This window comes from Mobula birostris, chromosome 2 (genome assembly GCF_030028105.1).
Source record: "Mobula birostris isolate sMobBir1 chromosome 2, sMobBir1.hap1, whole genome shotgun sequence".
Classification (NCBI taxonomy): Eukaryota; Metazoa; Chordata; class Chondrichthyes; order Myliobatiformes; family Myliobatidae; genus Mobula; species Mobula birostris.
The window spans coordinates 116,780,883-116,852,971 of NC_092371.1; the positions used below are offsets into that span (position 1 = coordinate 116,780,883).

The 72,089-nt window shown below is 44.5% G+C and overlaps 1 long non-coding RNA gene across 1 annotated transcript; it reads right to left on the minus strand.

The window, feature by feature from the left end:
• Positions 1–29,367: 29,367 nt before the first annotated feature.
• Positions 29,368–39,271, minus strand: LOC140209055 (uncharacterized). The gene is made up of 3 exons (XR_011888971.1): positions 39,161–39,271; positions 30,833–31,186; positions 29,368–29,866 (listed from the first exon to the last, which is right to left on the minus strand). It is a non-coding gene; the product is annotated as an uncharacterized lncRNA (long non-coding RNA).
• Positions 39,272–72,089: the final 32,818 nt, after the last annotated feature.

The following is a 72,089-nucleotide window of genomic DNA, read 5'->3' on the forward strand; positions in this document are numbered from 1 at the left end:
TTGCCTCATAAGACTTGTTTTCCAATCCAGGCAACATCCTGGTAAATCTCCTCTGCACCCTCTCCATGGCTTCCACATCCTTCCTATAATGAGGTGACCAGAACTGAACAAAACACTCTAAGTGTGGTCTCACCAGAGATTTGTAGAGTTGCAACATGACCTCTCTACTCCTGAATTAAATCTCCCTATTAATGAAGCCTAGCATTCCACAGGCCTTCTTAAATATCCTATCAACCTGTGCAGCGACCTTGAGGGATGTATGTATTTGAACCCCAAGGTCCCTCTGTTCACCTGCACTCTTAAGTAACCGACCATTAACCCTTCTGGTTTGTCCTTCCAAAATGCATCACCTCACACTTATATAGATTGAACTCCATCTGCCACTTTTCTGTCCAACTCTGCATCCTGTCTATATCCTCTTGTAACCTTCGACAACCTACAGCTCCATCCACAACTCCTTCAATCTTCGTGTCGTCTGCAAACTTACTCACCCATCCTCTGCCTCTTCATCCAGGTCATTTATAAAAATCACAAAGAGCAGGGGTCCTAGGACAGATCCTTGCTGCATTCCACTAGTCACTGACCTCCAGGCAGAATGCTTTCCTTCCACTACTATCCTCTGTTTTCTTTCTTTAAGACATTTTTTTATCCAAACAGCCAAGGTTCCACTGATCCCATGCTTCATGACTTTCTGGATGAGTCTCTCGTGGGGGACCTTGTCAAATGCCTTGTTAAAATCCATGTAGACTACATCTACCACCCTACCCTCATTAATTTCTTTTGTTACCTCTTAAAAAACCTCATTTAGGCTCGTGAGGCATGACCTTCCCTTCACAAAGCCATGTTGACTATCCTTGAGTAGACTGTACTTCTCCAAGTGCTCGTAGATCCTATCCTTAAGAATCCTTTCCAATAGTTTGCAGACCACCGATGTAAGACTCACCGGTCTATAGTTCCCAGGATTCTCCCTATTACCTTTTTTTAAACAAGGGAACTACGTTTGCCATTCTCCAATCCTCCGGCACCTCCCCTGCAGCCAAAGAGGATTCGAAGATCATAGCTATTGCTCCAGCGGTCTCTTCCCTCACTTCCCACAGCAACCTGGGGGATATCACATCCGGCCCTGGGGACTTATCAATCTTGAAGATTTTAAGAAGATCCAACACTTCTTCCTTAATCTCCACATTGTCCAGCACACATGCCAGTTCTATCTTGACCTCACTCTGATCAAAGTCCTTTTCACTTGTGAATACTGAAGCAAAGTATTCATTTAGGACCTCCCCAACCTCCTCTGCCTCCAGGCACATGTTGCCTTCTTTATCCTTTAGTGGCCCCACCTTCATTCTTGTCATCCTTCTGTTCTTCACATACGCATAGAACGCCTTGGGGTTCTCCTTAATCCTACATGCCATTTAGTTAACAATTCATCTATCTGTGCCCGTCACTCCTTGATTCAGTTCAAGGTAGTTCACAGGGCGCATATATCTAAAGATAAACTAGCGCATATTTTTTCTAATATAAATCCTACTTGTGATAGATGCAACACTGAGATGGCTACCTTAACTCATATGTTTTGGTCCTGAATAAAGTTAAATAGTTTTTGGAGAGATGTTTTTAGAACACTATCAAAAGTCATAGGGTTGGACCTATAACCTAATTCATTTATAGCTATCTTTGGGATTACCCCAACGGAAGCAGGAAACATTCCTGCTTCCGCTCAATGCATGATAGCTTTCTTAACTTTATTGGTTAGGAGAGCTATTCTATTGTGCTGGAAGGATCCCAATCCACCTATTGTTTTTTTTTTGGCTCTCCTCCATTATGTCGTGTTTAAGTTTGGAGAAAATTAGGAGTCGGACGTTTGATAGATCTTTTAAATTTGAGCAAACTCGGCGACCTTTTACTCAATATTTTCATATGATCTCATTCTTTTTACTTTTTCAGTTAATTTTTTTTTTTCTCCATAAAGTTTTAGATTTGACCAGAAGAAGTTTTCCTTTTTTTTTAACTGTATCCTCAAAATGGACTGCCCAGTCCCCCTTTTTTTGTGTTAGGTTAGTTTAGTGGATTTTTTCCCCCTCAATAACAGAAATTTTCAGTCTTTTTTTTCTATGAACTGTTAAGAGGAGAAGTGGTTCTTTTTTTCCTTTATATTAGCTTAATACTACATATGATTTTGACAGTGTTTATTCCTTTCTTTGTTAGTACTATTATTGAAATATGTATTTGAGATAACCTCTCCTCTGGTTTGTATTTATCCTTATTCTTTTAAATCAATAAAAAAGATTGAAAGTGAAGTGAGGACTGTATGTGGCAACATATACGTACACTGAATAAATTTACTTTGAACAAACAATTAACAGCTCCCTTTACTTGGCATGAATAATCCACGTTATCAACACCGCAACCTTCCTCTACTCTGACAGACATCCTTCAAAACTCCCAAAAAATTGCCTGCAAGGATTAAGGCAAAAACCATAAAAGGACTAAAGCTAAATTGAGAATTGTTTCAAAATGCTCCAATGTTTCTAATTTCTAAATAAATCTTCTCAACGCAAACAAGCAACCTGAGCGTTTGATGGCTTCAGCTGTTCTGTGGCTTTCACATTGATGTTTTCCTCGTTTGGTGAACTTAAGGACATAAGAAGACAGGAGCAGGAGCTCCACTCATGTGCTCCCCACCCCATGCATCCCTACTCCAAGACTGCCCCGCCATTAGATATGATCACGTCTGATCTGTCACTGGCCTCATCTCCTGATATTTCAAGAGCATATCTACTTCATCTTGAAATAGTTTTGTCTGATAAAGGATCTTTGACCTGAAACATTAATTAACTTATACAGTTTTTCTCAGATGCTGCCTGATCTGCTGAGTGTTTCCAACATTTTCCAGTAATACAACATGAAATGCTGGAGGAACTCAGCAGACCGGGCAGCATATATGGGAAAGAGTAAACAATTGATGTTTTGAGCTGAGACCTTTCATCAGGACTGGAAAGGAAGAGTAAGAAGGTGGGGGGGGAGGGGAAGAAGAAGTACAAGGTGGTAGGTGATAGGTGAAACCGGGAGTGGGTGAAGTAAAGAGCCGGGAAGTTGATTGGTGCAAGAGATAAAGGCTGGGAGAAGGGGGAAGCTGATAGGAGAGGATAGAAGGCCATGGAAGTAAGGGAAGGGGGAGGAGCACCAGGGGGAAGTGATGGCAGGTAAGGAGATAAGGTGAGAGAGGTAAATGGGAATGGGGAATGGTGAAGGAGGGGGGTAGTAAATTTCTAATTTTGTTTCAGATTCCCAGCATTTTAATTTCAAGCTTCTTCTGTTGGTTAATCTGAAGTGGAATATTTATCCACTTTGTTTTCCAGAGGGTTGGCACCTAGGGATCTCCTACTCCTGTCCCTGACACACAGTGTGCCCAATATCAAGGGAGGAGATGGGCATGATCCATGGAGATAATTAGTTTGGGGCAGGAAATTGGAGAAATAGGATTGATGGGATCTCTGTGACAGGCAGCAAAGACTTGAGGAGCTTTCTGTGTCAAGGGGAAATATAGGAAATGCGGTGTTGTGCTTCCGCATGGAAGGTGCAGGTTGTGGTGTTCTGCTTCTGTCACTATCGGGGTAGGTGGCTGAGTGCCATAAACCAGTGCTGAGCTCGTGGTCCAGCTTGACTCTCTATTGAGAGAAAGGTAATGAGATGTAGATTCATAGTTTCATAAAGGATAGAAATTCCATTGTAGTTTCTCGCTCTGAATGTGAAATGTGTGAGCTGTGTGCATGTTGCCCCATGTTTTAGAAGTTCAATTGAATTGAATTGAATGTTGAATGGATGGAGGGCAAGTTGGTAAATTGGAGGCGAGCTGCAGATTTAAACCAAGATGAAGAACTCCAGACTGTGCAGGAGTCAGACCTACGGTTGACTCATGATTAGGATCATAGCCTGCTTGTATTGTGTAGCTGACAGAGGGTGGTGAGAGGTGTCTGAGAATAGCCAGATATGAGAAGGCTTCTCTGTAATGCCTCTTGGTTAAGAGCAGCTTGCAAAAGGCCAGGTGTAATGTTTGTCTCTGCTCCCTGCTCTTTACTTGGATTGCTCATCATTGTTATGTTTTGTGTCATCAAAACATTAAATTAATTCAAAAGAAGACACGAGAATCTAGGAATGCGGGTCACCGGGATGCCAACATGACGGCGTTTTTTTTTAGCAGGCTTTCTTATTTTTACAAGGTTGAGTTGCTAGCTTGACACTCAACCCAGCACGGATGGAAAGCGTGCAAGGGAGCCGGCTGGATTCGAACTCAGGAGCCTTCGCTCTGAAGTCCGGGGCTGATGCCACTATGCCACCAGCCGGCATATATATATACACATAACCTGTAATTAGTTATTTAAATGAACAAGAATGCTTAATCAACCAATATATATACAAAATCACTCAAGTATTAAATACACAGCAGTCACCTCCGTCATACCTCCTGATGGGTTCATACTAGTGAGGAGCTCTTTGGCCACTGTGCAGAAGAGGATCCTGGGGATTATTTCCCCAGTGGCAGACAGCAGGAAGGCCTCCCCATAATTACCACAATCTGATGTACAGTATCCTTTCTTGAAAACCGTCAGGATTACAGCATCTCTGAGCTCCTCTGGCATATCCTCCTCCTCCCAGACACAAACTCTTGCCATGTTTTAGTGCTTCATTTTCAGCGACCAGGGTTTGATCCTGACTTCAGGTGCTGCCTGTGTGGAGTGTGTATGTTTTCCCTGAACTGCTTCACCTTTCTCCCACAAGACATGCTGGTGGATCAAATTGCCCCCTGTGTAGGCAAGTGGCAGGGGGAGCAGAAGGGAGCTGATGGGCATGTGGGAGAGAATAGATTACAAACCACTAAGTAGGGGAAAGGGACTGATGGGATCACCCTGCTGGGAGCCTGAGCAAACCTAGGATGGGCTGAGCAGTCTCTTCTATAACGTGGAGGTTAATGGGTTCTTGAGTAGTAAGAGGTTCAAAGGTTATGGGGAGAAGGCAAGAGAATGGGGTTGAGAGGGGTAATAAATCAGCCATGACGGAATGGCGGAGCAGACTCAATGGGCCAATAAGCTTAATTCAGCTCCTATGTCATACAGTAATGTCACTTTTAGCGAGGTGCATATGTATCATATGATACCATGATTTTATATATATATATATATATATATATATATATATATGTATGTATATACACATACATACACACACATAACCTGTAATGAATTACTTAAATGAAGAAGAATGTTTAATCAACCAATATATATACAAAATCACTCAAGTATTAAATACACAGCAGTCACCTCCGTCATATCTCTTGATGGGTTCATACTAGCGAGGAGCTCTTTGGCCACTTTGCAGAATAGTAATATGGTTGGAGCAAATTGTGGGGTGGAGTCCGTCAAAGTGGCTTAATCTCTGCCTTTAGAATTTATGTGAATTTTCAAGTGATTCCATTCATGGTGTGGTGTGGATGAGGAGAAACAAAGGGAAATTGCAGGCATTTACAGGGTAGCAGGAGAAATGCTGAGTTCTACTGAATCGAGAATGTGTAAAAACTACAGACCCTCTCGTGTGGTCTATTTCCAAACCAGGAACCAGGTAAATTTACTTGTGTGAGAGGCTTCACCAGCCTTCCCTTTAGAGTGGTTCCACAAGCATAATATCAACTGCCTTGGGTGCAATAATAACAGTCCTGTGAGGATAGAGAAACTATTGCCTTTGCTCAAATTGTATACAAGCAGTCAGTGACAACCAAAGTGCAGGGGAACTTGTAGAGATGAGAACAGGCTATAATCCCCAGTGAAACACTTTTCTTAATGCTATCCACTTGTTTTCTAAATCATTTTGTTCTCCATGAAAATGGGTGCACAAAGTCTCCATCATAACTCCTTGGTTCTTCACAAAACTTGTTGTGGAGACACAAGACAATTATTTTTCTGTTAATTCCGAGGAAGGGACCAGCAACTAATCACTAATTGAGAGGATGATGGTCAGGCATCAGAGTTGAGGTACACCCTAGTTACCGTTTATCTGGTTACTGTGAATAGATTTTGACCCACTGGGAATGAAGGAACAACCACTAATACATAAGAATAATAATAATCTTGAGCAACACAAAGTACCGGTCGTGTTAAAGGATCTTGGCCTGAAATGGTGACTGTTTATTTCCCTTACTGAGTTAGTGAGTTCCTCCAGCATTTTGTCTAGGAATAACCATTGTACTTCCATTTAAGGATTGCATATGGAGGGGAAGTGGAGGTGCAGACGTTCCTATGTCCTGCTGGTACTTTGCCATTCTGGATGGGACAGGCTGCAGACTTGGAGCATCCAGAACCATATAACAAGAAAGTTATCAGGTCTCCACACACTTTGTTTTGGCTGGGCCAACAACAATGTGAGACACACTGCACATTATCTCAGATTGATACTATATTTAAAATCAGTAGATAGGACTGAAGAAATATTTCCATTGGTAAGGCTTTGCCATGTAATTTAAGTTCAAAGTTCAATATTCATTTATTATCAAAGTACGTATACTACATGCAACCCTGAGATTTGTCTCCTTAAAGAAACCCAATATAATCCATTAAAAAAAGACTGTCAAACACCCAGTGTTCAAAAAAGGCCAAACTGTGCAAACAATAAAAGCAAGCAAATAAGATTCTGAAATGAAGTTCACAGAAGTGAGTCCCCAGACTCGAAGCCGGTTCATCACAAACAAGAGAAAATGTGTAGATGCTGGAAGTCCAAGCAACACACACAGAATGCTGGAAGAGCTCAGCAGGCTAGGCAGCATTTACGGAAACGAGTACAGCCGATTTTCAGGCTGAGACCCTTCATCAGGACTGCCAGTTTCATCAGAAAAGTTGGTTTATCACTGCTGCTAGTCCAGGAGCCCATTCGTTGCAGGCCACAGCCTCAGTTCAATGTGAAGCAGGCACTGTGAGGACAGTTTATTTCAGTTAGTTTGCTCAGTACATCCCAAAACCTTCATATCTGTGCTCAACGACACCTGGAAGTAGAATCTCTCAGATCAGCTTTGGGTTGAATGGAAGTCATGAGTCGGTGAGCTCTGAGACAAGAGGTCAGGAGTCGGGGAGCTCTGAGACAAGACTGAAAACTTTCTGTTTCTGATTTCTAAAGCATGTTAAGTGTCAAAGGGGGAAAGTGCTTGAAGCAGTAATGTCGTCATTTCTCCTGTTTCTTCAACTTGTTGTGGAAACAGTCAATGTCTTCTTTCTCATGCACAGCAAATGTTTAAACTATGGTACAGAAAGTCTGCTTTATTTAATGTGTACAGAAGGTCTTCCCGATTTATTTAATGTGTCAGTGTAACAATATTACAAAAAATAAGAGACATCTTGGGAATCAAAGTTGGTGGTGAAAACATCAATAATTTCAGATATGCGGATGACACTGTGTTAATTGCAAGTACGGAGGAAGAACTACAAAACTTAATTGATAGTGTTGTTGAAGAAAGTGCAAAAATTGGTCTATCTATCAATTACAAAAAGACAGAATGTATGGTGATATCCAAAAAGAAGGAGAATCCTATCTGCAGGCTGAGAATAAATGGGGAAGACATAAAACAAGTACAGAACTTTTGCTACTTAGGAAGCTGGGTGACATCAGATGGCAGGTGTGACATGGACATCAAAAGAAGAATAGGGATGGCAAAAGACACCTTTACGAGAATGAAGAGTATACTGACCAATACTAAACTAGGCATGACAACTCGCCTCAGAGTACTGAAATGTTACGCTTGTCCAGTTATGTTATATGGCTCAGAATGTTGGACAATATCTAGTAACATGAGGAAATGAATTGAAGCAGCAGAGATGTGGTTTTTGAGGAGGATGCAAAGAATATCATGGACGAAACAAATATCTAATGAGGATGTCATGAACAGAGCAAACACAAAAAGAGAAATAATGTATGAGATCATGAAAAAGCAACGTAACTTCATTGGACATGTGATTTAGGAAAGAGGAGTTAGAATGCACGGTAATTATGGGAAAGATTGAAGGGAAGAAAGCAAGAGGAAGACAAAGACAAATGATGATGGAGACAGCAGCCAGAGAACTGGAAATGAATACCAATGAATCGATCCACTTGACTCGAAACAGGTGTGTGTGGGCCATGGCAGTCAAAGCTCAAACTGGGCACAGCACCTGATGATGATGATGACAGAAGGTCTGGAACAAAAAAAAACAAATCTTCAGAGATGAAGTTTATAAAACATTGCAATGAAAACTCAGCCTTATGTACTTTAGAGACAACCAACTCTTTATTTAAGACAGATGTCAGCCAATAGCCTTTCTATTGTGATAGGAAGAACACTTTGGAGATTTGCCCCTTTGACGTACGGTCCTGTGCAAAAGTCTTAGGCACATATATATAGCAAGGGTGAAGACTTTTGCTCAGTACTGTAGTAATTTTATGTATTGCACTTTACTCATCATCATTAGCATCATCATTAAGTACCGGCCGGTGGCGCAGTGAAATCATCACCGGACTCCAGGGTGAAGGTTCCCGAGTTCGAATCCAGATCGGGCCACCCCCGAGCACGTCTTCCATCCATGCCGGGTTGAGTGTCGAGCTAGCCACTCGGCCTCATAAAAAATACAAGGGTCGAGTCAGGAACGTTCATATCGTGACCCGGTTAATCCTGACACCAGGTGCCAGACAAGAATGGCTGAATGTCTGGTACAACACGCTTAAAAAAACCCTGTCATATGATGTGGGCGATCATGGTCTTGACCACGAATGTTCTTGGCAAATTTTTCTACTTAAGTGATTTTCCATTGCCTTCTTCTGGGATGTGTCTTGCACTGCACTACTGCAGAAAAAGCGAAGTTCATGACACACGTGAGTGATGATAAACCTGATTCTGATAGGGGTCTCTATAGTGGACTGAGACTGAGAAAGGGGCAGGGAGAGGGGAATCATGGTTAGGAAAAGGGAAAGGGAGATGGAAAGGAGCGGGAAGCACCAGACATTCTGTAATGATCAATAAGCCAACTGTTGGAGTCAAATGAAATCAAAAATACACCGTGCCTGGTGTTCCAGGGAGTGGCATGTCTGCACCCAGGCCACCCCCTGCCCCTGGCATTCCTTCTCTGCCACCTGTCCTATATCCATCCTGTGGGGCTCCACCCTCTCAATTTCTAACATCTTTTGCTCCTGCCAGATTTACAAACTCGCTCTCCACTCCACGTTGACAAATACAGTACTGTGCAAAAGCCTTAGGCACCCCAGCTATTTTTATGTGCCTAAGAATTTTGCACAGTACAATAGGGTTAGTATTGGGATGGCTTGTTTGGGATTTTTATAATGAAACTTCTCTCTCTGTTCAATGCCAAGCTATCCAGATCTACAGAAAAGACTTCAATCTACTTGAAAGGGCACACGGCTAACTGGTGTCATTTATAGTGCAAAGGTCATATTCAGTCACGTAAATTGTCAGTGCACTTGGACCAAAGATAATGGGCTGCATTAGTGTGCTGAGTGTACGGCACAGAATGGACAACTTGGACTAATCTATGGTGATTAATCCTCCATATTTATCTCATCCCTAAGTAGGATATTAATCATAGCACAATTTGTAGCAAATAACAAAACCATTTTCTAACCAGCAGAGATTTCAATTCATTTTTGTTTAATTGCCATGTTTCATTTTTTCAACTTGAGATAGAAACCCATTGCAAACAAAATCCAGAGCGTCACGCACAAAATGCTGGAGGAACTCAACAGGTCAGGCAGCATCTGTGGAAAGGAATGAACAGTTGACGATTTGGGCTGAGACCCTTCTGCAGGACTGCAAAGGAAGGGAGGAGGTGCCAGGAGGGGAAGGAAGACGAGATAGAGAGTGAAGCCAAGTGATAGGAACGGTATAGGGCTGGAGAAAAGAGAATCTGGTAGGAGAGGAGAGTGTACCACAGGAAGAAGGAGGGGCACCAGAGGGAGATGACAGGAAGGTGAGGAGAAGCAGTAAGAGGTCAATGAGGGGAGGAGGAGAGGTGCAAAGGGAGGGGAGGGAAAAAAGTTACTGGAAGGAGAAATTGACGTTCACGCCATCAGGTTGGAGGCTACCTAAACAGAATATGAAGTGTTGCTCCTCCACCCTGAGGGTGGCCTCATCATGGCAGAAGAGAAGGCTATGGGCCGACATGACAGAATGGGAATGGGGATAGGAATTAAAATGGTTGGCTACCGGAAGATTACATTTTTGGTGAATAGAGCAGAGGTGCTTGATGAAGCAGCCCTCCAGTTCGCATTGGGTCTCACCCAACGCAGAGGAGGCTACATTGGGACCATTGGATACAAGTGACAACCCCAGCAGATTCACAGGTGAAGTTTTGCCTTCATTGGAAGGACTGTTTGGGGCCCTGAATGGAGGTTAGGGAAGAGAGGAATGGGCAAGTGTAAACAGACTACAGGTCAGGGGCTCATTGAGACTTTGTGAACATTCCCATCTCTGTGGAATATTGGCATGTTCTCTGATGCACCATCTAATTCTCCCAATTGCTTTAATGGGACTCCCATTAGCAGAGGGTCAACTTATTAATGAGTCCAAGGCTGGTCCACCTCACCAGTTCCGATGTCAGGGAAATTTAAGAAAGGCACAATGGCACTTCAATAGATGTTGTAACTCTTCCTGAATGCTGATGCACTTGACAGTGGAAGAACTTACCTTGTGAAGTCTGTAAATACAAAGACCAAACCACCCATTAGAGTATAGGTAGCATTAAATCTCTGAATAGCAATAATTTGTGGGATCTGCTTGCTGGGGAGTTTAGTACAATTGAATGTAACAATAAATAATCCAGAACTAGAATAGAAGTATAAGATGCAGAAAATGAACAGTATTTTGTATTTGCAGTAGGGGAAGGTTATGTCACTGTACCCACTGCTGTACACTCTGCTCACACTCGACTGCATGGCCAAACACCCAAGTAATCACATTGTCAGGTTCAGTGATGGGGCTAATCATCGACAACAAGGACAGCCTATAGAGTGGAGGTGGAAGGGCTCGAGGCCCGGTGCCAGGCTACTAACCTCGTCCTCCATGTCAAGGCAAAGGAGACGGTTCTCGACTTCAGGAGAACTCACACCACTCACTTTCCTCTTTACATTGGTGGCAGAGCAGCGGAAAATGCAAGCAGTTTCAGACTCATCTCGCACGTCCTCTGTTGGCCCCGGAACACATCGCACACAAATCAGGAAGCTCATGCTCCCAGAGCACATCTACTTTCTGAGGAGGCCGACGAGAGTTGGACCATGCACGCGTTGTCGCTCCACAGATGTGGATTAGAGAGCATCCTAACAAGCTGCCTCACTGCTTGGTACGGAAACTACACCACAGTGGGCAGGACGGCTCCACAACCAGTATTCAAAACTCATTATGTGTACAGAAATCATTTTGCTGTTATTCCTTCCAATTGGAAAGCATTCTTCCTGCAGGAAATGAAAAAAAACAATTTTAGAATCTGGAATTAATGGAGCTAATTTTCCACATCACGTCTAAGAGGTTAATAACTGGTGTGCTACTTCCATTGGAATGTCAATGAGTTAATAGGTCTCAAGTTTCCTGGGTCAACTCATTTGCAATGTTAATCACACAGCCAGATGCGAGCTGGGTCAGAAAGCGGCTGCACACTAGTGACAGATGCAGGAAAAAAATTGCATAAATTGAAATAAAAAGGGATTGGGACAATTACAGGCAAGGACAGAACAGGGGGTCAAACATTCTGAAAGCTTTCTGAGAGGCTCTGAAGGCAGCTCGGGCCATTAGCAGCCCTTCCACTGCATGTCTGTGCCGCTCCTCGCGGGTGAGGTCAATTAGCCTTACTGCCTGACGATTAAGATGTCTTCCTCTTTTGTGCTGCTAATGTGGATGAACAACAACTGAAGTTTTACATGATTGAGCCACATTTTCTTTCTAAAAATATACTTTTTTATAATTTGGAGACCTATGATATGGCACATTCACAGCGCGCTGTTTAAACCCCAGAGCAGATTATATTCATTCAGTACAGTGCATCCCTCAACAGGGTGCTTAATTCCACTTATTTAAAAGAATACTTTTACATCAGTGTGCCGTAAGTTGCTTCCTGTACGTACTTTTTCTCAAGCCTCTTCCATAGGGTGCAACTTCAGTGTGCAATGACTGGAGAGTCTTTAACTATGGATGTTTTACACTGCGCCAATGCAAGGCTGTAAACTCCAGTGCACCCCTCAACGTACTGTCTCACCGCTTGGATTACGCCACCCTGCTACGCTTGGTTGCCGACAGCTCCTTCCTCGTACTGTAGAAACAGGCCCTTCCCTTCAGCTACCATATCTATGCCAACCATTGGACTTACCTATACTCATGTTATTTACCTACCTGAGGCCCATAATCTTCCACCCCTTAAAGTGCTTCTCTAGGGACTTTCTAATTGCCGTGAGAGTACTTATCTCTAATCTGTCTACTTCACTCCTTAAAACTCTTTTCTCTTGCTTTAGATGCCTCAACCATGGGAAGAAAGATCTCTATCCCCCCCTTAACTTTACATACTTTATTCAGGTCACTCTTCATCCTCCCCTGCTTCAGTGAAGACAACCCAGCCTATCTACGGTCTCTTTATTCATTCATTCATTATGTACCGTATCCTATGACGTGGGTGGTCATGGTCTTGACCATGATTGTTCTTGGCAAGTTTTTCTACAGAAGTGGTTTGCCATTGCCTTCTTCTGGGCAGCATCCTCACAGGACGGATGACCGCCAACCATTATTAATACTCTTAATAATGGCTAAAATTGTCTGCCTAGTGTCAGTGGTCGTATAACCAGGGCTTGTGGTGTGCACCAGCTGCTCATATGACCATCCACCATCTGCTCCCATGGCTTCATGTAACCTTGATCGGGGGGCTAAGCAGGTGCTACACTCAGCCCAAGAGTCACCTGTGGAGGAAAGGAGCCTCTTACACCTCCTTTGGTGGAGACATATCTCCACACCACCACCCATGCTCTCTTTGTAACGGGAAGAAAAGCAAGCTGCTGGGCCAATGCAGAAGGTCAGGCAGGAACTGTGGAGTGAAATCGGCAGTTGATGTTTCAGGCTGAGACCCTTCATCAGGAGTAGAGGGGGTAGCCAGTATAAAGAATGAAGGGGAATGGTGGACCAAGTGATAGGTGATAGGAAACGAAGATGAGAATGGAACAGAATAAGAGTAATGAGACGCAAGTCAAGATTACATGCTCCACATTCCTTTCCTAACATATTCTATCATTTGCAGCTCTTTGTTACCTTTAACTATCCAGCCTCTATCTCGATTTCCACTCTCCCCTGCCCCACCTGTCTCTATCTGCCTATTGCCTCTCCACCCTTGGACTACTAGCCTGCTGTCCCCTTGTCCTTTCTTCTTGGCTGGCTATCGACCCCTCTACTCTTCCCAATGACTGTTCGCCTCCCTTCACAGGTGCTGCCTGACCCATTCATCCAGCAGTTCCCTTACAATTGCAATGCACCATTCCAGGCAAGATCCTGGTGCATTTCGTCTGCACTCCCTCCGGTGCTATCACTGCATTCCTGCAGTGATTTGACAAACCATCTGGCACTCTTCATTGCACCGACAATCTTAGAGCTTCAGCTGATGTCGGTGGTATTGTCACTCGACCCACAGAGAAGATTCTGGTGTAAAACAACTGTTCAGGGAAGTCACTACACCTCTTTCCTGATCTTCCTGTCAGACGGTTACATCAAATCTCCTTCAAATCAGTGACTCAATTGTTCCTGCTTCCTGGTCCACTCGAGGCAGCCACAATGACTGAGATCTGGGAGGGTGGGGGAATTATTGGAGAACTTTTATCCAAACACTATGGATATGTTTTCTGATTTCTTCACGCAAAAATTTGGTTCTGTATTAATTTTACACTCACAAAGTATGCATCCAAGTTTCTCATGACTTGTGTGGAGTTGGCTATTGGGAGCAGGGCCAGCATATCTTCGTGTTTCATTAACCAGGTGAAAGATATACTGATAGGCGTGTCCCTGTCAGGTTGATTCCACTTAGCAGCGTAAGCCAGGAGAGCTAGTCTGGTGATTAAATTGGTTGACCAATATCCAGAGGCTTGCTCCAGTGAGCTGGACAAGTGAGTTCCAATTTCACATTGGCAGCTGGGGAATTTACATTCACTTAGTAAAATAAACCTGTAAACTAAAAGCTAATATTAGTGAAGCTACTTATTTTTTTTTTGGTTGTTTAAGAACATAGCTGCTTCACTCATGCAATTCTGAGGTGGGATTCCACCACACCGTTGTGCTTGTGACTCCAGTCCCCTCTGTAAAAGCTGGGCAAACATGTGGTTTGATGCTGAAATATATCACAGTGTCATAGAGACGTAGAGCACGGAAGCAGGCCCCTCAGCCCATCCTGACCCTGCTGACCATCATGGACATACCCATACATCCCCATTTTACCAGCATGTTGGTCCCCAGACTTCAATGCCTTGGTGATTTAAGTGCTCACCTAGATACCATATTTTGTAAATACTGTGAGAAGTTCTTCCTCCAAGTCTCAGGTAGCTGATTCCAGATAGCAATCACCTTCTCAGTAAAAAAAATTATTTTTCAGTTACCTGGCGGGGAAGAGAAGTATGCACAGTCACAATTACGACAGAGAAAGTACTCAGGAAGCTGAATAGTCTAAAGGTAGATAAATCTCCCGGACCAGATGGAATGCACTCTCGTGTTCTGAAGGAAGTAGCTGTGGAGATTGCGGAGGCATTAGCGATGATCTTTCAAAAGTTGATAGATTCTGGCATGGTTCCGGAGGACTGGAAGATTGCAAATGTCACTCCGCTATTTAAGAAGGGGGCAAGGAAGCAAAAAGGAAATTATAGACCTGTTAGCTTGACATCGGTAGTTGGGAAGTTGTTGGAGTCGATTGTCAAGGATGAGGTTACGGAGTATCTGGAGGCATATGACAAGATAGGCAGAACTCAGCATGGATTCCTTAAAGGAAAATCCTGCCTGACAAACCTATTACAATTTTTTGAGGAAATTACCAGTAGGCTAGATAAGGGAGATGCAGTGGATGTTGTATATTTGGATTTTCAGGAGACCTTTGACAAGGTGCCACACATGAGGCTACTTAACAAGATAAGAGCCCATAGAACTATGGGAAAGTTACATACGTGGATAGAATGTTGGCTGATTGGCAGGAAACAGAGAGTGGGAATAAAGGGATCCTATCCTGGTTGGCTGCCGGTTACCAGTGGCGTTCCACAGGGGTCCGTGTTGGGGCCGCTTCTTTTTACATTGTACATTAACGATTTGGATTATGGAAGAGATGGCTTTGTGGCTAAGTTTGCTAACGATACGAAGATAGGTGGAGGGGCCGGTAGTGCTGAGGAAACGGAGAGTCTGCATAGAGACTTGGATAGATTGGAAGAATGGGCAGAGAAGTGGCAAATGAAGTACAATGTTGGAAAGTGTATGGTTATGCACTTTGGCAGAAAAAAATAAGCAGCAGACGATTATTTAAATGGGAAAGAATTCAAAGTTTGGAGATGCAACGGGACTTGGGAGTCCTCGTACAGGATTCCCTTAAAGTTAACCTCTAGGTTGAGTCAGAAGTGAAGAAGGCGAATGCAATGTTGGCATTCATTTCTAGAGGAATAGAGTATAGGAGCAGGGATGTGATGTTGAGGCTCTATAAGGCGCTGGTGAGACCTCACTTGGAGTATTGTGGGCAGTTTTGGTCTCCTTATTTAAGAAAGGATGTGTTGATGTTGGAGAGGGTACAGAGAAGATTCTAGAATGATTCCGGGAATGAGAGGGTTAACATATGAGGAACGTTTGTCCGCTCTTGGACTGTATTCCTTGGAGTTTAGAAGAATGAGGGGAGACCTCATAGAAACATTTCGAATGTTGAAAGGCATGGACAGAGTGGATGTGGCAAAGTTGTTTCCCATGATGAGGGAGTCTACTACAAGAGGGCATGACTTAAGGATTGAAGGGCGCCCATTCAGACAGAAATGCAAAGAAATTTTTTTAGCCAGAGGGTGGTGAATCTATGGAATTTGTTGCCACGGGCAGCAGTGGAGGCCAAGTCATTGGGTGTATTTAAGGCAGAGATTGATAGGTATCTGAGTAGCCAGGTCATCAAAGGTTATGGTGAGAAGGTGGAGGAGTGGGACTAAATGGGAGAATGGATCAGCTCATGATAAAATAGCGGAGCAGACTCGATGGGCCGAATGGCTGACTTCTGCCCCTTTGTCTTATGGTCTTCTAAATACCTTTATCCCTTATCTTAAACTTCTGCTCTCTTGTAGACAACTCCATCATGAGGGAAACACTCCAACTATCCACCTTATCAATGCCCCTCATAATATTATATATATATCTCTGTCAAGTTCCCTCCTCAGCCTCCTCCGCCCTAAGGAAAAGTAACCTATTGGTACTAAACCAAAAACCTTTTGTGGAATACATTGGAAACGTTACAAAGCACATTATAATCCCAGACAGGAGTGAAACTGTTGAATATTACTAGCTACTTGCAAGCTAGGAGCACAGAAAATCTTTTGGTACTTTCTTCACGGAGAAGAATTGCCAGCGGATGAGTGCAATAGCGCAGGTTTGAAGAATTTGCTCATCAGGAGTGGTGTGACAACTGAGGCCACAGAAACAAGCAAGGTCAGACTGACCAAAGACACTGTTTCACGATAAGGGACCTATCATTTAAAGGAAGGAAAGCAGACATTTCTTTGTGCGATGGCAGAGAATCCCCGGGCTTCTTCATTCCAGAGAGTTGTGGAGGTTGGGTCATTAGAAAGAGGAGGTGGATAAAAGTTTGGAAGATTGGGGGATAGAGAGATATGGGAATTGGCATAGAAGAAGGGTTGAGCTCTAGGGTAGCTCAGTCATGATTATGCTGAGTGTGAGGGAAAGTCTGAGGTGCTAGGTACCCCGTCCTTGTTCTCACTGTCTTGTATCCATAGAACATAGAACACTACAATCCAGGAACAGACCCCTCGACTCACAATGCTGTGCTGAACCAACCAAAATAGTAATCAAATGGCTAACCAAACTGATCTCTTCTGCCTGCACAACGTCCTTATCCTTCCATTTTCTTCACATTCATGTGTCCATCTAAACATCTCTTAAAAGTCTCAAATGTTTCTGCCCCTACCACCACCCCAGGTAGAACATTCCAGGCAGCTACCACTCTCTGTGTAAAAAACATGTCCTTCACATCTCCTTTGAAATTATCCTCTCTCATCTTAAATGCAAGCCCTCTGGTATTAGACATTTCAATCCTGGATAAAGATTTTGTCTGTCTACTCTATCTATGTCTCTCGTAATCTTATAAACATCAATCAGATCTCCCCTCAGCTTCTGCCGTTCAAGGGAAAACAATACAAATGTGTCCAACTCTCATTATAGTACATGCCCCCTAATCCAGGCAATGTCTCGCTTAACCTCTTCTGCACCCTCTCCAAAGCCTCAACATCCTTCCTATAATGGTGTGACCAGAATTGTACATGGCGAGGTTCTGAAAACCTGTACCAACCAACCGGCAGCAGCGTTCAAGGACACCTGCTGCAGTTGGAGGTTGCCACCTGCTTCAAAAGGGCCACAATCATACCCGTGCCCAAGAAGAGCAGGGTGAGCAGCCTCAATGATTACTGCCTAGTGACACTCACATCTGCTGTGACGAAGTGCTTTGAGAGGTTGGTCATGACCAGAAACAACCCCTGCCTAAGCAAGGACCTGAACCCGCTGCAATTTGCCTATCGCCACAATAGGTCTACAGTGGACACAATCTCAGTGGCTCTCCATTAACTGGACAATAGTAATACCTGTGTTACCTGTAGGCTGTTGTTTATTGACTCGAGCTCAGCGTTCAGTACAGTAATACCCCCAGTTCTAATCAATAGGCTCCAAAATCTGGACCTCTGTACCTCCCTCTGCAATTGGATCCTTGATTTCCTCACTGGGAGACCACCGCCAGTGCGGATTGGAAATAACATCTTCTCGTCACTGACAATCAACACTGACACACCTGAAGCTCAGCCCACTGCTCTACTCTACACCCACAACTGTGTTGCAAGGCATAGCTCAAATGCTATCTATAAATTTGCTGACGACAGAACTATTGGCAGAATTTCAGACGGTGATAAGGAGGCATACAGGAGTGAGATATTTGAGTGATGTCACAGCAGCAACCCAGCATTCAACATTGACTATGGACTTCAGGAAGGGGAAGTAATGGAAATACACAAGAGTCCTCATTGAGGGATCAGAAATGGAAAGGGTAAGCATTTTCAAGTTGCTGTGTGTCAGCATTTCTGTGGAATTATCCTGAGTCCAACACGTTGATGCAATTACAGAGAAGGCATGGCAGTGGCTATATTTCATTAGGAGTTTGAAGAGATTTGTTATGCCACCAAAGGCACTTGCAAATTTCTGCAGATGTGCTGTGGAGAGGATTCTAACCGGTTGCATCACCGTCTGGTATGGAAGGGCCGCCGCATTCGATCAGAGAAAGTTGCAGAAAGTTGTAAGCTTTGCCAGCTCTGTCATGGGCGCCAGCCTTCCCAGCCTTGAGGACATCTTCAAAAGGCAATGCTTTAAAAAGACGGCATCTGTCATTAAGGACCCCCATGCCCTCTTCTCATTGCTACTATCAAGGAGGAGGTACAGGAGCCCGAAGACACACACGCAATGCTTCAGCAGCAGCTGCTTCCCCTCTGCCATCAGATTCCTGATCAGTCAACGAACCCATGAACAATTCCTCAGTATTTTTCTCTCTTTTTGCACTACTTTTTTAATTTTCTTTTTCATAAATACTTACCTTAACCTATAGTTTTTATTATTATGTATTGCAATGTACTGCTGCTGCAAAACAATAAACTTAATGACATATGTCAATGATAGTAAACCTGATTCTGAAAAACTCCATCAAGTTAGTACCGTAATCGTGATCTGCCGTGAACAAAGCCATCCTGGCTCTCCCTAATTAGGCCATGGTCTTCCAAATGCTCCCAAATCTTATCGCTAAGAATCTAGTAATGTCAGATTCACTATCTATAGTTTCACAGCCATATATCACAGTCTACAGTTTCTAGGATTAACCCTGGTTCCTTTCTTGAATAATGGAACAACACTGGCGACTTGCCAATCTTCTAGGACCTTGACCATGGCAAGAGAGGACACCAAGATATTGTTCAAGGCCCCAACAATCTCAGTTCTTATCTCTCAATAACCTTGGGTATATTCCATCAGGACCTGGAGACTAATCCGCTTTAATGCTCTTTAAGGGTCTCAACACAACCTCCTCTTTTACCTCAAAGAGCCCTGGCATATCAATACGCTCAACACTGATCTACCTCCCTGCCCTCCATGTCCTTCTCTTTGGTAAATACTGATGTAAGGAACTTACCCACATACTCAGTGAAAGAAATGTTCCTCCCTTAATCCTTGAGTGGCCCCTACTCTCTCTCTCTCTCTCTCTCTCTCTCTCTCTAGCTATCCTCTTGCTTTGATGTATGTTGATCTACATCGACCGGTTGCATCATGGCCTGGTAGGGAACACCAATGCCCTTGAATGGAAAATCCTACAAAATGTAGTAGATAGGGCCCAGTCCATCAAGGGTAAAGCACTACCTACCATTGAGCACATCTACATGAAACACTGTCACAGTAAAGTAGCATTAATCATCAAGGACCCCCACCACCCAGATGATGCTCTCTTCTCACTGGTGCCATCAGGAAGAAGGCACAGAAGCTCAGGACCCACACCACCAGGTTCCAGACAGTTATTACCCCTTAACCAACGGGCTCTTTAACCAGAAGTGACAACTTCACTTGCCCCATCACTGAACTGTTCCCACAACCTAAGACTCTGCATCTCATGTTCCCGATATTCATTATTTGTTTACTTACTCTTTTGCATTTGCATAGTTTGCTGTCTTTGGCACATTGATTATTTGTCTGTCCTGTTAGGTGTGATCGGTCTTTCATTGATTTTATTGCATTTCTTGGATTTACTGTGTATGCCTGCAAGAAAATGAATCTCAGGGTTGTATATGGTGACTTATATGTACTTTGATTAAGTTTTGCTTCGAACTTTGATCTATAGAATGCCTTGGGATTCTCCTTAATCCTACTTGCCAAGTACTTTTCATGGCCCTTCTTGGCTTTCCTAATTCCCTTCTTGATTTATGTTCTGTCTTCTTTATAATCCTCAAGAAGTCTGTTTGATTCTAGCTTCCTCAGCTTTACATATGCTTCCTTTTTTTTCTTGATTAAATTCATCACGTCTCTCAACATCCAAGGTTCTCTTACCTTGCCATCCTTCTGACTGGAACATACCTGTCCTGTACTCTGTGCAATTGGTTTTGAAACACCCTCTACATCTTCGATTTGGACTTGTCCTAAAAACAGCTGTTCCCAATTAACTCTCCCTAGATGCTGCCTAATACAGTCGTAATTTGCCCTGCTCCAATTTAATAGTCTCTTGCAAGGTCCATACTAATTGTTATCTATAACTACCTGTACCTCAAAACTTATGGAGTTGTGGTCACTGTTCACTAACTGCTCACCCACTGAATGGCTGGTCACCTAGCTGGGCTCATTATCCAACACCAGGTCCAGTAGAGCCCCTCCTCTTCTTGGACTATCTACATATTAATTTAAGAAATCCTCCTGGATGCACCTAACAAATTCTGTCCCACCTAAATCTCTTGCATTCATAATGTCCCAGTTTATATTAGGGAAGTTGAAGTCCCCCATGACAACAGCCCTATTGTTTTTATACATTTCATTTCCTAAATCTGTCTGCATACTAAATCTGTCTGCATATCTGTTTCTCAATGTCTTGGTAGCTGTTGGAGGGTCTGTAGTTCAATCTCAGAGTGATTGCACACTTCCTATATTTGACTTCTACCCATATAGACTCAGTAGAAAACCCTCCATTATGTTCCTTCTGAGCGCCTTTGTGATATTGCCCTTGAATAGCAGTGCAACTCCTCCACTTCTTTTACCTCCCTATCTTTTCTAAAACATTGACACCTTGGGACATTAAACACCCATTCTGTCCCTCTCTCATTATCATAGTTCCATGTACTGGTTCTTGCTCTAAGTTCATCCATCATCTTTACCCATAATACTCTGAGCATGAACATATACACACTTCAAACTATCTGTCCCATCATATCTATTAATTTGCTCCTGCCTTTTTCTACTGGCCCTGACATCTACCTTCCTCTCCACTGGCGGCGCGACGCAGCTCACAGCAGCCACTCCGGTGGTGATGTCTGTTATTTGTCAAGTAGAGTGCCGTGCACAACCCTGGTTTGATGGAGACGGACGTGAGAGCACGGAGGAACATCTGGTAAAACTTCTGAAATGCCTGCTTCGCTGCTGCTGCTACTGTGTGGTCCAGAATCTCCGGAGGGTAAGGCTCTGAGTCCTCAGCTTTGCTTGTTGTTTGGCGGCCGGGGTGGGGTTGAAGCACTCGGCAAAGGATGGTGCTCGGAGAGGCTGTGTCGGAGGGGCTGGTCAGAGGCTCGAAGTTTTCGGACGGACTCAGAGATGGCTGCAGTCGGGTGCTTCCAATGGTGCGGCATCGGCAAGTTTGCAGCGCTTGGAGGATCATGGCGGGGAGAGTTCCTCCCTTCTGCTGACTGCGTGAGATGATGAGGCTATCGGGACTTTAAGACTTTTTTTTTAACCGTGCTCATTGTCTGCTCTTTATCAAATTATGGTATTGCTTTGCACTGTTGTAACTATATGTTATAATTATGTGGTTTTGTCAGTTTTAGTCTTGGTTTGTCCTGTGTTTTCTTGTGATATCATTCTGGAGGAACATTGTATCATTTTTTAATGCATGCATTTCTAAATGACAATAAACGAGGACTGAGTGTCCTCATAATCTAATCTAATCTCTCTAATTTCTGACCTGGCTCTCTGGCTCCCACCCCTGCCAAACTAGTTTAAAGTAGCACTAGTGAACCTCCTAGCCAGTATATTGGTTCCCCTGCAGTTCCTCTTGTACATGTCATCCCTGCCCCAGAAATGGTTCCAAAGATGCATGAACCTGAAACACTGCCCCTGCACCAATTCCTCAGCCTCTCATTCACCTATTCATCCCATTCCTGCCCTGACTAGCATGTGGCACTGGGAGTAATCCAGAGATTACTGAAATGGAAGTTCTACCCCTCAGCTTCTTTCCTAACTCCCTATACTCGCTGCACGGGACCTCTTCCCCCTTTCTACCTATGGTGATGCGGAAGAAAATGATACAACTGGGCAAGTACATGGTGGCTTCGCAATTGCGGGTATTACGGATGGCAGCATGAGTGGCTGAGCAAAAAATATCCCATACAAGAGAAACTTCCAGAGCCAAGTAGTGTAGAAACAAGACCCGAGATTTCACCACCCACCAATGCACTAATGGCCAATTATGTGATCTACTTGGTATATTGTGTATGTGGGAAGAAATGCAAGTGGCTAGAGGTAGCCCATGCAGTCATGGGGAGAACATGCAAACTCCTGATTGATCGATGGCACCAGAGGGGATAGTTGAAGCTGAGTTGCACGAAATGTGTGGCAGCAGTGTCACTCCAATCCTGACTTCCGGCTCTGTCGATGTGGAGTATGCACATTTTCCCTGTGAACACATGTGTTTCTCAAAGACATCCCAAACATGTCTCGTAAGTCAATTGGCCAGAGTAGATCACTCCCAGTGTAGCAGAGAGGTGGAATCTGGATGGAGTATGGGAACAACTGGTTTCAGGAAAAATGTGTGGGAGAATGGGATCGGTTAGCTGGCATAGTCTTGATGCACCAAATGGCCATGTGGTAATACGGGAAAGAGTGTGCTCAACATAGATTGGGAAAATTATTTCTACAAACAATAATGAAGAAAGCAATGAAATTCACGGAGTGGATAACAGGCACAAAGGCCAAGACATGATGGAGACACCAGAGAGTGCAGATGCTGGAATCCGGAGCAACATACAATCTGCTGAAGGAACTCAGCAGTTTGAGGTTGACCTGAGGGGTGGGGTGGGGGAGAGGGACTTTTGATATATTAGAAAAAGCCTGGCATTGGGCCTGAGAGTGGAGAGGTGAGATGGACGGTGTAAAGAAAGGAAGGGCAATGGCAAGCAAGGAGTTCAAGAGAATTGGTGTACTGAAGAGGCGTGTAAGACAGCAGCCACGTTGTGTCAAGCAGAGAAGGGGAAAGGGTCCTGAAGTTGGGAGAGAGTGGCAGGGAGATAAAACGATAGATAGAAGCAGGGAGACAGAGAGCAAAATTAGAGGCAAATGGAGCAAGGTGGCGGAGGAAAGTGTAAAAGTTGGAGATTAGGCTGGAGTGAAATGGGCAAGAATGCAAAAGGCTGGAATCTGTAAGTAAAGGAGGTGAGAATTAGGCAGCTGGAATCGGAAGCAAATGGGAATGAGGGGAGGGGTGTGTGTGTGTATGTGTGTGTGTGAGACAGAGAGAGAGAGAGAGAGAGAGAGAGAGAGAAAGAAAACAAACAGAAGGGGGAAGGGGAAGAGGGGGTGAAGGGGAGCTGGAGGTGTGAGAGAGTTGGAGAAAACACAATGAACCAGGTTCCAAAATAGGTCAATCCTGTGGAAGCAATCCCACTCGATGCGTCTGCTGCAAGGTATTAGCACAGTGCAATCAAAGACATTACAACTTAACCCAGCAGTGACATGCAACATCTTTCTAAAGCAAGCCTTCAATCTCAGGGACGGTGCAGTTGAAGCCAACAACCCATGCACAATAATGCACAAGAATGCACTGAAACATTAGAACCCAAATGAGACTATGATCAGAATTTCATTGTGATACTGTGCACTTGGAAATATTACTGTACAGGACATGAGATGCTGCTGCATGAGAAGCTGCCAAAGAACTGTCACTGCCAAGGGTTAGAGGAACAACGAAGATGAAGCTTGCATCAGGAAAACACCAGATGTGACTGGAGACAGTGCTGACACGCGATGGGCATTCTGTTTCCTTTTCAACTATCCTGATGTCATTGTGCATAGCACGATCTGCCTGGATGATAAATTGGTAAGTTGGTTTATTGGTGTCAGCATGCACCAAGTTAGAGGGAAAAGCTTTGTTTTGCGTGCTATTTCTGCAGATCATCTCATTACAACATTGCATTGCTAAAAAAAAAACAGAATGCAGAATAAAGTGCTACAGTTACAGAGAAAGTGCAGTGCAGGCAGGCAATAAGTTCATCAGAGTAGATTTTAAAGAACATTATCAATAAGTCATAGAATTTAGATTTAAAAGAATGGAACCATTACAAAAGAAGTAACAAGTAGATGTGCAGAGCAACAGTTGTGTATTTAACGTTTCTGTAATAGTTAAGTAATCTTGTGTGTATATATATGAAGGTTGATTAAGCATTCTTGTTTGTTAAAATAATTAATTGCAGGCTTAAAGTAAACATGAAGTTAACCTCATATTTCTGACTCCTGTGTCTTCCTTTGAATTAGTTTAATATTTTGAAGTTACACAATAACTTGTAACAAGTTGCCACACTCTGGTGTGGCTTGTTGAGCCAAGCTGATTAGTGTTTCCTGGAACCTGTGATAACAATAAACCAATGACAGCACCAATACCAATCACATGACTCTTCGCTTAAAGCCAGTCACCCTTTAACAGCTGATGTTCGGCACACTGCAACCCAACACCCTCTCCAACATGTCTGCCCCAATTTACTCTGCTTTCTCTCCCTCAGTACATGAAACAATTCATCACCAAATATCAATTATTTCCCAAGTGAAGCAACATGGTGCTTCACTCACTAACCCTTTGATCTGTCTTCAGAATATTACACTCCGTCTACATCCTGACAAGGGATAAGATAGCAGCTGTTGAAAAAAAGGAAGAAGAGAATTGCATTGTTCAGTTTCCTGACAGTCATATTGCAATAGCGCCTAGTTGCTGAAGAAAATTCCCCTCCCTTTCCTTTTGCTCTGCATGAAGATTCCAATGAACAGGAGTGACACCAACTACTTATTATCACTGTGAAGCAGGCAAATAGCCTGTGTGAAACCAATTTGTAATGTTTGTGCACTAATTTCTCAAGGTCTTTTCTGTCCCATTAGTTGATAATAACAAATACAATGCCCTCACTGACAACTGCTGAGATTATCAATGAATTTATAATTTCATGCAGCATCACAAGCTGTCAGAGAGACACCCCAGTGAATGGAATCTCAGAAAGGGTATGAGTTCCAGCTTCCCGAAGATAGGGTCGAAGTCACAGAGCAGGGAATGTGGAAGCAATGTAAGCAATGTTGACAAGAATGCAGAAGCTACAATGCCCGAATATCTAACTCCATCCCTAGCTGCTCGGTCCTTCGTGGCTTGGTGGGGGCAATCAAGTCCGTCAGAAAGGTGTGGGTTCAAGTCTCACTCCGAGCTCTAGTGCAGTGCTGAAAGCATGTGGATCGGATCGATTTGGGAAACAAAGATTGGGGCGAGGGTGACCCGTTTCTGTCAGTGAACATGATCCAGTCTCGGAAAGGCTAAAATGTGCAGCAGTGTAGAGGCAAGGCCATTTACCTCAAGGGGTGGAACTGCTGAATTCAAGTAATTGAGCTCAGGAGCAACAAGGCATGAAATACCATCTGTGAACTGTGATCATTCTAAGCTTCAAGATTAGTTTGCAACTCTGGCATTTTGTCAATTACCTTGGGGGTGCCAGGAGTAACTTTACAGGATTTATATAATTGGACCTTTTACCCATTGTTATCCATGTTCCTGAGGAAATGGAATTAACTGTGTAGAGTCCACTGGCATTTAATGTGATAGATCTATGGTTTTCCAAATTAAATACAAAATGGAATTGTGCAGTAGAGACACAAATTAATGCAATCCAATCTATGTAATCTAGTCAGTGCACAGTAGTAGCCCTACGAGTGGAGTTCTCTCTGCTACCAGCTCAGTCTGAGAATATCAGCTAAATGTGATGGTGGTCCTCTCTCAGTTGAGCAACTATACATTCTGTGACACAGCGCTCCCTCACAATGCACGAGTGTCAGGCTAGACAATGGGTTGTGGCCGTACAGGAGCTCCAGGTTTCAACCTCTGAATGGATTATCTTAGAAGCAGCCAGCATGCACCCGTCTAATCATAGAGTCATAGTGTAATAGCACAGACATAGGCTTTTCATCCCATCTAAACTAGTACCACAAGCCTGCATTTGGACCATACCCCTCTAACCCTTTCCTCTCCATGTACCTGCCAAATCTTCATTGCAACTGCCACAATCACTTCCTCCAGCAACTCGTTCCATGTGTGCACCCCCCTCTGCATGAGGACATTGCCCCACAGGGCCATTTCAAATCTCCCCTGAATCTCCTCACCTTAAACCTATGCTCTCTAGTTCTTGATCTTTTTCTCTAAAAAGACTGTCTGCATTCACTGTACCTATGCCTCTCATACTTTTTTATATCTCCGTAAGATCACCCCTCAGTCTCCTGTGCCCCAAGGAATAAATTCCTAGCCTGCCCAATGTCTCCATATAATTCAGGCCCTTTTCCTAGTAACGTCTTTGTTAATCTGCTTTGCACTTATTCCAGCTTAATTAAGTCTTTCCCTTAAAGGAGTAACCAAAACAGTGCATAATATTCTGGGCACAGCCTCACCAACATCTTGTATATTTGCAATATAACATCTCAGCTCCTAAACTCAGTGCACTGACTGATTAACACTAGCCAGCATAGCAAAGACTTTCTTCACCACCCCGTCTACCTAGGGCTTCCAGGGAACTTGTAATCCTAGAGCCCTCTGTCCTATAATACTCACATTTCACTGTGGAACACCTGCCCTGGTTTGACTTCCTAATATCCAAAATCTTAAACTTACTCTTTAGATTTTTATTGCTTATCCACTCACAGAATACTGATGTTGCCAAAATCTATTGCTGGGGAGACAGCTAAGAACAACCATATTGCTGGTAGGAAGACCTGCATGGTGTCAAATGTTGGCCAGACACAGTTGTACTCACAGGACCCTCCCATCCATTAACTCAAGTTCTCCATCTCCACAATCTGTCTTGACTCAGGGTTTCAACCCAAGACATCTGCGATTCATTTCCCCGTGCAAATGCTGCTTGACTCCTCGAGTTCCTCCAGCAGATTCCGTGTTGCTCCATCAATATCCTTGAGTATGGCAGCAGGATAGACTGTCAGAGGTCTGGGCGGTGTAACGATGGCACTGATCATTGAACCATTTGAGCAGGGGTACTTTCTGTGTGTAGTTTGCACATTATCTCTGTAACTGTGTGGGTTTCCTCTGGGTACTCTGGTTTCATTCCACATCCTATAGGTATGAACTACTGGGTTAATTGGTTGTTATTAGTGGCCCCTTGTGTGTTGGTGAATGACATCAGGGAGATTGATTAAAATGTGGGGAGAATAAAAATAGGATTAATGAAAATGAGTGTTTGGCATAGAATTGGTGGGCTGAAGGTCCTGTTTGTTAGGTACCTCTGTAATTTACTCCATTTGTGATGCGACTGTGGGTGGTGGTGGAAGGGAATTGGCTTTGGGTGTTGCCAAAAAGGTCAGTCAGACATGAAGGCAACCACATATTCCCTTCACTCAGTCAATGAACTAGTACTCCCCCATTTGAAAGGAACATGAAGCACTGAGGGGCAAGGATGAGTGGGTGACTTCAATCACTGTGGCTAAGCACAGTTGGTTGACTCCAGAAAATGGCTGGATGTCACACAGGTGGAGAAGGAAGCAATGCAGGAGAAAAACCTACTTGATTTTGTCAGGTAGCAGATGCATCTGTCTGTAAAATTATTGGAAGGTTTAACAATTTTTTTTTAAATCTCACTTCACATGGGGACAACCACCATCTCTTTATATTGCCTATATCATGCTGCCCAATGGGATAGACTCAGAACACATCTAGCAAATCAAAACTGGACATCCATGAAGCCACTGGAATCACCATCAGCTACAGAATTATATTGCAACAAAACTTGAAGCTTAGGATCTTCACCCTCCCATTACCATCAGACAGGGAACCAGCTGGTCCAACAGTGAATGCAGAGGAAAATGCCATGGAAATCCAAAAATGGCAGCAGAGTGACTGCTGGGGAAAACAGACCCACCCCCACTAATCCATCATTAAAATCCAAGCTTGGCACACCCTTGGGGGCAGTCATTGATGATCCTTAGTTAGGACCACCTTATGGAAGCAATTATGAAGACAAAGGCACTGAAGTGATGACTGTGGCTGCCATCTCCTGCCCCTGCAGTGCGGGGCTAAGCTGGGCAAGGGTAATAGCGTCTCAGAGAGATCGGAGGAAGATCTCAGAGGTGGGCTAGCAGGGAAAGTGGCCGAAGTCATAGAGTCATCAAATCGCAGAGCCCTGCAGGACAAGCCAGGTCCCTTGTCTCAATTCATCCATGCTGACTGTGATGCACATCTGAGCCACTCCCATTTGCTTGGCTCATATACTTCGACTCCTTTCCTACTCAAATACCTCTCCAAATGTTTTTTAAACACTCTTAATTGCTTATGCCTCCCCCACCTCCTTAGGCAGCCCATTACCCTCTGTGTGATAAACTCGTCCCTCCGATTTGCTTTATATTTCTCTCCTCTAACCTTAAACCTAGTTGTAGACACTCCCAGCCTGGGTAAAAGACTCTGACTATCTTACGCACATCATGATCTTTGATGTAGGACATCCTTTGGTCTCCTCCCATCCAATGAGAATAAATCCAGCCTTCACAATCTTTTTTTTTATAACTAGAGCCAAATTTTTCCCAGGCAAATCCTGGTTTTTCAAATGCAATAACATCCTCCTTTGGCTATATTCATGTATGGTTGCATAATCCAACTTGAACCTGAGCCGTAGTGTGGTGACCAAGACTGCACGCGGTGCCCCTAGTGCAGCCTAACCCACACTTTGTACGGCTGCAATATGATGTCCCAACTCTCACACTCACTGCCGTACCCACCTGTGTCACCATTTTCAGGGAGCTCTCAACTTTCACCCAAGGTCTCTCGTATCTCAGTGGTCCTAAAGTCCCTGCCAGCACTTGACATTCTCAAGAGCATTATCTCACATGTCTGTGATTTAATTGCACAGTGCAGCACATTCAATAGATGAAACATTGCAGTTTGAATGAGATGGAACGTGTATGTTAGACTCCAACCAAAGGAGTACGTCTGTAGTATAAATGTACCCATGCAATCATGTGCTGATTTTATGAGCCATTAGGCTCTTCGTGTTGGTCTCATCAGGAATGCAGATCCAAGTTGCAGTCGATTGCGCTTTAAAAACAATGGCATTTGTAGCAAATTTTGCAGTGGCAGATTCCATTTAATTAATGAAAACTGACTCATAGCATTTATATGACAGAAAGTAAATTATGCATTAGGGCCACAAAGAGTGAGCCAAAAGTACAGCAGATGCAAGGAAATAAATGGCACTCGGAGAACACTTAATTTAGCAGAGTGCAGACCTAAAACCTAGTCCAGCCAGCAGCCTCCGATGCAGCATCTAGAATCTATATTCTGGCAGCCAAAACAAGCCCACGGTTGTCCATCCACTGATTGGCAGGAACCACTCCAGTGCTGGGAGTCTGTGGCATAAGGTGAGAGGCATTCACTATTCGTACAGCTGCACAATTCCTGCTGCCGCCTGCAAGGTGTTCGTACGTTCTCTCCGTGACTATGTAGTTTTCCTCCTGCAGTCCAAAGGGGCACCGGCTGGCAGGTAAATCGTCTCTTGATTAGGCTGGGATTAAATCGGGGGTTTGCTGGGCGATGCAGCTCGAAGGGCCCATTCTGTGCTGTACCTTAAAAAAAAATCAGCACAGAGGAAAGCAGAGAAGATTATGAGAAGTGCATGTATGGTAGATAGTTAAAATCACTTCCTGTGGCAGGGGCATCAAACCAGGAGGGAATAGATTTTATGGTAAGAAGGTGGTAATTTAAGGCAGGGGTTCCAAAATCCTTTTTTTCCGATGGATCCCCTACCATTATCAGAGGAGTCCTTGGACTCCAGGCTGGGAACCCCTGACTTAAAGGGAATCTGGGGGAAAAGTTTTTCACACCAGAGAGTGGTCAATATCTGGAACGCACTGCCAGAGGAGGTGGTGGAATCAGATATAAACACTATGTTTATAAGCCGTTTAGACAGAAATTTAAATAGGCAGGGCAGAGAAGGATATGGTACAAATACAAGGTTAGTGCAGATGAGCGTGGACTTGATGGGCCAAAAGGCCTGTTTCTGTGTTGAATAACTCCATGACTCAAGAGTTACCATTGGAAATATCACTATGAGCAGCTGTGCAGTTAAACGTGGATGGAACGCCCTCTTTTCCACAGCTCAGGCTTTATCCTTTTGGCTGCAGGCTGCACGGTCTCACCACTAGTGTGGAGGAAATGGTGAGTTCTGTTGCACCACTGTTACAGTGAATCTGGTGTGTGGAAGGCATAAAACAAACTACACTAGGTGTGAGAGGACTATTACAGGATCTTGTCCAAGCCGATCGAGGGCAGCACAACATCACAGCGGTTAGCGTTCACAGCTCCAGGAACTCAACTTTGAACCCAACCTTGAGTACTCTCAGTACTAAGTTCGCCTGTTCCATCCAGGCTGCCTGGCTTCCCCCTGCTTTCCAACCGATGTGCTGGAAGAGAATCAAAGGGGAGCCAGTGGGCATATGAAAGAGACTAAATTACAGAGAAACAGGCAAGTGAGGACTGGGGGGGGGGGGGAGTGTGGTGTTGAAGGGAATGGTGCCGTGGCTGGCATGTACCTGAAGGGCTGAGTGGTCTCCTTCTGTGTCGGACAACAATCTGCTGAAGGAACTGTTTATCAACTGCCTGACTTTATCCCTCAGATTGTGTGTTGCTCCAGGTTCCAGCACCTCCAGTCTCTTGTGCTGATACATTGTGTAAGTTACACATACAAAGTGTTGGATGAACTCAGCGGGTCAGAAGGGAAATGGACCGGGAGAGCCAACATTTTAAGTTGGGACCCTTTAAGTGGCCTGTCCATCTTCCTCCATAGATGCCGTGTGCCCCGTTGTGTTCTTCCTGCTCTTTGTGTGTTTCTCCAGCATCTGCAGTCTCTGGCGTCTCCAAGATTGGCCTGTGGCAAATGGAACTGTCTGTGAAAGAACCGGCAGAAGTTAGAGTTGGAAATGGTTTATTATGGTCATAATCTGAGATACAGTGAGTCGTAAACACAAGAGATTCTTCAGATGCTGGAAATCTAGAACAACACACACAAAGTGCTGGAAGAACTCAGCAGGTCTGGCAGCATCTATGGAAAGGAATAAACAGCTGACATTTTCAGTCCTGATGAAGGATCTCCGCCCAAAATGTTGACTGTTTGTCTTTTCCGTAAATGCTGCCTGATCTGCTGAGTTCCTCCAGCATTTTGTGTGCATTGCCCTGAAATACAGTGAAAAGCTTTTCTTGCGTGCTCTTCAAACAGAAGAGATTATTGCACAGTGAATGGAGGTAAATGAAATAAAACGATAACAATGCAGAATAAAGTGTCACATCTACAGCAAAAGTACTGTGCAGGTAAATGATAAATCGAAAGGTCATAACAAGGTAGATTGTGAGGTCAAGAGTGCAATTTATCATATAGAGAGCTACTTAATAGTCTTACAACGACAGAATAGAAGCCGTCTTTGAGCCTGGTGGTATGTGCTTTTAGATTTTTATATCTTCCGACCAAAGGAAGAGGAGAGAAGAGCGAATGTCGAGATTAGTTAGGGTCTTTGATTATGCTGGCTGTTTTACTGAGTCAGTGAAGATAGACAGTCTTCAGAAGGGAGGCTGGTCCCTGTGATGAGCTGAGCTGTGTCCACAGCTCACCACAGTTCTTTGTGATCATGTGCAGAGCAATTGACATATGCTATACATCCAGAAAGGTGGATTGATAAAAATCGCCAAGTGTTGATGGGGACATGTTAAATTTCTTCAACCTCCTGAGGAAGTGGAGGTTTTGATGAGCTTTCTTGGCCATGGTGTCCATAGGTTTGGACCAGGATAGGCTTTTGGTGATGTTCTCTCCTGTCATCTCAACCTCGAGGCCATTGATTTAGACAGGAGCATGAACATTGTCCCCTTTCCTGAAGGCAATGAGACCTGCTGTTTTATTTTGCTGACATTGATAGAAAGGTTGTTGTCATAACACCATGTTACAAAGGTCTCCATCTTGTTCCTGTATTCCAGCTCATTGTTATTTTAGATACAGGCCACCACAGTGGTATCATTTGTAGATGGAGTAGAACCTGGCCATGTAGTCATGAATGTACAGGGTATAGGGTCGGGGGCTGAGGATGTAACCTTGTAGAACAACAGCATAGAGAATAATCATGGCAGAGGTGTTGGTCAGGAAGTCAAGGATCCTGTTGCTGGGGGAGGCGTTGACTCACAGAGTCTAGAGTTTGGTGATGAGATTGCTTGGAATGATAGTGCTGAACGTGGAGCTGATGTCAATAAATAATAGTCTGGCTTGGGTGGCTTTAATCCCAGATGCTCCAGAGATGAGTGTTAGGCCAGGGAAGATAGCATCTGCTGTACACCTGTTTTGGCACTAGGCGAATTGCAGTGGGTCAAGGAGTAAGCTCAGATTTAATGCGTGCCGTGACCAGACTCCCACTTCATGAGAGCAGAAGTCAGAGCCACTGGGCTGCAGTCTTTTAAACGCACTATCTTATTTTTCTTACCTATCGGGAGAACAGTGGTCCTCTTCAAGCAGGTGGGATCCACAGATTGAAGCAGGAAGAGGTTAAAAATGTCTGCAAATACTCCTGCAAGTTGATCTTTACAGAATCTAAGAGATGATCAGGGAAACCATCTGGGCCAGATGCTTTCTGCAGGCTCATAGTCTGGAAGATTGATCTTGGGTTTGTAATGGTGACTGTAGGTTCAGAAGCACTGGAGGCTACCAGGGTGGATGGAGACATACCCATTTCCTTTTGTTCGAAACATGCACAGGATGTCTGAAGCTTGTTAGGAAGGGGATGCTGTTGTGTGTGATGCTGCCTGACATCGTTTTGTAGCCTGCTAAAGCATGCAAGCTCTGTTACAACTGACAGCCAGTCTGAGAGCCTCACAGAGGTTGTGTCTCGATTTCTTATAAAGGTCAGGGTCACCTGATTTGAATGCTGCAGACCTAGACGACAGTAGGGAATAGATCAGCCCGTTCATCTGTGGCTTCCCAGAGGACTGGCTACTTCCCTTGTTGTACCTTGACATGGAGAATACCTGCATCCCTTTTTGTGATAAGTCACATTTCTCAATGGGATAGACTTAGAACAGACGTGACAGCTCAGAACTGTGTATCCATCTTTTTTTTAATCCATTATTTTTTACCGTGCCCATGGTCTGCTCTTTATCAAATTATGGTATTGCTTTGCACTGCTGTAACTATATGTTATAATTATGTGGTCTTGTCAGTGTTAGTCTTTGGTTTGTCCTGTTTTTTTTTTGTGATATCACTCTGGAGGAACATTGTATCATTTCTTAATGCATGCATTTCTAAATGACAATAAACGAGGACTGAGTGTCCTCATAATCTAATCCAATCACAGCTCAATGACGTCAAGACTCAGGTTTGTCCTATTCCAACAAAACCATCCTTTCAACCAGATGGATATTGTCAAAGGTGAGTAGGCAATCCCTCTGACCTTCTCCAGGGATCTTCTACTCCTGTTGCTTGTATTTACACTGGGATTAACCCCATCCCCAGTGGAGGTCCTGGTTTCCAGTGATGGATTTAGGCCAACAGCAACGCAGAGCATAGAACAGCAAAGCACAGAAACAGGACGTTCATTCCAAAATATCTGCGCGAAACATGATGTCAAATTAAATTAAATCTCTTCTGTCTTTACCTGATTCCGTTACCTGCATACTCATGTGTCTACCTAACAGCCACTTGAACTCTGTTATCATATCTGCTTCCATCACTACCCCTGGCAACCTGTTCCAGGTACCCTGTGTAAAATGCTTAACCTGCACACTTCCTTTAAGCTTTCTCCCTCTCATGCTAAATACACGTCCACTAATACTTGATATTTCCACCCTGGGAAGAAGCTGAGAAGATCATCGGGGTCTCTCTTCCCGCTATTACATTTACACCACACACTGCACCCGCAAAGCTAACAGTATTGTGAAGGACCCTACGCACCCCTCATACAAACTCTTCCCCCTCCCGCCATCTGGCAAAAGGTACCGAAGCATTCGGGCTCTCACGACCAGACTGTGCAACAGTTTCTTCCCCCAAGCCATCAGACTCCTCAATACCCAGAGCCTGGACTGACATCTACATTATTTATTATTATATTGTAATTTGTCCTCTACTGTGCCTATTGCCTTGTTTATTAATTATTGTACTGCCCTGCACTGTTTTGTGCACTTCATGTAGTCCTGTGCAGGTCTGTAGTCTAGTGCAGTTTTTATGTTTGTTTTACGTAGTCTAGTGTAGCCTTGTGCTGTCTCACTTAGCCTAGTGTAGTTTTGTGTTGTTTCATGTAGCACCATGGTCCAGGTGGAACGCTGTTTCGTTTTTACTGTGTACTGTACCAGCAGCTTATGGTTGAAATGACAATAAACTTGTCCTGACTCGACTTGAAGATTCGGACTGCCTACCCTATCTATACCTCTCATCATTTTACAAGCTTCCATCAAGTCTCCCTTCAGCCTCTGCATTTCTTCTCTTTGCCGTCACTGCCCACCCTTTTCCAGCTCAGTCCTTGCGGAGGCTGAAGGGACTGAGATACAGTATATATCAGTAGCATGCCCAGCTCCCAGGCAGGGAAGCCAGCCCTCAGCTTTGGCTGGGTTAAGGACACCTGTCCACATTCAAATGAATAGGGGGAACCAGTTACCAGGAGAGAGCCTGACAGAGTCATAGAATCATAGAAAACTACAGCATAGAAACAGGCCCTTTGGCTCGTCTAGTCCATGCCGAACCATTTGCACTGCCTACTCCCATTGACCTGCACCGGGACCATAGCCCTCCATACCCCTACCGTCCATGTACCTACCCAAACTTCTCCCAAATGTTGAAGTTGAGCTTGCACGCAGCATTTGCACTGGCAGCTCGCTCCACATTCTCACCTCCCTCTGAGTGAAGAAGTTTCCCCTTGTGTTCCTCTTAGATCTTACCTTTAGTTATTTCCCACTATTCAGGACAATCACAAAGACAGATGTGTAAAAAGGGCCTGGAGGATCAGTGGGGACCTGAGTCACCCCGACCACAAACTGTTCCAGTTGCTACCATCTGGGAAATGGTACTGCAACATAAAAGCCAGGACCAACAGGCTCTGACACAGCTTCTTCCACCAGGCCACCAGACTAATTAATTCATGCTGATGCAACTGTATTTCTGTTACGTTGACTGTCCTGTTGTACATACTATTTACTATAAATTGCACATTGCACATTTAGATGGAGACATAACACAAAGATTTTTACTCCTCATGTACAAACTTTGTATATGAATGATGCAAGTAAGAAAGTCAATTCAATTGAGGGGGCGGGGTCATTGGGAGCAAGGGTGGACCCAAATACAAGACACATCTTGTGAGGTTACTTAGCCTTAGTTTATTGTTCGATACCAGGAGAGTTAGGCAGGAGCAGGAAATAGCGAACTAGACAAGGACTCAGGACTACGACTAGGCTGGGACCAAGGGTCTGAGCTAGGACTCGGAATCAGCTCTCAGAACTAGAGGAGACATGAAGAGGCTAGGGTATGGACTCTGAGCCAGAGACTGGGTAAGGACCCAGTACCTGGGTCTTGCTTCGGGCTCAGACCCCAGAACCAGGCAAGGACATGAAATGGGCTAGGGAGAGGAGGAACATGGGAACACAGAGCCTCGGTCTCGAGGAGCAGGTATATGGAACCATGGACACATACACAGAACAGAGCCGGGACCCCTCCTTGCGTACAGGACATAGGGCTGGAACTCGCACACAGAACAGAGAGCCGGGACCCCTCCTTGGGTACAGGACATAGGGCCGGGACTCATGACCCTCCGCGAGGCAATGGCAAGATGGCCTGACTTACCCCACGGAGACGAGGACAAGACAAGACAAGACATGACTCCCCACGGGGCAACGGCAAGATGGCCTGACTTACTCCACAGAGGCGAGGACAAGACAAGACAAGACCAGACCAACACCAAAGGACACCAGACAGTACCTATCTAGTTCCAGCAATAGAACTAGACCGAAGAGCAGGTGAGGGCTGCAGACAAGGGCTAGAGGCAAGAGGGGCAGAGAAGGGATTCAGACAAGGGGGTAGGACAGGAATCACAGACTGCCAGGGCCAGGACTTGACTCAGAACTGGGAAGCCGCCAGGGAAAGGACTTGACTTGGTGCTTGAATGCCGCCAGGGCCAGGACTTGACTTGGAATTTGGAACTTGAATGCCGCCGGAGCCAGGACTTGACTTGGAGCCTCTGGGTAGTGCCGAGCTCTCGACTCGGCCTGGGAACAGCAGACAGCGGCTCTTGATTCCCTCTGGCGGGTTAACTGACAGACCCACCTCGGTGAGGAAGCTTTGCAGGCTCGCTTTGGCGAGGTAACTGGACAGGGTTGCTCCGGTGAGGAGAGGCAAATTACCGGCACTCGCTTCGGCAGAGACTAGGCTTGCTCCTGCCAGATGACATTGGCACACCGTACCTTAGATGACTTTGCAGACGCTCCTGCGCTGAGCGGCTGAAAGCCGGAGACTATAAACTACCGGTTCAGCCGAGTGTTAATTGCCTCTAATCACCATAGCCGAGGGACATGAGAAAAAATGGAATCAACGGTCCGGATCGTAACATAAACAAGGTAAATTTAAAGGGACCCTGATCCAGACCATGATATTTAATCGATTTCTTAGTGTACAAGTGTATATTTTTAGTGTGCTAAAAAGCAAAAACTGCCAATATTTTAAATTTTTTGATACTTTTTCTTCACTGCATATTATCAGCTCCCATATGGAGACTTACAAACTTACTGGGCTCAGAATGAGAGGAGAATTCACAAGGCCTGAATAGGAAAGAAGGAAGACTATACACTAAGGATGAATAATTCAAGGCCACAAAAAGCAGACTGATGGGAAGGATATACTCAGTGAGATGTTAACTTGCAATGCTTGATACCTTTGATATTGAGACTCCCAGTGATTCAGTGCGATTAATCAGCTGTCATTATGGCAATTAACCAGTTAGCAAATCCGTCTCACTTAATGGATGTCCTCCTTCCCATCTATCACTCTGGGCCATTGCCAAGGCCAACGGGTACGAATTTTCTGAAGAACTGCTAGCCTTTGGCTTTGATGAGGTGGAGTCGGAATGTAAACAGAGATACAGTCTGAAAACATCGAACGATTATTTGGAACTAGCGATGTTTTCTCGCTGATCGGTCAGATATGCCATATGGAGGCAGCAATATTACACACATGGCAGCAATAAACCAAATGTTCCACAAATTATATTAAATAAGCAACAGCTTCATGAATCATCGTGTTTATTGACTGAATATTTCAGGGTGACAGTTGGATATCTTTGAAATAGGCTTTTAATGATCCAGTGATACTGTTTAATGGGACTGTGTGCTCTTTTCTGACAAATATCACAAGCCAATACCAACAACAAAAGTGGTGTAAAATTACTGAACAGATACCAGAAATGTGCGCTCTGTTCTTAGCAGTCAGAAGTACAAGTTCAATTAAACACATTAGGAGTCAGTGGAGCTAAACGGGATAGCTCCTGAACAAATACTCATTAGGATCGAGATGCGGGATAAATCCACATGTGCTACTCCTGGCACAGGCAGTGTGTTGATTTTCTCATTTGAACAATTACAGTGCGCCGCCAGTCATTTGCTGGGAGCTTGTGCGTGGGCCAACACTAGCTTGAGCTGGTCTAGACCACTTTCAGGGTCGGTGCACTATGCTTCAATGGAGAGGCCACTATTGGAATGGGCAACTTGTGAGTGACCCTGACTGGAGCGGCTATCACAGGAGTGACCAGCGCCAGAGTGGGTGCCATTGGAGTGAGCTCAGTCCTTGTGGAATCTGGTGATAGAGGTTTTATATCAATAGGATGCCCAGCTCCCAGGCAGGGAAGCCAGCCCTAAAGTTTGGCTACATAACTGGTGTGGCCAATATTAGAACGACCATTACTACACTGACCATCGGTGGAGTTGTTCTTGCTGCTGCCAGTGTCAGTGGCAGGACTGAAGCCAATGGATGTGCCTCATCCTCCTCCTCGCGGTTCAACGTCAGAATTTTTTTGGGGGGAAGAAAAACCCTTTGTTAATGCAGTATTCATAGTAATAATACATCCAACATCAAAAAGACTAACAAGTGCACATCACTGGGATGGTGCAAAGGTTGTCATGCAGTCTGAAGTAGTTTGAAAAATTGCTGATGTGACAATAATAGAATAACCAAGAGAGGCCAAGAACATGGCAGCATACTAGACTCAGTCTAATACAGCTTGGAAACAGTTCCTTCAGCTCAACTTGTCCATGTTGACCGAAGTGTTCACTTAAGGAAGACCCATTCGCCCACATCCCTTTCACTCTCCTATCTATGGAATTATCCAAATGTCTTTAAAACATTGTTATTGTACCTGCCTCAACTACTTTCTTTCACAGCTTCTTCCATAATTTGCACCTACTTCTGCATGAAAAGGTTGACCCACAAGTTCTTTTAAATCTTTCTGGCTTCATCTTAAACTTATGCCCTCTAGTTTCTGATTCCCCAGAGGGGAAAAGAAAACCGTGACTTCACAGTTCATAATGTCACCCATCAGTCTGCTGCGTCCCAGGAGACTAGCCCAGCCTCTTCCTATATCTCAGACCCTCAAGTCTTGGCAACTTTATCGTGCTCTTTTCAGCTTAATGACGTATTTGCTATAACAGCATCACTGAGAAGGGGAGTGTGGAAGTGGTGATTGTTTCAGAAGTATGACAACAGCGGGGAAGAAGCTACTCTACGACCCCTGTGAATTTGCAAGCTGTATCCATGCTTTCCTTTACCTTTTGCTTGCCTAACTGCTCCGCACCCTACAGCCCTCAGCGCCACCACCACCCCCTGCTCACCCCACCCATCTACACCTCATTACCTTTTTCCTACCAGAGTGTCGAGCCGGAGCGCGATGATGGAGCAGCGAGGTTGACAGTGAGCTCAGCAATGGTTTATAACGCTCAGCCGAGGCAGAGCGACAAGCTTTGCTCTGCACGCCACCCATGCAGATCATTTCATCACGTCGGAACTCTGAGGCAGTACAAAGTAAATCAGTAACAGAATGCAGAGTGAAGTGTAACAGCTACAAAGTACGTGCAGTGAAAGCAGACAATAAGGTAATAAGGTGCAAGAGGTAGATTATGAGGGCGAGAGTCCACCTTATCATAGTGGGAACCATGCAGTAGTTTTGTGACAGCAGGGTAGAAGCTGTCATTGAGCCAGGTGGCATGTGCTTTCAGGCTTTTCTATCTTCCGTCTGATGAAAGGGGAGAAGTGAGAACATCCAGGGTAGGTGGAACCTTTGATTATGTTGGCTGGCTTACCAAAGCAGTGAGAAATGTAAACCGAGCCCACGGAAAGGAAGCTGGTTCTGAGATGTGCTGAACGGTGTCCATAACTCTCTGCAGTTTCCTGCAGCCACAGGCAGAGAAGTTCCCGTACCAAGCTGTGATGCATCCAGATAGGGTACGTTCTATGGTGCAACAATAAAAAATTGTTAAGGGTTGATGGGAACATGCCAAACTACTTCAACCTCCCGAGGGAGCAGAGGCATTGGTGAGCTTTGATGGTCTAGTCCATCTGTGCGGTTGGACTAAAGACAGGCTATTGCTGATGTTTACTCTTAGGAACTGGAAGATCTCAACCCTCTCAACCTCAGCACTGATGATCAAGACGGGATCAGCTGTTTTGTTTTGCTGAATTGAGGGAAAGATTGTTGTCATGACACCATGTTAGTAAGCTCTCTATCTCCTTCCTGTACAACTCATCACCATTTCAACTATGGCCCACTACAGTGAAGTTGGACTTACAGATGGAGTTAGAGCAGAGTCTGACTGCTCAGTCATTAGTGTGGGGACACAGTCATGAGCACACAGGGAGTAGAGTAGGAGACTGAGGATGCAGTCTTGTAGAGCACCAGTGCTGAGAATAATTACGGCAGAGGTGTTGATTTCTATCCTTACTGATTGAAGTCTATTGGTCAGGAAGTCAAGATCCAGTTGCAGAGGGCAGCGTTGACACCCAGGTCTCAGCTTGCTCGGAATTTTGAAAGTTAAACTATAGTCAATAAACAAACAGTCTAATATGACGTCTTTACTGTCCAGATGCTCCAGAGATAGGCGTAGGGTCAGGGAGGTGACACTGCCATAGATTATTCAACTGTTATTCAATATATTTTCAACTTATACATTATTACAGCCTGAAATTAGATATACCACCCAGTAATCATAGATCTTTCCCAGTTTCGACTACAAATTTCTCACAGTGATCATGCATAGATCAGTGCCCACACCAGAAAGGTTAGCCAATACATCAAGCACCGTTTCTTCAACCTGTATAAACTATAAAGAATTTCGCATCGCGTTCCCAAAGAGTCGATGAACTATCGGAGCCTGTGTATATGGAGCTGCACATTCTCTTCCCAAAGAGTACGTGTGCGTACATACAGAATCGCACACCTTTTCCGAACAAGAGGTGATGCCTCATATAGTGGGTTGAATCATCAGGGACCCCCATTATCCGGGCCCTTCTTCTCAATGGTGCCATTGGACAGCAGGTCCAGGAGTCTGAAGACCTACGCTTCGAGGTTCAACAACAGCTTCTTGCCACCCACCACCAGGTTCTTGAACTGATCTGAAAAATCTTAACTCTGCTTTGGTCTGTTATTTTTTTCTCTCTCAATCTTGCACGAGTGTTGTTACGTTTATTTTGTAGTTTATTTTGCATAATGTGCCAGCTATGTATAATTTATGTTAATTTGATTTTATGTTAAAATATGTTCGCCCTTGTCTTATAATGCTCTGCGCTGCTGCTGCATGAAGCTAATTTTCATGGCATTTATACCCTGGATATGGATGTCTATAACAACAGTAAACTTGAACTTGTCAAATGAATTCCCTGGACGGGTATTTAGGGCTGCATCCTTGCAGTCACTGTCTATATATCAGAGCTAGACACCACTTTTCCAAACAGTGCTTGTGTATATGAAGCTGTACTTTCCCCTACCTCCCAGTGAAAAAGCATTGGACATTTGAAACTGCCCACCCGTCTCTTCCAAGCTGAAGAATAGAGTCTGCAGCAATTTCTGCAATACTAACAATCGTCTTTCCTTATAATAATATTTGCACATGAGGCAGCACTCAACAGTATTTAAAGTGCTCCACGTAATCCCCCAGCAAAACAAACATAATTCTCGATTACATTAGCTACGCTAACTCCCTTATATCCTATAAAGGCAGGCTTCAGTCTGGGGTTTTGGTCCAGCAACTACCAGCTATTCCTCTTCCACATCAGCTGAGATCCGTCAGCTTTGCCTGCACTGGCAGCATTGTCAGGTTGCCCAGAGCATGACACAGTCTTAAGTCACAGCGACAGGTTGCGCTGAGTAAGGCTGCCTTCACTTGAGGGTGGAAGATTGAAGGGATGATGTAACTGAGGCTTTCAAGTTGATTGAAGGACTGGACAGAGTAGAAAGAAGCCATTTCATCTGATTGGAGAAGCCAAGCAGATGAAATGAAGATGAATAGCTCATTCCTTATTAGACTGTGGCTGTTCTGAGTGCAATCAGAGAGCTCTTCCTCACTCACAGGCACTGAAGATCAGGAAATGATTTCTTTGAAAAGCTGTGACATTAGGGGTCAATTGAAAATTTTAATACAAACATTAATAGACTTTTGTTGAGCAAATGCATTAGAGGCTAGGAATTGGGGCTGGACGATGAAGTTAATACTGTATATGGATCTTTCATGATTTCACTGAATGGGGAATATGCTTAAGTGGCTTATAGGCCCGTGTCTGATCTGTGTTTTTATGTTCTTCACTGTGATTATATTAATTGCATGCACTTCCCACAGAGATTCTCATCTAGCAAAGTACTTAAAAGGAACTTGAGGTGCAACTTATATTGCCCAGAGAGTGGTATGCATGTGGAATGAGCTTCCAGAGGAAGTGGTTAAAGAAAGTGCAAACACAACTTTTAAAAGGCACTTGGACAGGTACATAGATATGTAATTTCACGAAGGCTTTGGGCTAAACCTAGGCAAATGAGCCTAGCTAGGTTGAGCACTTGGCCATGGACTAGTTGGGCACGTTTTCATGAAGTATTAATTTTATTACTCTATAGCTGAGTGGCGGGCTGGAGATATGGTATGTCTCTACCAAAGGAGGTGTAAGGTGCTCCTTCCCTCTGCTAGCCTGCAGGTCACCCTTGAGCAAGGTGTAGTACCTGGTTACACCTCCTCCCCCGATCAAGGTCACGTGATGCCATGGAAGCTGGTGCATATCACCAGTCCTGGTCATGTGACCACCGAAGTGTATTGATAATGGCTGGGGTCACCCGTCTTGTAAAGACACTGCCCAGAAGAAGGCAATGGCAAACTACTTCCGTAGAAACACTTGCCAAGAACAGTCATGGCCACCATGATCGCCTACATCGTACGACACATAATGACGGCACCTTTAGAACGGTTAGGTCACTAATTGTTTATTTTGCTGAATTAGGAATCAGTGGTAAGATTGGTTTCATTGCCCATCCCTAATGGCTGAAGAAAATGATGGCGACCTGTCACCTTCAGGTTGTGTTTGGGGGGCGGTGGTGGTGGGTGGGGTGCTGTGTTGGTAAGTAGACAGTTTCAGGATATGGATCCAGTGCCGGTGATGGAATGGTGATATACTCTATTTGCAAGTTGGCACGGCGCGAGACTGAGAGGGGATCCTGGAAGAGGTGGCATTCTGATGTGGCTGCCTCCTCTGCCCTGAGTTGTGAAGATTATTTGTTCAGGATGTGCTGTTGAAGATGCCTTAATGGTAAATCTTACAGCCACAGCAGCTATGGAGCTGGTCCAATTAAACTTCTGATCAATGGTTACACTAAGGTATGGATGATATGGTTTTTAGCAATGTTAACACTTATGACTTTCAGCTGGAGTTGGTTAGACTCACAGAACATAGAGCTGTACAGTACGGGAAAGGTTCTTCAGCCCATCACATCATACCAAACTAATTAAAACTCATAATTAAATGCCTATCTAAATTAATCTCTCTGGCTACGCAATGCCCAAAATTCTCCTTTCCCTGCACGTTAAAGTGCCCATCTAAGATACTCTCAATGTCTTCATTGTACTTGCCACCATTACAACACATCCTTCACAACTCATCCCAGGTACCCACCACTATCTGTGTAAGATACTTGCCCCACAAACCTCCTTTGAAATTCCCCATCTCACCATCAATTCATGTCCTCTAGTATTAGACAGTTGGACCCCAGGGAACAGACTCAGCTGGGGATTTGTACTGCAGTATTATTGAAAAGTCTCAGGCATAGATACCTAACTAGGGTGCCTAAGCCTTTTGCACTGTACTGCTGCTGTTAAAAAAAATCACAACATATGTGAGTGACGATAAACCTAATTCTGATATGGGTCTCTGCTGTGGACTGAGAGTGGGAAAGGGGGCAAGGAGACGAGAGAAGCATGGTTGGGAAAAGGGGAAGGAGTGGGAAGCACCAGAGAGATATTCTATACTGATCAATAAGCCAATTGTTTGGAATCAAATGACCCTGCCTGGCTGGGTGTGGCTACACCTGCACCAACCCCCCCCGCCCCACCCCGGCCCCTGGCACTCCTTCTCTACCACCTATCCCACACCCTTCTTGCGGTGATCCACTCTCACCATCTCCAAAATCCTTTGCTCCCGCCAGATTTACAAACTCGCTCTCGGCTCCACAGTGGCTAGCGTGCCTAAGAATTTTGCACAGTACTCCACCTACATTTGTACAGCATGAACGTTGCTTGCCACTAATCCGCCCAAACTTTGTCTTGCTGAGTGCAGATCCTGGTTGCTTCATTATCTGCAGAGCTGTGAATGGACTGGAAGGTATCATTATTATACATCCCGAAAATGTCTGAACTATCCATGTCAGCCACTACACTACATTACGGCAAACAAGAATTCAACACCAGTCCTGTTGATGTCGGCTGCACAGTGGGTAACCTCAGTTTAAGCCTTCAGGTGGATTAGTTATCTCAATTATTTAGTCTGCTGATTTTCTGGTCGACCCAGGTCAAAGTTTTTTCTTGCAGGAACGTTAATGTTTGGAGTGTAAAGTCTTAAAGAAAAGACTACAAAATGTATATATAACATTTGGAAGAAACCCAGTGGGAGTGTGTTTGGATAACTGACGTCATCCTGGAAGATTTTTGTTTTGCTGGGAAATGTTTGAAATGATTTAGTGACCTATGTTTAGCAAACCGGCAAGAATAATTACATGGGAGAGTTTTAAATTATTCCTGGAATGAATGTAAAGAAGGGTGGTCTTTGAGAAAAAGCTTCCAAATCAAAAGTACATCATAAAGTACATCAAAGGTCTACTTGCACAGATAGTTGCTGTGGTTGGGCAAATATTCTACTAGTGTCTGTTGCCGCTGCCTTGTCTGTTTTACCACATGGCCCTGGATAGAGACAGAGTCATTATAGCACTGTTAAAAGCCATTGGCCCATTGAGTCTGTGCCAACTATCTGTCACAAGAAAATAGTAATGAGGCACTCACCCCTTCCAGTCTGCCCTACCATTCTTGTATTTGCTCGACCGCCCTCAGCTCCACTTCTATGCCAGTTCCCATTAGCTCACAATTCCTTCACTGTTGTAAAAAGATTTATTTCTTCTTAAACCTCTCCAGTGTGCTGACCTCCACCAATTCTCCAGGGCAACAAAGTGCAGAGATCCACCCCAAGCTGAAATTCCTTCACGTCCTGCAATGAGTTTCTATTTCTTGGAATGTAGAAGGTTGAGAGGTGACGTTACGAAGGTGCACAAAATCACGTCCAATGTCCATACATGGAAAGGGTGATCACATCTTACCCCCCAGGGAATGGGAACTCAAAACTAGGTTTAAGGTGAGATTTAAAAGGGAGCTTAGGGGTAACTTCTTCAATCGGAGGCTGGAACAAGCTGCCAGAGGGAGTGGTTCAGGCAGGTACAATAACAACATTTAAAAGGTAGTTGGATAGGTACAGGGATAGGAAAGGTTTATGAGAATATGAGCCAAACGCAGGCTTTCGGGGCACCAGGGTCAGCATGGATGAGTTGTGCTGATGGGCTTTCCCATGCCGTATTGCTCTTTGGCTCCCAGTGATTATGCTCCTCTCTTGAAACTATGTCCCCTTGTTCAAAGGCATCCTATGTGTGGAAATATCTCAACATCTGCCCTGCAATATCCCCTTATCCTACATGAGCACTTCTTGTGACTGAAAGACAGCTGCTTTAAACTCCATAGTTCCGCAAGTTTATGTTCCTCAACTCTCCATCCACCTACCTGCCTTTTCAAATTATTCGTCACCTTCAAAAAAAATTTATTACCAAAGTGCATATTTGTCACCATATTCAGTCCCAAGATTCATTTTCTTGCGGGCATACTCAGTAAATCCATTATAGAATAACAACCTTAACAGAATTAATGAAAAACCACATCAATGTGGGTGTTCAACCATTGTGCAACGGACCACAAACTGCACATACAAAAAGAAAGAAACAACAACAACAAACAAACAAATAAATAAATAAATATCAAAATAAGCTATAAATATGTCTGCTTCTTCCATCCTCCTGGGTAGCCCAGTTAGCCACAGGTGAACAACATGGTTAAAAGGATCACATACAATGTCTGTACATGGAGTCTGTCACACAATATTAGCCTTACAGAAAGTGAATTAATGCCCTGGAAAGACAAACCAAGCTCTGGAGTTCCTTCCCGTGGGATAGAAGGGAAGTGAAATTATGTAAAACATGTTTAAGCTTGGTTAGACTTCACTTAGAATGATCCTTGTACCACGTATGCAGAAATGTTGTACTGGTGGACAGCCCAAAGCCAGGTCATACAAACTGATGTTCAGAGGCTACTTCTTTACCCTGGGAAAGGCTGCAGTGTAGAACTGACTATCAAAAGGAAAGGTTGAGGCAATCAGCATGAGTACCTTTACAAGGAGCTGGGCAAAGCAGGTGATAGGTAAAAGCATCAATGGTTCAGTTGATGAGTTTAATGGCTTGTGTGGACCATTAACATGACCAAGCTGCCGTGAGATGAATGAGATTCTCCTGTGCTGTGCGTTCAACATAACACCATTTTAAACTATATATGAGAGCTAAATTATTTTGAATTTTCTGAGAGCTAAATTCAAATGACTGCTGCATAATTACTGCAAACAGGGATTTTGTGCAAGGATCATAGCAATTAACTATAATGCAAATATGGGTATTGTCAGAAACAGTCAGCTGGTCAGGCAACATCTTTGGAAAGAGAAAACAAGTTAATGTTTCAAGTTAATGACCATTCAGTTGAACTGGGGAAGAAAGAAAACAAGTGAATTTTAAAGTTGCAGAGAAGGTAATCATTGTTAGTGGAGATAAAAAATCATGAAGTAATCACCGGTGAGAGCAGGCTACAATAGATACACTGTATGACAGAGTATGAATCATGGAATAATGGGGTTTGATAAAAAAAAGAACTTAACAGTAATCAAATTGGCAAAGGAAGTCTTAAGGACAAGTTTACAAAGTGTATTCAGGCCAGATTTTTGGAACAATACTTTGCGAAAGTGACTAGGGGACAGGTTATTTTAGAACTAATTATGGGTAATGAAATATTTAATTACTGATGCCAAAGTAGATTCTTTCTAGGGAGGGGAGTAACGGGATGGATTTTTGTATTAAGTTTGAGAGTGAGAAACTAATATCCAAAACTGGTGTCCCAAACTTATGTTGGGGAAAGCCATTCAACACCATCCCAGCCATTTGATGCCTGTGTGCATTCTTCAGGTGCCAGCTGGCCTTCCAACACTATTAATGTGTTTTTTTAAAATTTAAAAGGACCCCAGAATGTTACTGCAAAGAAAAGATCAGGGTCATGTTGACCTTGTATTTGTCCGACTCCAGAAACCTTCTCTAAGAAAGGACCCAATGTTAAACAACTCAAAAGGCAGGCACGAGCCAATTTCTGCATCAATGACCTGGTTGCAAGTCAGCTGTTGAATTTCTCTCTCCAGCAGATTTAATAAACAGGAATGACACGGCGTTTCCTTCCAACTTCCAGGCAGCCTCTTGCCTGGAAGTTGGAAGAATGTTGTTTCAAGCCCTGTCACAGAGATACAGTGTGATATTTTCAGTGACGTGATGGAGCGGGTGCTACTCTGTGTGGGGGAATGTTACACTGAGGGAGGACTTCCCAACCTGGGGCCCATTCAACCCTTGCTTAATGCTATTGGTCTACTGCATAAAAAAGGTCGGGAACCCCTGCACTGACGTATAGTTAAGGTGGATTCAGTGATCTTATAACAAAACACAGACAAAGGCCAGACTAATAGTTATCTCTGCTGATCATGACCGCGTACAGGTTGCACCCGGGTCAGTTACAGCAACTGTTACACTCCGGATTGACAGAACCAACTCGAATAAGAAATACTACCCAGTCCATCGCAGGTTCAACTCTCCTTCCGTCCAGTCCATCTTCATGGTGTGTCGCGTATGAAGGCCGGCAGTATCCTGAAGAACATGAAGAATGCCTGCCACCCTGTCATACTCTTTTCTCTCTTCTCAAGTACAGGAACTTGAAAGCCTGGACAACCAGACTCATGACTGGCTTCTTTCCCACTGCTGTCAGACTTCTGCTGTGTTCTTGCAATCTGAATTCTACCTTTATTCCATGTATTCCATGGCGGTCACCAAACATTTCTTCTTGAACTACTCTGGATTATACACTAACCTTTGCACTATTCCGTTATTTTGCACTTATCAGTGTACTTATCGATTGCTGTACGTGTCCTTGTACTTACTGTTACCAGGTACATCCTTCACTCTGAGCTGCTGTGTGTGAAAATAAACAACGCTTTGTGTGAGAGTTTGTTGCGTGTCTCATTGCAAAGTATCTCAGGATGATCTGAGTGTATGAAAGGAATTCACTTTGTCCCTGACAGCTTCTGCTTCTTGGTACTTTAGAGAGCAGTCTAAAGGGACAGAGGTGTGGGGTGAGGAGAGCAGGGGAGAGCGTGGGGTGGGGGGAGGGGAGAGGGAGGGGCGTGGGCAAGGAGAGCGGGGAGCAGGGGGAGGGGAGTGGGGAGGCGAGGTGAGGGCAGTGGGGGGGAGAGGTGTGGGGTGAGGGCAGTGGAGGGAGAGGTGAGAGCAATGGGGGGAATAGGGGAGAGGTGAGGGGAGGACAGTGGGGGAGAAGTGAGGGCGGTGGGGGAGAGAGGTGAGGGTAGTGGGGGAAGAGGTGAGGGGGAGGGCAGTGGGGGAGAGGTGAGGACAGTGGGGGGAAGAGGTGAGGGGAGGGCAGTGGGGGGAGAGGTGAAGGCAGTGTGGGGGAGGGGTGAGGGGAGTGGGGGGAGAAGTGAGGAGGAGGGCAGTGGGAGGGAGAGAGGTGGGGGGAATGGGGTGAGAGGTGAGGGGGAGGACAGTGGGGGGAGTGGGAGGAGAGGTAGGGGGAGGGCAGTGGGGGGGAGAGCTGAGGGGAGTGTGGGGAGAAGTGAGGGGGAGGGCAGTGGGGGGAGAGGTGAGGGGTGAGGGCAGTGGGGGGAGTGGGAGGAGAGGTAGGGGGAGGGCAGTGGGGGGAGAGCTGAGGGGAGTGTGGGGAGAAGTGAGGGGGAGGGCAGTGGGGGGGAGAGGTGAGGGGTGAGGGCAGTGGGGGGAGTGGGAGGAGAGGTAGGGGAGGGCAATGGGGGGGAGAGCTGAGGGGAGTGGGGGGGAGAGGTGAGGGGAGTGGGGAGAGAAGTGAGGGGGAGGGCAGTGGGGGGGAGAGCTGAGGGGAGTGGGGGGAGAGGTGAGGAGGAGGGCAGTGGGGGGAGAGGTGAGGGCAGTGGGGGGGAGAGCTGAGCGGAGTGGGGAGAGAGGTGAGGGAGAGGGCAGTGGGGGGAGAGAGGTGAGGGGTGAGGGCAGTGGAGGGAGTGGGGAAGAGGTGAGATCAGTGAGGGAGAGGTGAGAGTAGTGGGGGGAGAGGTGAGGACAGTGGGGGGAAGAGGTGAGGGGAGGGCAGTGGGGGAGAGGTGAGGGGAGGGCAGTGGGGGGAGAGGTGAAGGCAGTGTGGGGGAGGGGTGAGGGGAGTGGGGAAGACGTGAGGGGGAGGGCAGTGGGAGGGAGAGGCAAGGTGAGGGCAGTGGGGGGAGAGGTGAGAGGTGAGGGCAGTGAAGAGGTGAGGGGAGGGCAGTGGGGGGAGAGCTGAGGGGAGTGGGGGGAGAAGTGAGGGGGAGCGCAGTGGGGGGAGAGAGGTGGGGGGAATGGGGTGAGAGGTGAGGGGGAGGACAGTGGGGGGAGTGGGAGGAGAGGTAGGGGAGGGCAATGGGGGGGAGAGCTGAGGGGAGTGGGGGGAGAGGTGAGGAGGAGGGCAGTGGGGGGAGAGGTGAGGGCAGTGGGGGGGAGAGCTGAGCGGAGTGGGGAGAGAGGTGAGGGAGAGGGCAGTGGGGGGAGAGAGGTGAGGGGTGAGGGCAGTGGGGGGAGTGGGGAAGAGGTGAGATCAGTGAGGGAGAGGTGAGAGTAGTGGGGGGAGAGGTGAAGGGAGTGGGGGGAGAGGTGAGGGGTGAGGGCAGTGGGGGGAGTGGGGGGAGAGGTGAGAGCAGTAGGGGGAGAGGTGAGGGGTGAGGGCAGTGGAGGGAGAGGTGAGGGCAGTGGTGGGGGGAGAGGTACTGGGACATCCCTTCTTCAGTCAATACAATGCCATCACAGTGGCTCAAAGGAAGACTAGGTACATTGTTCACTTTGCCTTTACTGCAAGGTCTGGCTTCAGCTCAGCAATAAATTAGCAAAGAGATTGCCATGATCAGGGAGGTCTATCCTTTATACTGACACACGAGTGGTGCACAAGCCTTCTCTACTGAGATTATAGTGCCTTGCTTGAGTACATTCCAATTTGCATCATGAATGAAACTGCTTAACATTATCGATGTACTTTGGGAAGTTTGATCACTTGGCTGTCCTCCTACCTGCAAAGAGCAAGTCTCCGGAGATGAGGACCACAAAGAGGTGGTCACAGGAGGTAGAGGAACGGCTGTGGGATTGCTTTAAGCCGGTGGGCTGGGACATGTTGAAGGACCTATCAGTGGATCTGAATGAATACCATGGTTGTCACAGTCTTTATAAAGAGAATTGTTGACAAGTGTGTCCCCACAAAAGTATTCAGAGTCTTCCAAAACCACAGGCCCTGGATGAACCATGAGATCCGCATTCTGCTGAGGGCCCGATCTGAGCGAGCAAGTAAGATACAAAAGGTCCAGGCATGATCTCCAGAAAGCTATCTCACGGGCAAAGTGGCAATTCTGAACTAAAGTTGAATTAATGAAGGATGCTCGACAGCTGTGGCAGGGATTGAATGCAATTGCCTCTTACAAAGTGAAATCAAGTGGCATAGGTGACAACAGGCCTTTGCTTTCAGGTGAGCTCAATGCCTTCTATGCTTGATTTGACCATCAAAACACGGAGGAACATTCATGAACTCCAACACCCCCCCCCGACAACCCTTTGACTTTAGTCCCTGAAGCTGATGTGAGAGATCCTCCAGAAGTGTGAACACCCAGAAAACATCCAGCCCAGATGGGGTACCTGAATGAGCACTAAAGATCTGTGCTGATCACATGGCTGGAGTGTTCACCAATAACTTTAATACCTTTTGCTTCAGCAGTCTGAGATACCCACTTGCTTCAAGCACGCTTCAATTATACCAGTGCTTAAGAAGAACATGGTGACCTGCTTCAATAACTATTGTCCAGTAGCACTTACATCCACTATGATGAAGTGATTAGAGAGATTGGTGATGAAACACATCAACTCCTGCCTGAGAAACGATTTGGATCCGCTCCAAATTGCCTGCCGACAAAACAGGTCCATAGGCAGATGATATTCCATTGGTTCTTCACTCAACCCTGGAACATCTGGACAGCAAAGATGCATACATCAGCATGCTCTTTATTGACTATAGCTCAGGATTTAATACTATCATCTCCTCAAAACTAATCAATAAGCATCAAGACTTCAGCCCCATTTCCTCCTTGTGCAATTGGATCCTTAATTTCCTCACTTGTAGACCCAGTCATTTCGGATTGGCAACAACATCTCCTCCACGATCTCCATCAGCACAGGTGCACAACAAGGTTGCATGCTTAATCCCCCACTTCCCCCCACTACTCTATTCGCTTTATACTTACGACTGTGTGACTAAGCTCAGCTCCAATGCCATATTTAAGTTTGTTGATGACACCAAGGTCATCAGCTGAATCAAAGAAGGTGACAAACCAGTATGTAGGAGGGAGACCGAAAATCTGGCTGAGTGGTACCACAACAGTAAAGGCTGATTTATACTTGTGCGTACGGGCTACGCTGTACGCCTGATTTATACTTTTGTGTAGCCCTATGCCATAGGGAGCATGCATAGTTGTGTCTGCGTCGCTCTGCAATTCATCGCCAAAATGCTAGTTGGCGGTGGGGTTTCTATGCCACTGTGTTGAGTTTCTTCGTGAGAGACATGGACGAGGAAATGCATTTCAAATATTTTCAGATGTTGGCAGGTAGATTTGACGGTTTGGTTCATCGTCTCCAACCATTTATTTCGCATCAGTGTTCAGACATGGTGGAGAAAAGCAACCGGAAATGCGATGCTACCGAGCGGACCAATCACAGTTGTTGCGGTCTACGTCACCGCGACGCGTGAGTTACTTTTTGAGGAGGTGCGCATCACCCTACGACGTAGGGTACGCGATACCTACGGTATACCTTTGACACACAAGTATAAATCGGCTTTAACCTCTCACTGAATGTCAGCAAGACCAAGGGGTTGATTATTGACTTCAGGAAGAGAAAACCAGAGGTCTATGAACCAGTCTTCATCAGGGGATCAGATGTGAAGGGTCAGCAACTTTAAATTCCTCAGTGCTATCATTTCTGAGGACGTGTCCTGGGCCTAGCAAGTAAGTGTAATTACAAAGAAAACATGTCAGTGATTCTACTTCCTTAGAAGTTTGTGATGATTCAGCATGACCTCTAAAACTTTGACAAATATCTACAGGTGTATGGTGGGAAGTACAAACGTATAACGACTGGTTGCATCGTAGGTTGGTATGGAAACACCAATGCCCCATCACTGAAATGTTCCCACATCCTATGGACTCACTTTCAAGGCCTCTTCATTGCATGTTCTTGATATTTATTGCTTATTTATTTATTATTTATTTTATCTTTTATATTTGCACAATTTGTTGTCTTTTGCACTCTGGTTGTCTGTTCACCCTGGTGGTTGTGGCCTTTGATTGATTCTATTATGGTTCTTGATGCCAGCAAGAAAATGAATGTGTTGATATACATGTACTTTGATAATAAATTTAATTTGAACTTTGACTTAATTACTTTCCTTTGAACTATTGCTGACACCAAGTACAAAAATGATCAGGGGACTGGAGAGGATTGTTTTACTGGTGGCCCAGTCAACACCACCCCAAGCATCCATTTGCTCCATCACTAACGCAGACTGCAGAGTGTGCCACCTACAAAATACACAGTCTTTACTCACCCAGGCTATCATGATGTTTCCTACAACATCAGCAAAACAAAGGAGCTGATCATTGACGTCAGGAAATGAGGCAGTGTACATGTTCCTGTTTATATCAGTAATGCTGAGGTCAAGAGATTCGAAAGCTTCAAGTTCCTCAGAACCTGTCCTGCTCCGATCACGTAGACACTATGACTAAGAAAGCACACCAGCACCTCTACTTCCTCAGGATGTTAAAGGAATTTGCCATGAGGAATTCGTCTTTGTCTTTCACCAATTTTTATTGATCCTATCTGGATGCACCACAGGTACGGCAACTGCTCTGCCTGTGACTGCAAGAAACTGCACAGAATTGTAGACATAGCTCAGTACATCACAGTAACCAGCCTCACTTCCACAGGCTCTGTCTACACTTGACTCTGCCTCAGTGAAGCAGTTAATCACAAGAATTCTCCCACCCTTGATGTTCGCTCTTCTCCCCCGACACCCCCGCCATCAGGCAGAAGATACAAAAGACTTAAAGCACGTACCAGCAGGCTCAAGAAAAGCACTTATCCCACTGTAATCATACTCTAGTGCGATAAAATGAATTCTTCACCTCACAATCTACCTCGTTGTGGCCTTGGGCCTTACTGCCTTCCTGTACTGCACTTTCTCTATAACTGTAACAATTTGTGCCACATTCCGGTATTTTTTTCCTTGTACTACCTACCCAGTGCACTGTTGTAATGAAATGACCTATATGGACAGAATGCAAGGCCAGCTTTTCACTGTGTTTCAGTACGTGCAACAGTCGAATGTTCATTCTGTGCTGTGTCGTATGATGTGGGCGATCACGGTCTTTCCGTGACCATGATTAGTCTAGGCAAAATATTATTTTTACATAAGTGGTTTGCCATTGCCTTCTTCTGGACGGTGTCTTTACATGACATTATCAATACTCTTCAGAGATTGTCAGCTTGGCGTCAGTGGTTGCGTGATAAGCAACAGCTGCTCATATGACCGTCCACCAACTATTCCCATGGCTTCATGTGACCTTGATCGGGTGGGCTAAGCAGGTGCGACACCTTGCCCAAGGGTGACCCGTAGGCTAGTGGAGGGAAGGAGTGCCTCACACCTCCTTTGGTAGAGACGCGTCTCCATCCCACCATCCAGACACGCAACAAGATCGAACCAATTTATCAATGACTTCTGGAACCAAGGGAAAAGGGGAGCAGATGCTTGGGACACCAGCTGGTTCCAGTAAATTGTCCTAATTCTGAAATAAATCTGTGGTCTTCATCACCACTGAATTTGAATAATGGAATTCCCCCCTCAACAGCACTGCAGGAGAACTCACAGTGGTTTGAGAAGGCAGGTTACCACTATTTTCTCAAGTACAATTGAAAATGGGGAATAAATACTAGGGCTTGGAAAATAGACCCATACCTTGAAAAGTGTATTAAAATAATTTTTAAAAAAGTAAGAAGGTTTTGCAAAGCACTAGGGAAATCAAATACACTGTTAAAATTCAGGTGGCAATATTATTTGCTCTTAGACTAAATTTAACCCCAAGGTTATTAATTCAACAGAATATTAACAAGCAGGGGCGGAACTGTTAGACTGTTGCCCTGATAATTACAGGCATGGCCTCTGAGCCTTGAAACAAACTCATTTTTCCTGGTAACCCTGAAGCAATGATTTATGATGATTGCCTCAAGTCATCAACAGTTGTATATTAGCCGGTAAACAGCTAAGCTCACATATGAAAGACTTGTAGTGCTAAAAAAAGCTTCCGGCGACAACACTGGTAAGCGGCTGTGTTGCTAGAGCAACATGGATTCCTGTGTTTTATAAAATGGAGCATATTTTTTAGCGTGAAGGAGAATGACAAGGCGCCAAATTACCAAGGTGATTGGTTCTACCTGTTGGCGACCCCCTTCCAAAATGGTCGGCGGATGTAACACAAATCAAAAATGGCCGCACTGTACAGATGTTGATAATTGTCCAGTGTTTTGTGAAGCTTTGACTGATTAATGGAAACAAAATACACAGAAGAAAATGTCCAGGATTATACACATGGGGTGAAAATCATGGCAACTGCACAAGGAGCTGGAGGAGGATCATGAGCGTCACCTTAAGCAAAGTGAACTTTGTGTTCTACAAAATAACATCTGGAATGTCTCTGCCCATTAACTCCCAGACTGGCCAGATATACAATGGACAATAAGATGCTAATTCATATGTGACATAATATGGCAAACAAAGTTTTCCTATTAAACTGAGAGAAGGTGAGGGTAAACTGAGACTAGGTATGGGATTAGGTGAGGGAGGGGGGTCGGTTGGAAATCACATGAGAAGCACAGGGTGTGTGTGTGTGTGCAGGACAGGTCAGGGATGTAGGGAACTCTATAGGATGTGTACCCAACACTGCAGGGAGTGTGGAGAAACAGTGTGGGGCTAGGACAGGGTGTCATGGAACAGGACAGGTTATGAGGAAGGAGAGGCTGGGCCTAGGAGAGTGTATGTGTGGGCAAGGGGGCAGGTTGTGTGGGGTAAGGGCATGGAGAACGGGACATGTCTTTGGGGCAAGTCCTGGTGTACTGACAACTGTTGTTTTATACCCTCGCCATCTCATCTTGCTTCTGGTAAATGGAGTTTCTATCTTTCCTTGGGAATGCACCTTTTAATTCCTGTCCCGGGCCGCCTCTGCTGCTGCAGTACCGTCTCTGCGGGAGCAGCAAATGCCACCGAGAAGGTGTGGGAAGCATCGCCCTTGACAGGAACACGCCAGATGGCCAAGGTATGTACCTGCCGCTGCTGGAGTTGGCACCTGTACCGCCCGAGCAGCCCCCACACCAGCGTGGCGTTGCAGCCTCCATCGCTCTTATCCGCGCTCACACATTCCCCATGTTATACATAGCGGGGCATGTGGGCCGATGCGAACGGCAGCCTGCGAAACCTGCGCCATGTTTCCTTCCCGAGGGCCAGTGGAAGTGAGGATGAAGTACTGTACTTCACCGTGTGCGCCCAGGCGGAGCCCCTGTCCCCCGCGGAGGCTGCACCTTCAGCGCCCAACAGCCGCACTCCATGAGCCATCCAGGGAGGTGGCAGCACCAGTGGCAACGTGCAGTGTGTGAATTCAGTTTGCAGCAGGCCTGCAGACATCTCCGAATCGCTAGCCGAACAGACAGCGCCGTGCCGGCTCGGAAGGTCGTTCCCAGGCTTGGGAGAAGTCCATACATTTACACAGGGTCTGAGGGAGAGTACCACTCGCGAGTATTTTTTTATATATAGCTTCAATACAGAACCAATCTTTTTATCTCAGAGAGAGAGAGACTGTGTGTGTGTGTGTGTGTGTGTGTGTGTGTGTGACTGCTTTAATACACATTTGTGTGCTTTCCTACTTCGCTCTCTTTCTATGTTCCACGAACAAACACAAATGAAATGCCACCATACTTTCTGTTTCAGATGCAGACCGACCTCATTGACATTTCTCGCTTCCAACCTGTGTGTGTTTTACCGCCATTTCCACCCCCAATGCGTCTTGTCTTTCGGCGTGTCCGTGTAGTTTCGCCTGCTCCCGTGTTTCATGTTCCCCATCTCTCCCAATCTGTTTCTTTACTCCTTTCTGTGTGTCCATGCTTAGCTGCCTGTTTCTGACAATATTTAAGTCCTTTTTAAGTCTTGAAGCCGAAATAGATTCAACAAGGAGAAGCAAAATTTCGTCAAAATATTTCACTGAACGACGGGATTCTTAAGCCCATTGAGGGAGAGGGTTTGGGGTGAAGGTCCAGAACTTAAAACTTTATCTAAATCGGTGCTTTTATGGAACTAAACGTCTCTCCTGTTTCACCATTAGAACATTATAACACCAGAAAGTTTTTTGACAAGAACAGGCCATTTAGCCCAACAAACCTTGCCAAATTCCTATTCACATAGTCTGTTGAAATAACTATCAAATTTAGATTTGTAAGTCTCTAAGGTAATACTCTCAACTATACAACTAGGTAGTTTGTTCCAGGTGTCCACAATTCACTGTGTAAAGAAATGCTTCCTTATGTTAGCCTGAACAAACTAGTCACTGCCTATAGCCTTGGGTCCTCATTATTGGATTAATTTTGAAGTATTAGCTAGCATCTACCTTACTTATACCTTTAATGATTTTGAACACTTCTGTCATGTCTGCTCTTATTCTACATCCGCTTAGGCTAAAGACATTTACTTCTTTCAATCTTTCTTCATAGTTCATACCCTGCAGACCTGGGATGAGTCTTGTCGCCCTTCTCGTGACTCTCTCCAGTGCTGTCAGTGGATTCAATCAATTTCTTTTAGAAAAGGATCCAGTGCTTTCTCAGCATACATGATGAATAAACTCTTCTCAGGCTTCCAGCCGGAACAAATATTGATTATAACTGACGCTTTGATGACAAATGGATGTTTGTCGTCGAAACCCTGAAGAAGATGGCAGAGTCTGTTATCAGTTATAATGGATGCCTGTATCCGGCTGGCAGCCTGAGAAAAGTTTATTTATGTGAGAGAGTGAGAGAGAAGATTTCAGAGGGAGACAGAGGAAAGGATATGAGAGTTAGAGAGAGAGATGCAGAGGCGGGCAGAATTAGGGAGTGACTCTACAAGTATGTGACGAGCAAGAGGAATAAGACGTGAGAGATTAAGACCAATCAAGTGTGACAGTGGAAAACTGTGTATGGAACCGGAGAAGATAACAGAGATACTTAATGTATTCACTATTCACTATTGCTTCAGTATTCACTACGGAAAAGGACCTTGGCAATTGTAGGGATGAATTACAGTGGACTGAAAAGCTTGAGCATATAGGCATTAAGAAAGAGGATGTGCTGGAGCTTTTGGAAAGCATCAAGTTGGATAAGTCACCGGGACCAGATGGGATATACCCCAGGCTACGATGGGAGGCGAGGGAGGAGATTGCTGAGCCTCTGGCAATGATCTTTGTGTCATCAATAGGGACAGGAGAGGTTCTGAAGGGTTGCAGATGTTGTTTCACTATTCAAGAAAGGGAGTAGATATAGCCCTGGAAATTATAGACCAGTGAGTCTTATTTCTGTGGTTGGTAAGTCGATGGAGAAGATCCTGAGAAGCAGGAATTATGATCATTTGGAGAGGCATAATATGATTAGGAATAGTCAGCATGGCTTTGTGAAAGGTAGGTTGTGCTGTATTAGCCCAATTAAATTTTTTGAGAATGTGACTAAACACATTGAAGGTAGAGTAGCAGATGACAGGTAGATGGATTTCAGCAAGGCATTTGATAAGGTACCCCATGCAAGGCTTATTGAGAAAGTAGGAGGCATGGGATCCAAGGGGACATTGGTTTGTGAATCCAGAATTGGCTTGCTCACAGAAGGGAAAGAGTGGTTGTAGACAGGTCATATTCTGCATGGAGGTCGATGACCAGTGGTGTACCTCAGGGACCCCTTCTCTTCATGATTTTTATAATGACCTGGATAAGGAAGTGGAAGGATGGGTTAGTAAATTTTCTGGTGACACAAAGGTTGGGGGTGTTATGGATAGTGTGGAGGGCTGTCAGAAGTTACAGAGGGACATTGATAGGATGTCAAACTGGACTGAGAAGTGCAGTCGGAGTTCAACCCAGATAAGCGTGAGGTGGTTCATTTCGGTAGATCAAATATGATGGTAGAATATAGCATTAATGGTAAGGCTCTTGGCAGCGTGGAGGATCAGAGGGATCTTGGGGTCCAAGTCCATAGGACACTTAAAGCTGCTGCAACACTCACAACACACTGGAGGAACTCAGCAGGTCGGGCAGCATTCGTGGAAACGTTGACTCATCATTTCCACGGATGCTGCCCGACCTGCTGAGTTCATCCAGCGTGTTGTGAGTGTTGCTTTGACCCCAGCATCTGTAGAATATTTTGTGTTTACTTAAAGCTGCTGTGCAAGTTGACTCTGTGGTTAAGAAGACATAATGGTGCATTGGCCTGCATCAATCGTGGGATTGAGTTCAAGAGCTGAGAGGTAATGTTGCAGCTATATAGGACCCTGGTCTGACCCCACTTGGAGTACTGTGCTCAGTTCTGGTCGCCTCACTACAGGAAGGATGTGGAAACCATAGAAAGGGTGCAGAGGAGATTTACAAGGATGTTGCCTGGATTGGGGGACATGCCTTATGAGAATAGGTTGAGTGAACTCGGCCTTTTCTCCTTGGAGCGATGGAGGATGAGAGGTGACCTGATAGAGGTGTATAAGATGATGAGAGGCATTGATCGTGTGGATAGTCAGAGGCTTTTTCCCAGGGCTGAAATGGCTAACACGGGAGGGCACAGTTTTAAGGTGCTTGGAAGCAGGTACAGAGGGGATGTCAAGGGTAAGTTTTTTACGCAGAGAGTGGTGAGTGCGTGGATTGGGCTGCCAGCGACAGTGGTGGAGGCAGATACGATAGGGTCTTTTAAGAGACTCTTGGATAGGCACATGCAGCTTAGAAAAATAGAGGGCTTTGGGTAACCGTAGATAATTAAGTATATGTTCGGCACAGCATTGTGAGTTGAAGGGCCTGTATTGGGCAGCTGGTTTTCTATGTTTCTGTGAGTTGTAAAGAGTATGTGAAAATGGGTCTGTAGGTTGTAGGTGGTTGGTGGGTAGGAGATACGTCTCTACCAAGGAAGTATAGGCACTGCTTCACTCCACTATCCTGCATATCACCCTTGGGCAAGGTGTAGTATCCGCTTAGCCCGCTGATCAGGGTCATGTGAAGCCATGGGAGCAGGTGGTGGATGGTCGTATGAGTAGCTGGTGCACATTACATCCTGGTTATGCGACCACTGATGCCAGGCAGGCAATCTCTGAAGAATATTGATAATGGCTGAGGTCACCCTTCTTATAAAGACACTGCCCAGGAGAAGACAATGGCAAACCACTCTGTAGAAAAATTTGCCAAGAACAATCATGGTCAAAGATCATGATCGCCTACATCATACAACACGGCACATAATGATGATGTTGAGGTTGTGGAATCCATTCAGAGTAGTAGTGAATTAAGTTATCCACGCTGGTTCAGGAGCCTAATGGTTGTAGGGTAATAACTGTTCCTGAACCTGGTGGTGTGGGTCCTAGGATGGCATAGCCTGGATGGTGGGGCTCTTTGGTGAAGAATGCTACCTTCTTGTGTAGTGGTCCTTGTGAATGTACTGAATGGTGGGGAGGCTAGGTAGGAGCTTGGTAGAGTGTCCCAGGAGTATCCTCAAGAGGGGTCTTGACCTGTAACATCAACAATTTGTATTCCCTCCCCCAACCCCAACAGATGCTGCTCAACTCTTGGATTCCTCCAGAAGCTTGTTTGCTGCTTTAGAAAAAGTGATGTGAGCTAGTCACAGAGGGAGAGAGAGGTAGAAGAGTCAGAGAGGAAGGTGAACCCCTCCACTGAGAGTGAGTACGAACACAGCTCAGGCAGCATCTGCTTCTTCCCTGGTTAGTGGGCAGTGGGCATCAGGAACTCTGGATGAGGGATAGATTGACATTTCAATATCTCAGTCACAATCAGAGGTAACTTGTTCTGTAGATTTCAAATATAATCAGATCTGGCTAAAACTCACTAGTTACACTGAGGCATCATCAGAGTCCGAGCTCTGGGCAAAGGAGATTGCAATAAAATCTCACAGCAAATGGCCAGCTTCACAACTGCAGTCTTCTGCTACTTCCCGTAAGGTTTTATTCACAGGACCTGCCTGTGTTGCCTCCTTCCTGAGTCTCTGCAACAACTATTGCTGTCAACTTGCCTCAGGGTCTCCCTGGCGCTTAAGGAAATTCCCACTCTCACAGCAGCCCGGGATAGGAGTGATCGGGTAACCACTCGGAGGAGTGGCTGTTACTTACCGACAGTACTGTGAGCGAAGGGTTCCAGCTTAAAAGAAAGCGGGCCCTGTGCTCATAATATACGGATGGGGGCTCAGCGAATGTGGAGATGCGGGCTGACAGCTCCAGGGACCCAGGAATTTGCATGCTGTCTCTGCCACTGTGGGCTTCCCCTGGAAGATCCACTTAACACAAAGGTGCACGTAGGCAAATTATTTGGCCACTGTAAACTGCTCCATGGTGTCACTTAGCTTTAAAATAATTATCTTAAGTGGCTATAAATTGGAATCAAAAGATTCATGAAGTCATACTGCACAGAAAAAGAACCTTGGGCCTGACTGGTCCATGCCGAACAAGATTCCCATCTAAGCTAGTCTTATCTGCTTATCTTTAATCCATATCACTTAAACCTTTCCAATCTATCCAAATACCTCTTAAGTGTTGTTTTTGTACCTGCCTCAACCATTTCCTCTGGCAACTCATTTCATTTATTCACCATCCTCTGTGTGATGAAGCTGTCCCTCAGGGTGCTTTCAAATCTTTCCCCTCTCACCTTAAACCTAAGCCCCGTAGGTTTTGAATCCCTTTCCCTGCAAAAGAAAAAGACTGTGCCTTTACCCTGTCCGTGCCGCTCATGATTTTGTACACCTCTGTTTGGTCATCCCTCAGTCCCCCACATTCCACGGAATGAAGTCCTAGCGTGCCCAGCCTCTCCCTTAGAAACCAAGCCGCCGTGGGATGAAGTGCTTGTTCAATATATCTCTGACTCTCTGACGCAGGCAGAAATGAGGCATCTTTCGCTTAGAGGATGGCAAACCTTTGGCAATTCATAGACCATAGACATGGACTGTACAGCACAGTAGAGGTCCTTTGGTCCATGATGTTGTGCTGACTTTTTAAGGTATGCTAAGATCCATCTAACCCTTTCCTCCTACATAGCTCGCCACGTTTCTATCATTGTTCATTTCTACTGTTCAATGTTCAGTCATTCAGCTTACAGGAATTTCAAGTTGCTGGGTGTCGAGATACCTGAGGACCTAATCCGGTCCCAACATATTGATGCCAGCCATGAAAAAGGCAAGACAACGGCTATATTTCATTAGGAGTTTGAGGAGATTTGGTTTGTCACCTAAAACAACACACAAAACCTTATACAGTTGTACTGTGGAGAGCATTCTGACTGGCTGCATCACTCTCTGGTATTGGGGGTGGGGCTACTGCACCATATCGAAGTAAACTGCAGAGAATGGTAAAATTAGTCAGCTCTATCGTGGTTACTAGCTGCCATAGTATCCAAGACATCTTCAAGGAGCGATGCCTCAGAAAGGCAGTGTCCATCGTCAAGGACCCCCACCACCCAGAACATGCTCTCTTCTCATTGTTACCATCAAGGAGGAGGTACAGGAGCCCGAACACACATACCGAGCAATTCAGGAACAGCTTCTTCCCCTCTGCCATCAGATTTCTGAATGGACAATGAACCCATGAACACTACTCACTACTTTTTAAAATTTCTGTTTTTGCACTTACATATTTTAATTTAACTATTTAATATCCATATGTACTTACTGTATTCAATTTTTCCCATATCTATTATGTATTGCATTGTACTGCACCCACAAAATTAACAAATTCCATAATGTACACCGGTGATTTTAAACCTGATTCTAATTCTGACTTCAGTTTCTGGATATAAAAGAAATGAAGGATTATGGAGGTTGGGCAGGAGGTGATGCTGAGGAAAAAGATCAGCCGTGATCTTGATGCGCATTGAAGCAAGCTCAGATGGCGGGATGGCCTACTCCAGCTCCTTTTTTTGTATGTTATTATATTAAATATGTGACTCCAAGTTAATGCAGTGCATTATCAAAATGCTTATTCCTTCCAACTGACTGAGGAAGCCAGAACATATTTGTTAATGGAATAATTCGGGTAGATTTGCGACCTTATATATATGCTCCAGTAAGATTAGATCTTCTAGTGATGGGTCAGCTGGCTTCTCCCATCCCTTCAAATAGGAAACATCTTAGGTTTAAGTGTTTCCCCATGAAATTAGACAAAGGCGGGAAAGGGATATGTGTGGGTGGGGGAGGGAGATAAAGAGAGAGATGGGGGGTGGAGAAGGTGGGTGGGAGAGGGAAAGAGAGAGTGAATGAATATTGAACATTTAAGGAGGGCTGTTGAACATCAGTAGATGGTACTGGAGGAAGTTTTAATCATTATGGTTTGCAGATTTAGACTCTAATTCAGGTTTATGATGTGTTCTAGTTATAGTCATTCCTTTCTTATTGCTAATTTTGAGCAATTTTTGAATTGGGGCAGCCTAGAGATAATGAACACTGAGCAGAACTGAAATATGCCTTTTGCTTCTGTTTCGTGTTTTATATTTTTTCTTCGTTTTTTTTGTTGCAGTTTGAGCAATTTTTTTTGCATACTTGGACAGGGAGGAGGTTTGATGTGTTTCTTTGAATGTTTTGATCGCATGGTTCTTTGTTTCGTGGCTGTCTGTGGGGAAGATGAATTGCAGGGTTGTACGCTGCATGCATACTTTGGTAATAAATGTACTTTAAACTTTGAATATGGCTGGCCCAAATCAGAAAAGGAATCTGTGGGAGGATAAGAAATTTGACATTGTTAGCATTCCATTTCAGGATTAAGAATCCCGATCACAAAATGTTTCATCACAAAATGTCGGCAGCTCCTGTTCCCCCCACAGATGCTGCTCAACTCCTGGAATTTGTTATTCCAGATTTCGGCATCTGCCGTCTCTTGTGTTTGCATCAACTATGTTTCTCTCACCACAGCTGCTGCCCATATTGCTGAGTACTTCACATGTTTGCAGTTCCCACTTCAGATTAAACATCTGTTTGGTAGATAAACAATATAACTCATATAAGGTGGGGCCCCAAGGTAGAATAAATCTCTGATTGTGTCTGAGTGTTTAAGTTTGAGCATTAAAAATGCTTACATACAACTTAAAATGAAATTTGACTTCACCAGCAAAACCTCTTGGAAAATTCTGTGCTGAGTTACAACTAAGGAATGTCTTTAATCCGGAACCTTCTCAAAATAAAACGATAAATAACCAAGGCAACAATCAATGCTGTTTTCTCAAGCAAGATTGCAAGGATTTATGTCTGCAGGACTTTTTTTTTAATTGAAAAGTAGCTCAGATTATATTCTTTTCCCCCGAAAAACATCATTTTCTCAAGAACTTGGTTAAAACAAACACCAAACCTCTGCCAATAAATTTATAAGGAGGCTTATGAAATATTAGAAAGCGTCAAATTGCTCAGATCTACAGATAAATCTGTCTCCACAACAGAGAGTCTCTGCTGTCTCTGTGGCACTGCCTGTGTGCTCTGTTGCTTAGCAACCCATAGACATTTTCCTATGCTTATGGAGGGGAGTTCAAAGAGATTTTCTCCAAAAGCAGGGAAGTGGCAGTTACTTGTTGGCAAGACTGCTTATTACATACTGTAGGTGCTGACAGAGAAGAAAAGGAGTGCAGTGACATTACAGAGCCATCGAGCCATACAGCACAGAAATGGGCCCTTTGGAATTACATCTTCATGTCACCGTTTTTTGTCCAACTGCTCTAATCCCACTTGCTCACATTAGATCTATGCTTTACCTATTTAAGTATCTGATTAAATGTTCCTCAATGAGTTCCAGATATTAACCACACTCTGGGTAAAGAAAACTTTCCCCTCAGATCTCCTTCGGCTCACCTTAAAAGTATGCCCTGTTTACCAATGCATTGCAATTTTTGGAAACATGCTGCATGCAAGTTGACCCTGCATTTTTAAGATCACAACACAGATACTCTGATCTCGCCATCAAGTGAGTATGTTGTGCAGCAGGGTAGATGATCACGGTCATTTGGACATTGAGTACAAGGTCAATTCCATTGCATGCTTCAGTAAACAAGTCACAGGAGTCTTCAATTGACAAAGACAGGCATCAGTGGCACAATTCACCATTAGCTGTAATGCATGAACATTGCTCTTGGTCAATTGAAGATCAAGACCTTGAATTTGGAACAAAACTCAAGAGTATGCCAGGTAGTGGTGTATATTCTTCAGAGACATAAAGTTGGCACCTCAAGGCTCCTGAAAAAGAGTGCACTGCTTTTTCTGCACAATTCTCTACACTCACCAGAAAGGTAACCAAAGCAGTGTCAGTGACCAACATCTCTGACATTAAGGCCATGATGTCATTCTCCTAGCTCCACCAGGCAGGCCATATTGTTCGTGTAGCTGCTTCCCAACACAGACACACTATTCCTAGCTCTGTCACAGAACGAGATTACCAGGCAAACAGAGCATCTGCTCAAAGCCTCGTGGAGAAAATGTACAGTAGCTTCCTCCTGAATCCTGGGGATCTTTGTCCCATGACTGTTCAAAGTGGAGAAGGAGCACATAGAAGTGCTTCGGCAGGGGCACACCACTTCATTAACTATCTGTCCAATCACTGCATCACCCACCACCTCTCCCAACTACGCAAGAGCCAATGGTATCCTCATTTGCTTCATCAGAACCCACAAAAAACAGATGAAAGTAATTGTTGATCCCAATGAACTGAGATAGAGAAAGAAGAAGAAGACATTAATTACACTTCAGAGTATTTTCTTGGCTACAAAACGTCGGGATGTTTTGGGGCTGTGAAAAACATATTATATGTATTTATAAAAATGCAAAGGGCAGCATTGGATTACTATTACCCTCAATCTGCAGTGGTTCAATAATTCATCTCATCAATGCCCTCACTCGGACAGTCACTGTTGGGCAATCGTTGTTGGCCTTGCCAATAAATAATACAAAACACTTTCTTTGACGTTAATTCTCTTTGCGGTGGAGAATTTCACATTTTCCCATTCTCTGACTCCAACAATTTCTCCTGGATTGTTCAATGGATTTATTAAACATTACACTGTATTTATGGTACACATAAATCTTAATCTTGGTGGGATAGAGGTTTGTTTTGGCAGTCACAAGCAAACCCAAGTATGTGAAGGAAGCCATTTAAACCTCAAATTATGATCATTTTAACAGCTAAAATGTCTTCCCTTCCTGCCAAACAGTTCGACATTCGTCAAGAAAGATGAGCGGCCCATTCCATGGGAATGAATGTCCTACTTGGCCTCAATGCATGTCTGATCTTGCATGCTAACAGCGTCCTGTCATTCTGCACCAACGGGCTCAATGTAACACCTTACTTCTCGATGTCAAATCAAACTGAAGTGTCAAGCACCTTTACTCAGTAATGTGAGGGAAGAGGAGAGAGTAGGTGTCCAAATGAATTATTCCTGTACAGTTCATCCTGCAAAGAGGAAATTCTAACCAAGACCCCTAATTCCTGAAAAAAAAACAATCTGTCAGTAGAATTTCACATTAGACGGATGTCATTGTTTGATGCATTGATAACATCCGTCACCGAAGCAGCCTTTTCTTGCTAATGAGTTCAAAGTTCAAAGCTCAAAGTACAGTCATTATTAAAGTGCGTATGCTGTATACAACCTTGAGATTTGTCTCCTTACAGGGTGCCACAAAAGAAAAACAATAGGATCCATTAAAAAAGACTATCAAACACCCATTGTGCAGAAGCAAAAGAACAAATTGTGCAAAAAGTGTAAAGTAAGCGAACGGCATTCAGAACTGAAGTTCACAAAAGTGAGTTCACAGCCATGATGCCAGTCACCACTGCAGTCGGTCCGGAGTCCGTTAGTTGCAGGCCGCAGCCTCAGATAAGCACAGAGACGAGTAAACCTCGCCAAGCGGTGAGCTGTTCACCGGCCTGTCCAGCCCTGACACCTCACCTTTTCAATCTGGCCTTTCCTATGAGTGAGGCCCTCCTGCAGTGACCTTCCAGCTGCATTCCTGCAGGTTTCTACTACTTCCTGCAATCTCCCACCAAAGGGACAGCTGTTAAAAGACTCTCGAATGAACCTCTTGTACAATAAGGATGGACTACTGATTTCTTAATCTAACTTGTCATGGACCTATTTGTCTACCTGCTTTGCGCTTTATCTGCAACTATAACACCATATCCTATTAGTTTTTTCCTTCTGTATTACCTCAGTGCACTTATGTTTGGAAATATCTATCTGTATGACCTGCAAAACAAATATTTTCACAGTACTTTGGTAAATGTGACATTAGTAAACCAAAATGTGCAAAAGCTTGACTTTCCAGACTTTGCTGGAGAAACCACAGAGAGCCCTCAGTGAGTGAAGGCAACAAAAGAGTAGATGGTGCTAGGAGTGGTAGCATTAATCACTTGGCTGTGGGTAAGGGGATTTGCAATAGTTACAATGAGAGAAGAAGCAGCAAGCTTGTTAAACCGATGAGCTAGAGAGCAGGTTCACGTGGAGCATAACTGCTCTGAAATGAAGCATCTACCTCTTCTGTAAAAAAACTAGGAGAACGTCAAGATCCAGAGGAAAAGAAGACTGCAGTTCTGCAGCAATATTCATATTTCTTGCAGAATGTATGGGATGCTTCACATTCATTGAGGACTTCTGAATTCTAGTCACTGCTGACAGATATTTGACAGCCAGCCTGTACCTATCAATTCTTATTAACACTAAAGTGAAAATAACTAGATAAGCAGCTGTTGGAAATGTTGACAAATATTGGCTTGCCCACCAGTGTGAGCTCCTCTTCTTTAGTGGATGCCATGAACTTCAAAGTTCAAAGTAAATTTATTATCAAAGTGCATATATGTCACCATATACAACCCTGAGATTCATTTTCTTGTGGGCATACTCAATAAATCCAATTGATTCCACGGTAGTATTACAGTGTGGGATGTCAGAATTCAGAGTTGAATGCTGGCATCACCTGTACATTCTCCCTGTGAAATGCATGTGTTTTCTCCAGGTACTCTGTTTTCTTCCCGCAGTCCAAAGATGTACTGGCTAGTTGGTTAATTGGTTACTGTAAATTATCCTGTGACTAGGCTAAGATTAAAATTGTGGGATTGCAGGGCCAGGAGGGCCTATTCTGTGCTGTACATCGAAATAAAATAGAATAATAGCCATAATAGTACCAAACATGGGCATTTAACCAGTGTGCAAAAGACATCAAACTGTGCAAATAGAAAAAGAAAGAAATAATAGTCATAAATTAATAAGCAATAAATATTGAAAACATGAAATGAAGAGTCCTTGAAAGTGAATCCATAGATTGTGGGAACATTTTAATGATGGCCCAAGTGAGGAGCAGACAGGGACCCAGTTTTAACACTTGACAAAAGACATCGTGTAAGGCATCACTCAAGAGATAGCACATAAGTATTGCCTTGGACAGTCTTCCTAGCTGGCTGTGTTCAAACCCACTGAGGACTTTCTAAGTCAGTCTCTGACATAACTACGTACTGACTATAGATACCAAACCGGCAGGAGGTCAGACCTAGACATCAATCTTTCTGCCTCCATAATGTGACTTGTCCACACACAAGCTGGATGCAGATCTTAGAAAGCAAAAAGAAACAACTCATTATGCTGGGGATCACAATAATGTGGATCCTTCCAGGAGCCCAAATTCAGGATTTACTAATTCGGTTGAGAGCTCTTGGGATATTGCAAGTTGGACATGCAGGCTATGTCCCAACCTAACTTGAATAAAGTTTGCAAAAGTCTTGTTTGTTGATCCTGAGAATTAAATCATCCATAAGGCAAAGTTACGGATCATAACAGAATTTTATGCTGTTTATTTATTCTCCTCTCTTCTAAAGAGGGAGGATGATTAAGTCTCAAGACAAGTAGCCAGCACTCTGGACCATTTACCTAGACACTCGAGTTCAGCTGGGAATTTACTTTAAAGTAATTAAATAAAACTGGATTTTGAAAAATGATAGTATCTTTAACAATGAAATGTTGCAAAAGCCCATCTAATTCATCAATGTTCTAAAGAGCAGACAGTCTGCCAGTACCATTCAGTGTGGTCCATGTATCTCCAAATTAATGTGGTTGACAGGAGCAATTAGGGATGGACAAAAATTGTGCAGAGCTGGTGTGCATATAGACTCATAGAGCACTAGAACACATAAACAGGCCCATCCATCCACTTAGCCAATTTTTTATTAAATGTTGGAATTAAACTGATATCCATCACTTCCTTTACATTCCACACTTACACTACCCTCTTAGTGAAGAAGTTCTCCCTCAAGTTTCCTTTAAACATTTCACCTTTCACCCTTAACCTATGGCCTCTAGTTCTAGTCTTACCCAACCTTAGTGGAAAGAAAACCTGTGTGCTTTTACCCTATCTATACACCAACATAGAAACCTGATGCAGAATTGAATAAGGTTTTCAGGAACAGAAGGAATGTGCTGGAAGGAATCGTTGTGGTTCTAAACTACATTTCTGAGATTTGAGGAGATAAGCTGGGCTGACGTGATACTGAGTGTGTCTTGCGCTATCAGTGCTATTTCTTTTTCTCATTGTAGTGTGGTGTTAACACAACGCTTTACAGTACCAGCGGTTTCAAGGAGTTTGTCCATTCTCCCTATGACTGCGTTGGTTTCCTCCCACAGTCCAAAGACGTACTGGTTGGTAGGTGAATTGGTCATTGTAAGCAGACCCGTGCTTGGATTAAAATTGGGGAATTGCTGGGTTTTACAGCTTGAAGGGCCAGAAAAGCCTATTCCGCGTTGAGAATAAATGAATAAATAATGAATAAACTATATCTCAAGGGCTGTTTCTGATTAAATTAATGTGCAGCACATCACACAAACCAATCTTCCGTCCTTCGACTCACTTTACACCGCACGCTGTCGGAGCAGTGCTGTCAGGATAATCAAGGACACGACCTACCCAGCCAACACACTTTTCGTCCCTCTTCCCTCCGGGAGAAGTCTCAGGAGCTTGAAGATTCATACAGCCAGATTTGGGAACAGCTTCTTTCCAACTGTGATAAGACTGCTAAACGGATCCTGACCCGGATCTGGGCCGTACCCTCCAAATATCCGGACCTGCCTCTCAGTTTTTTTGCACTACCTTACTTTCCATTTTTCTATTTTCTATTTATGATTTATAATTTTAAGTTTTTAATATTTATTAATTTTTACTATTTTTAATATTTAATATTTGTAATCCAGGGAATGGGAAGCGCAGAATCAAATTTTGCTGTGATGATTGTACGTTCTAGTATCAATTGTTTGGCGACAATAAAGTATAAAGTAAAATAGCACAATAGCAACAAAAATCAGAAGAATTTTCAACAGTGTCCAGGCCAGTGTTTATTACAGAACCATTGTATAATAATGTATTATTGGTTTATAATTGTCACGTAGAGGGGCAGAACTTGGCCATTTGGTCCATTGAGTCTGCTGCACCATTTGATCATTGCTGATCTATTTTCCCTCTCTACCCCATGCTCCTGCCTTCTCCTTGTATCCCTTCACGCCCCGACTTCCAGTGAAAAATTTCTGTGTCTGCCCTCCATGCAAACAATTCCATACATAAGAACATCAAGGTAGTAAAAAGAAAATGGAGTGCATTATATTTTTGCAGTTTCAGATGAGAAACCGTGCAGGGAAACAAAATAAAGTGCAAGGGTCACAGCAATATAGATTGGGGGATCAAGAGTTCATCTCCAGTGTGTGACAGATCCTTTCCTTGAGCTTGGTGGAACATGTTCTCAAACTTTTGCACCTTCTGGCTGATGAAGGAGGACAGTGAGGAAGAAAGATAGGAGGTACCCTTATGGTGGTTGCTTTTCTAAGACAGTGGGAAGGGTAGATGGAGTCAATGGAATGGATGGTTTGTGTGACGCATTCACAACTCTGCAATTTCTTGCACAAACCAGTTACCACACCAACTTGTGATGCAACTACTTTCTATGGTGCATCTATAAAAATTGGTGAGGGGCAAATCAAATTTCCTTAGCATCCTGGAGAAGTACAGACACCGGTTCATTTTCTTGGCCTTGGCATCTACGTGGTTGGACCAGGACTTAGTATGGTGATATTTACACTTAGGAACTTGAAGCTCTCAACCACATCCACCTCAGCATCATTGATGCATTCGGAATCATCATTACTGGAGATGTGGGCCAATGCAGTGGTATCAGCTGCAAACTTGTAGATGGAGTCAGAGCAAAATCTGGCCAAGTAGTCATGAGCATACAAAGAATGGAGATGTGGAGGATACAACCAGTGTTTAGAATAATCATGGTGGAGGTGTTGCTGCCTATCCTTATTCAGCTCATGGTTATAAAGTCAAAGATCCAGTTGCAGAGGGAGGCAGTAACTCCCAGGGTCAGGTGTTTGGTGATGATTTTACCTGGAATCATAGTATTGCAGGTGGAGCAATAGTCTGACGTAGATGCCTTTACTGTCCAGGTGCTCCAAGGAGATAACACCTACTGTGGACTTGATTTAGCAGTTGGCAAATTGCAGAAAGCTTAAGGTTGTCTGCAAAGTGAGAGTTGGTGCGTGCCAACGACAGCCTTTCAAGCACTGAATATCCTGTTCAGACTTATCCTCAACCTTACTTGCCCGTTAAATTCAAGCCAATGGAAGATGTTAGAGTAGTAGATGTTAGAGCCACCGGGCAGTAGGCATTAAGACACATTACATTCTTTTTTTCTTGGGTCCCAGGATGATTGTGGTCTTCTTAAAGCAGGAGGGAACCAGAGCTTGAAACAGGGAGAGGTTTAAAAATATCTGTAAATATCTCTGCCTGAATCCACCCAGGGCACCATCTGAAGGTGCACTATCTGCATATTTACCTTCCAAAAAACTGATCTTATATGTTAAAAAAAGAAGAATTTGCAAGAATTCTTGAAAGATTTTTCAGCCTATGAACCTGCCTCTATCTGCCTTTGAAAGTAACTCCAGGGAGTGTTGTGTAACCTAAGGTCCATATGAGAGGTAGCTAGTCACTGATGAAAGCAGGTAAACAGCACCAATATCTTCAAAGCAGGTACAAGTCACCCTCAAGTTATAGTAGGGTTCCTTCGTTCATTATATGCCATGTCGTATGACATGGGAAATGATCGTCTTTCCATGACCATAATTGTTCTTGGCAAATTTTTCGACAGAACTTGTTTGCCATTTCCTTCTTCTGGGCAGTGTCTTTGCATGACAGGTGACCCCAACCATTATCAATACCCTTCAGAGATTGTCTGCCTGTTGTCAGTGGTTGCTTAACCAGGATTTGTGATATGCACCAGCTGCTCATACGACCATCCACCACCTGCTCACGTGACCTGATCGGGAGGGTGGGGTCCAAGCAGGTGCTACACCTTGCCCAAGGGAGACCTGCAGGATAGCGGAGGGAAGGAGTGCCTTACACCTCCTCTGGTACAGATGTATCTCCACCTCGTCACCCCGTGCAGCAAGGTCCATAACCGGAACAGTTTGCAAATTGGAACGCAAGTTACCACTCGCTGGAAGCTTCTTGGAGTCCTGCAGCAGTGGACAATCCATCACACAGGTCTTCCAGGCGCTCA